Source organism: Oncorhynchus mykiss, chromosome 25 (assembly GCF_013265735.2).
Source record: "Oncorhynchus mykiss isolate Arlee chromosome 25, USDA_OmykA_1.1, whole genome shotgun sequence".
Taxonomy (NCBI): Eukaryota; Metazoa; Chordata; class Actinopteri; order Salmoniformes; family Salmonidae; genus Oncorhynchus; species Oncorhynchus mykiss.
Genome location: NC_048589.1, coordinates 16432293 through 16504381, shown reverse-complemented (window position 1 = coordinate 16504381; position 72089 = coordinate 16432293). Strand labels below are relative to the sequence as shown.

At 44.1% G+C, this 72089-nt stretch overlaps 1 protein-coding gene and 1 long non-coding RNA gene across 2 annotated transcripts in view; both read left to right on the top strand.

The window, feature by feature from the left end:
- LOC110504322 overlaps window positions 1-1764 on the top strand; it is a 2206-nt gene extending 442 nt beyond the window's left edge. Inside the window, exons 2-3 of the long non-coding RNA XR_002470585.2 lie at window positions 79-150; window positions 836-1764. This is a non-coding gene — a long non-coding RNA (uncharacterized LOC110504322). The remainder of the gene's footprint in view (window positions 1-78; window positions 151-835) is intronic.
- Window positions 1765-21911: 20147 nt separating this feature from the next.
- On the top strand, window positions 21912-57557 carry LOC118944139 (sialidase-like). The gene is made up of 4 exons (XM_036962265.1): window positions 21912-21938; window positions 22097-22213; window positions 22578-23146; window positions 57407-57557. The coding sequence occupies exons 1-4, from the start codon at window positions 21912-21914 to the stop codon at window positions 57555-57557; spliced, it is 864 nt and encodes a 287-aa protein (XP_036818160.1).
- The last annotated feature ends 14532 nt before the right edge of the window (window positions 57558-72089 follow it).

Here is a 72089-nt window from a genome sequence, read left to right as displayed (position 1 = left end):
ACACAGTACTTTACTGTGAAGTACACATAGTCTTTGCTTACTGCTGTGGTGGTGATAATAACCATATTGCCTATTCAGGTTCAAGCCTGAAGAGTTGAAAAGAATGATAGCAAAGAAAGCAGAAGAAGGCACAAGCGGAAGACAGCCCAAGTAAGATCATTTTCGTTTGTTTCTACTTTTAGCAACCATGAGCTTCTATCTCATAATTTGACAATGTTTTTACAATGACTTTTCTTGTGGCTGAGCAATCTGTATCCTCATATTGTACAATCCCCTCCAACCCCTCTTTTACGCTACTGCTACTCTCTGTTCATCATATATGCATAGTCACTTTAACAATATCTACATGTACATACTACCTCAATCAGCCCGACTAACCGGTGCCTGTATATAGCCTCGCCACTGTTATTTTTCACTGTCTTTTTACTGTTGTTTTTATTTATTAACTTACCTATTGTTCACATAATACATTTTATGCACGGTTGGTTAGAGCCTGTAAGTAAGCATTTCACTGTAAGGTCTACTACACCTGTTGTATTCGGCGCACGTGACAAATAAACTTTGATTTGATTTGATTTGACTCCATGGTTTAACCAACCCAGTATTAGGAATACGACAACCCTATCCAGTATTAGGAATACGACAATTCTGCATGGATCTACATTTATCACTCTTCTATCTTTGAGTCTTCATAAAAACAATGTACAGTGTAGCTTCAAAATATATTTTAAACGATCTTGGTTGCTCTCATGGACTGTATTATGTCTTAAATGCTCATTTAAATTGTTTCCATTTCGACCACTTGATTTACTGTATGTTTGGGTTTCTAATACAGGGGCGAGCAGTTCACAATGGCACTCACGCTTACAACAAAGGAATGTGACAGTGGGGAGCTAGAGAAAAGACACAATCTCCAACAGGTTATGGACGACATGGTAAATGGTGCTGTGGGCAACAATGATTGGGTCACTGCAGCTATTCCTGAGTTCAACAACGGTTATGACAGCCATTCAGAATATTGCGTACTGGAGAAACTGTAATCCAATTTAAAAAAATATTCTAATATAGAGTGTTTGATACTCTACACACACAACAGTCCTTGCGCTGATAAATGACTGAAGGACAACCATTCGTTCAACATTATCAAACAACTGATAGAGGTTTTCTGAAAAGTAGAATCAACATATAGTGCATTAGTCTTTGACCATATTATATTATAGACATTGAAAAAAGTAGAGAAGACGTTTTCAATTCCTTGAAAAACATTCCTATACCAACGTATTGCTGCTACACAGTTATTGCTACAAATACTGGATATTACTGTGCATTGCTTGACACTAGCAAAGATGACAAATTTAAAATATGTTTAGATGAGATAAAGCAATGAGATATCAAAGTAATGACACCAATGATAAACCCCTGAGAAAAATGAATAAAGAGCACAATAGATTTTTTCTGTTGTTACAAAAACCACAAAATCTATACAAATGTTTGGCTGTCATCACTCATCACTGAATTGGGATGCTAATGTTAGCAGTACATGAATGTTGGTTGTAATTATTTAGGCTGTTCTGTATCCCCCCATTCTGTCGTTTCAATGTGCTTTCTGTGCTTTTCTAACATTCTGAAACTGTATAATGTAGTGTTTCATTTCAAACTATTTCTGCCTGATGCCAGCAGAAAGTTGTTAGTCTGTTGTTTATTATACTGTATAAATCTGTTTCCACTCGCTTATGATATCATTACTGTGATCTACAACTTTATGACGTATGAGTTATTTGCTGTTATTAAACCATTCTCTCTTGGATGTAATGAAGGATGTTGTTTGTGATACGTGCTTTCTCTTCGTTATGTTCAGTCTCAAGTGTGAATAGAAGCCCATTAACTTGGAGACATCTTTACAGCAGTGGTCTGTGAAAGCATTTTACTCGGCAGGAGCTGCTCGTCATGCATCATTCCAGCTGGTAGTTCATATTCAATCCATAAAAAGTTTAGTTGTCGAGGGGCTGAATGGTCAAGTTCCCAGTTTTCACACTCTGTTATAATTGATGCATCTGGAGTATGCTATTTAGTCACTGAGAGACAGCTGGACTAGACAGGACCGGCTCCAGGCATAAGCGGTCGCTTAAGGCCCCAGGCCATTTTTTTTTGTTGGTACTCAGTCGGTGTTTCAACTTACTGTTCTCTCTTAGGGCCCCCAAAAGGCTAGAACTGGCCCTGGGGCCAGAGAATAATTTGTATTGGTTATTCACTTTCAGGAAAATGTCAAAACATCAACAAACCCAAAGCAGACATATGGACAGCTACAAAAAGAACACCAATTATTTTTTACACCTACGTTTGCTTCTTTATGTTTATTGGGAAATAACTGGAAAAAATGAAAATATTGAATATGTGCAGAATAAAAGCGTAATATGGTCAATAAGAGGGTTGAAATTATATGTCAAAGAAAATGTAATGAAACACAAACTGCCTCCTCAAAACAAATTGGCACTGTTACCTTAGATTGAGTTGAATTTCATCTAGACTGGCTTTATTCAACCTTTCAGGTTTATAAATGAGCATACATTAAAAACCATAAACTACACCTCTCCACTGCTGTCAGTTTTATTCAACAGTATACAGTGCCTTTGGAAAGTGTTCAGATCCCTTGACTTTTTCCACAATTTGTTACCTTAGAGCCTTATTCTAAAACTGATTAAATCGTTTTTTCCCCTCATCAATCTACACAATACCCAATAATGATAATGCAAAAACAGGTTTTTAGAGATTTTTACTCAAATATAATTTAAAACCCCCCGGAAATATCACATTTACATAAGTATCAGACCCTTTACTCAGTACTTTGTTGAAGCACCTTTGGTAGCGATTACAGCATGGAGTCTTCTTGGGTATCTGTATTTTGGGAGTTTCTCCCATTCTTCTCTGCCGATCCTCTCAAGCTCTGTCAGGTTGAATGGGGAGCGTTGCTATTTTCAGTTCTCTTCAGAGGGGCCACTCAAGGGCCACTCAAGCACATTCAGTTGCCTTGTCCCGAAGCCACTCCTGCGTTGTCTTGGCTGTGTGCTTAGGGTCGTTGTCCTGTTGGAAGATGAACCTTCGCCCCAGACTGAGGTTCTGAGCACTCTGGAGCAGGTTTTCATCAAGGATCTCTCTGTACTTTGCTCTGTTCATCTTACCCTTGATCCTGACTAGTCTCCCAATCCCTGCCGCTGAAAAGCATCCCCACAGCATGATGATGCCACCACCATTCTTCACCGTAGGGATGGTGCCAAGTTTCTCATGGTCTGAGAGTCTTTAGGCACCTTTTGGCAAACTCCAAGCTGGCTGTCATGTGCCTTTTACTGAGGAGTGGCTTCCGTCTGGCCACTCTACCTTATTAAAGGCCTGATTGGTGGAGTGTTGCAGAGATGGTTGTAGTTCTGGAAGGTTCTCCCATCTCAACAGAGGAACTAGGAACTGGGGTTCTTGGTCACCTCCCTGACCAAGGCCCGTCTCCTCTGATTGCTCTGTTTTGCCGGGCAGACAGCTCTACGAAGGGTCTTGGTGGTTAAAACTTCTTCCATTTAAGAATGGTAGAGCCCACTGTGTTCTTGGGGACCTTCAATCAGTGGCAGTTCTAGACCATTTCAACTGGGGGGGGGGGGGGGGGGGGGGGGGGGGCAGTTGTTCTGTTAGAGGGGCCAGTTACATTAGACTTATTATTATATTGTTGTCATATCGGTTTCTTCACTGCATTGCAGTTATTAGCAGGCAAAAGACCATGTTCATAATCATTCAACAATTTATTTGCATTTCCATTATAATTTTCATTTGCATTACATATTCAGTATCAGGTCACATCAACTGTATTCTCTGGCTTTTGTGTTTTTCTTTTTGCAAAAAGATCAGCAAATTCATCTAGACTCAAGGCCTTTGCCCTCCTTGACTCAATACTTAATACACCTAAATTGCTTAATCTGTCATCTGACATTGTGGACCTGAGATACGTTTTCACCAGCTTTAGTGCAGAAAAACTCTGTTCACAAGAAGCAGTACTAACAGGGATTGAAACAGCTATCTTGCACAGTTTAAAGAGCTCAAAGAAAACTTATTTATAAGGCTCAATGAATAATGCCAGCTCTACTCTCTGCAGGTCTCTGCATGCCACACTGCATTTTCCTTTCTAAAATTCTACTGAACTGATGTAATTCATGCCCCAAGTCCTCAATATTTGATTCAAACATTCTAGCAAATGGAAACAGGGACTTCTCTTTGAGAAACACATAACTTGTAGGGTAGGGTTTAGAGTTTGGATGCCATTCATTATGTCACAGTTTTTGCTAGGGAACCTTCTGTTAAGCTCATTGAGCATATGATCTAAAACAGGATAGAAAAGGGTTGTACGAAAACTGCCTTTTTCTTGTTCTGAATCTGACATCTGACCCATTGTACTGAGTACACAGTCTCCATTAAATTGAGAGCTTAGCTTTTTTGGTCGTTTTGCAGGGAGGTGTACTGCAGTATCACATTGCTCAGCTGTGTTCAACACTTCATTCCATAGGTCATCAAAAAATGACTCATCCCTGTAGTCATTCAAAGTTTGAACTAAGGCTTCAACTAAATCAACAGCCTTTGACAGGTCAAGTGGTGCACCTGGGTACATCTCTATTTGTATGCTATGCCATTTTTGATGCACATACAGTATGACCCAGATGTGAAGACGTAAAGTCTTTCTAGTAAGGAGAAGAACTGTCCGACCTCAGGGACAGCTTTGACTGTATCCACTAAAACTAAGTTTAGACAGTGTGCACTGCAGTGGATGTAAAAGGCATACTTTGCTTGTTCTTCAATGCGTGCCTGAATGCCTGAATGCTTGCCACTCATAACGGAAGCACCGTCATATGCTTGGCCTACTAGGTTGTTTTTGTATTCAAGACCATGACTTTATAATATGTGTACGATTTTGTCAGTAAGCCCTGCTGCATCTAGTCGATCAGCCGATTCAAAGTGGAGAAAGCTCTCATGGACAGCTCCTCTGAAATAATACCTGAGTACTAGAGATATCTGCTCCTGTGTTTTCTTCTTTTGAGCTTCTAGTCATGGAATCTATGCAGCCTACTCAATCACTTTTTATAGCTACTGTTTACAGGCCTCCTGGGCTGTATACAGCGTTCCTCACTGAGTTCCCTGAATTCCTATTGTAGTCATGGCAGATAATATTCACATTTTTGGTGACTTCAATATTCACATGGAAAAGTCCACAGGCCCACTCCAAAAGGCTTTTGGAGCCATAATCGACTCAGGGTTTTGTCCAACATGTCTCTGGACCTATTCACTGCCACAGTCACACTCTGCACCTAGTTTTGTCCCGTGGAATAAATATTGTGGATCTTAATGTTTTTCCTCATAATCCTGGACTATCGGACCATCATTTTATTACGTTTGCAATTGCAACAAATAATCTGCTCAGACCCCAACAAAGGACCATCAAAAGCCGTGCTATTAATTCTTGTACAACCCAAAGATTTCTAAATGCCCTTCCAGACTCTCTCCACCTACCCAAGGAGATCAGAGAACAAAAATCAGTTAACCACCTAACTGAGGAACTAAATTTAACCTTAATACCCTAGATGCGTAATACCCTAGATGCAATCGCATAAGAAACTAGCTCCCTGTTATACAGAAAATACCCGGGCCCTGAAGCAAGCTTCCAGATTTGAACGGAAATGGCGCTACACCAAGCTGGAAGTCTTCCGTCTAGCTTGGAAAGACAGTACAGTGCAGTATCGAAGAGCCCTCACTGCTGCTCGATCATCCTATTTTTCCAACTTAATTGAGGAGAATCCAACATTTCTTTTTGATACTGTCGCAAAGCTGACTAAAAAGCAGCATTCCCCAAGAGAGGACTTCAGCAGTGATAAATTAATGAACTTCTTTGACGAAAAGATCATGATCAACAGAAAGCAAATTACGGACTCCTCTTTAAATATCCGTATTTCTCCAAAGCTCAGTTGTCCTGAGTCTGCACAACACTGCCAGGACCTAGGATCAAGGGAAACTTGATATATCTCCCGACACATTGATGAAAATAGTCTTGAAAAAGTGGCAGTAATAAAGCCTCTCTTGAAAAATCCAAACCTTGACCCAGAAAATATTAAAAACTATCGGCCTATATCGAATCTCCCATTCCTCTCAAAGATTTTAGAAAAAGCTGTTGCGCAATTGTAAAGTTTGGTGTTCCTCAAGGTTCTGTTTTAGGACCACTATTGTTTTCACTATATATTTTACATCTTGGTGATGTCATTCGGAAACATAATGTTAACTTTCACTGCTATGCTGATGATACACAGCTGTACATTTCGATGAAACATGGTGAAGCCCCAAAATTGCCCTCCCTGGAAGCCTATGTTTCAGACATAAGGAAGAGGAGGGTGGTATTTTATTAACTTTTAAACTCAGCCAAAACAGAGATGCTAGTTCTAGGTCCCAAGAAACAAAGATATCTTCTGTTGGATCTGACAATTAATCTTGATGGTTGTACAGTCATCTCAAATAAAACTGTGAAGGACCTCAGCGTTACTCTGGACCCTGATCTCTCTTTTGACGAACATATCAAGAATATTAAAAAATAACAGCTTTTTTCCATCTTCGTGACATTGCAAAGATCAGAAACTTTCTGTCCAAAAATTATGCAGAAAAATTAATCCATGCTTTTGTCACTTCTAGATTAGACAATTACTGCAATGCTCTACTTTCCGGCTACCCGGATAAAGCGCTAAATAAACTTCAGTTAGTGCTAAACATGGCTGACTAGAACCAAAAAAATTTGATCATATTACTCCAGTGCTAGCCTCTCTACACTGGCTTCCTGTTAAGGCTAGGGCTGATTTCAAGGTTTTACTGCTAACATACAAAGCATTACATGGGCTTGCTCCTACCTATCATTCTGATGTGGTCCTGCCGTTCATACCTACACGTACGCTATGGGTCACAAGAAGCAGGCCTCCTTACTGTCCCTAGAATTTCTAAGCAAACAGCTGGAGGCAGGGCTTTCTCCTATAGAGCACATTGATAGGCAGAATGGTCTGCCTATCAATGTGAGAGACACAGACTCTGGCTCGACCTTTAAGTCTTTATCGAAGACTCATTTCTTCAGTAGGTCCTATGATTGAGTGTAGTCTGGCCCAGGGGTGTGATGGTGAACGGAAAGGCACTGGAGTGACGAACCGCCCTTGCTGTCTCTGCCTGGCCGGTTCCCCTCTCTCCACTGGAATTCTCCACTGCTCTTCCATGCCGTCCCTAGGGGGGCTGTGTCACTTGAGTAATCTTCCTGTCCAGGTTGGCGCCCCCCTCGGGTTTGTGCCGTGGGGGAGATCTTAATGGGCTATGGTCACCCTTGTCTCAGGGTACTAGGTTGGTGGTTGAAGATATACCTCTAGTGGTGTTGGGGCTGTGCTTTGGCAAAATGGGTGGGGTTATATCCTGCCTGTTTAGCCTTGTCCGGGGGTATCGTCAAACAGGGACACAGTGTCTCCCGACCCCTCTTGTCTCAGCCTCCAGTATTTATGCTGCAATAGTTTATGTGTCAGGAGCGCTAGGGTCAATCTGTTACATCTGGAGTATTTCTCCAGTCTTATCTGGTGTCCTGTGTGAGTTTAAGTATGCTTCCTCTCATTCTCTCTCTTTCTTTTTCTCTCTTTTGCCTTCTCTCTCTTTCGCTTTTTCTCTCTCTCTTTCTCTCGGAGGACCTGAACCCTAGGACCAGTCCACCTGGTCATGCTGCTGCTCCAGTTTCAACTGTTCTGCCTGCGGCTATGGAACCCTGACCTGTTCATTGGACGTGCTAACTTGTCCCCCCGTACCTGCTGTTTTGGACTCTCTCGCTATCACACCTGCTGTCTCTAACTCTGAATGATTGGCTATGAAAAGCCAGCTAACATTTACTCCTGAGGTGCTGACCTGTTGCACCCTCTAAAACCCTGCTGGTCATCTATGAACATTTGAACATCTTGGCCATGTTCTGTTATTGGCCACCCCTCAGAGCCTGGTTCCTCTCTAGGTTTCTTCCTCGGTTCCGGCCTTTCTAGGGAGTTTTTCTTAGCCATCGTGCTTCTACATCTGCATTGCTTGCTGTTTGGGGTTTTAGGATAGGTTTCTATACAGTACTTTGTGACATCGGCTGATGTAAAAAGGGCTTTATAAATACATTTGAATGATTGATTGAATTAATGAAAATTGGCCAGGTAGCCATTTGATTAGCTGTTCAGGAGTCTTATGGCTTGGGGGTAGAAGCTGTTTAGAAGCCTCTTGGACCTAGACTTGGCGCTCTGGTAGCGCTTGCCCTGCGGTAGCAGAAAGAACAGTCTATGACTAGGGTGGCTGGAGTCTTTAACAATTTTTAGGGCCTTCCTCTGACACCGCCTGGTATACAGGTCCTAGATGCAGGAAGCTTGGCCCTGGTGATGTACTGGGCCGTACGCACTACACTCTGTAGTGCCTTGCGATCAGAGGCCGTGCAATTGCCATACCGGGCAATGATGCAACCCTTCAGGATGCTCTCGATGGTGCAGCTGTAAAACCTTTTGAGGATCTGAGGACCCATGCCAAATCTTTTCAGTTTCCTGAGGGGGAATAGGTTTTGTCTTCACAACTGTCTTTGTGTGCTTGGACCATGTTAGTTTGTTGGTGATGTGGACGCCAAGGAACTTGAAGCTCTCAACCTGCTCCACTACAGCCCCGTCGTTGAGAATGGGGACGTGCTCAGTCCTCCGTTTCCTGTAGTTCACAATTATCTCCTTTGTCTTGATCATGTTGAGGGAGAGGTTGTTGTCCTTGCACCACACGGTCAGGTCTGTGACCGCCTCTCTATAGGCTGTCTCCTTGTGGTCGGTGATCAGGCCTACCTACCACTGTTGTGTCATGAGCATCATCTTAATGATGGTGTTGGAGTCGTGCAATCATGAGTGAACAGGGAGTACAGGAGGGGACTGAGCACGCACCCCTTGAGGATCAGCGTGGCGGATGTGTTGTTACCTACCCTTACCACCTGGGGGCAGCCCGTCAGGAAGTCCAGGATCCAGTTGCAGAGGGAGGTGTTTTGTCCCAGGGTCCTTAGCTTAGTGATGAGCTTTGAGGCACTATGGTGTTGAATGCTGAGCTGTAGTCAAGGAATAGCATTTTTACATAGGTGTTCCTTTTGTCCAGATGGGAAAGGGCAGTGTGGAGTGCAATAGAGATTGTATTATCTGTGGATAATTATTTTTTTTTACCTTTATTTATCTGTTGAGCTGACAAGGTAAAAATCTGTTGTTCTGCCCCTGAACAAGGCAGTTAACCCACTGTTGCTAGGCGGCCTAGCAACAGTGGGTTAACTGCCTTGTTCAGGGGCAGAACAACAGATTTTTACCTTGTCAGCTCGGGGATTCGATCTAGCAACCTTTCAGTTACTGGCCCAAAGCTCTAACCACTAGGCTACCTGCCGGATCTGTTGATGCTGTATGCAAATTGGAGTGGGTCTAGGGTTTCTGGGATAATGGTGTTGATGTGAGCCATGACCAGTCTTTCAAAGCATTTCATGGCTACAAACATGAGTGCTACGGGTTGGTAGTCATTTAGGCAGGTTACCTTAGTGTTCTTGGGCACAGGGACTATGGTGGTCTGCTTGAGACATGTTGATATTACAGACTCGATCAGGGAGAGGTTGAAAATGTCAGTAAAGACACTTGCCAGTTGGGCAGCGCATGCTCGGAGTACATGTCCTGGTAATCTGTCTGGCCCAGTGGCCTTGTGAATGTTGATCTGTTTAAAGGTCTTTCTCAGATCGGCTGCGGAGAGCGTGATCACACAGTCATCCGGAACAGCTGATGCTCTCATGCATGTTTCAGTTGCCTCATGTTGCCTCAAAGTGAGCATAGAAGTCATTTAGCTTGTCTGGTAGGCTTGTGTCACTGGGCAGCTCTCGGCTGTGCTCCCCTTTGTAGTCTGTAATAGTTTGCAAGCCCCGCCACATCTGACGAGCGTCGGAGCTGGTGTAGTATGATTCGATCTTAGTCCGGTATTGATGCTTTGCCTGTTTGATGGTTCGTCGGAGGGCATAGCGGGATTTCTTATAAGCTTCCGGGTTAGAGTCCCGCTCCTTGAAAGCGGCAGCTCTACCCTTTAGCTCAGTGCGAATGTTGCCTGCAATCCATGGCTTCTGGTTGGGGTATGTACTGGAGGTCGACCGATTATGATTTTTCAACGCCGATACCGGTACCGATTATTGGAGGACCAAAAAAGCTGATACCGATTAATTAATGACAATTACAACAATACTGAATGAACACTTATTTAAACTTAATATAATACATCAATAAAATCAATGCAGCCTAAAATAAATAATGAAACATGTTCAATTTGGTTTAAATAATGAAAAAACAAAGTGTTGAGGAAGAAAGTAAAAGTGCAATATGTGCCATGTAAGAAAGCTAACGTTTAAGTTCCTTGCTCAGAACATGAGAACATTTGAAAGCTGGTGGTTTCTTTTAACACGAGTCTTTAATATTCCCAGGTAAGAAGTTTTAAGTTGTAGTTATTATAGGAATTATAGGACTATTACCCTCTATATCATTTGTATTTCATTAACCTTTGACTATTGGATGTTCTTATAGGCACTTTAGTATTGCCAGTGTAACAGTATAGCTTCCGTCCCTCTCCTCGCTCCTCCCTGGGCTCAGACCAGGAACACAACAACAACAGCCACCCTCGAAGCCGCGTTACCCATACAGAGCAAGGGAAACAACCACTCCAAGGCTCGGAGCGAGTGACGTTTGAGATGCTAACTAGCCAGCCATTTCACTTCGGTTACACCAGCCTCATCTCGGAAGTTGATAGGCTTGAAGTCATAAACAGCGCAATGCTTGACGCACAATGAAGAGCTGCTGTCAAAACGCACGAAAGTGCTGTTTGAATGAATGTTTACGCGCCTGCTTCTGCATTCCACCGCTCAGTCAGATTCTTAGATACTTGTATGCTCAGTCAGATTATATGCAATGCAGGACACGCTAGATAATATCCAGTAATATCATCAACCATGTGTAGTTAACTAGTGATTATGATTGATTGAGTCTTTTTTATAAGATAAGTTTACTGCTAGCCAGCAACTTACCTTGGCTTACTGCATTCGCGTAGCAGGTCATTATTGCGTTGGACTAGTTAACTGTACGGTTGCAAGATTGGATACCCCGAGATGACAAGGTGAAAATCTGTCATTCTGCCCCTGAACGAGGCAGTTACAGTGCCTTGCGAAAGTATTCGGCCCCCTTGAACTTTGCGAATTTTTGCCACATTTCAGGCTTCAAACATAAAGATATAAAACTGTATTTTTTTGTGAAGAATCAACAACAAGTGGGACACAATCATGAAGTGGAACGACATTTATTGGATATTTCAAACTTTTTTAACAAATCAAAAACTGAAAAATTGGGCGTGCAAAATTATTCAGCCCCCTTAAGTTAATACTTTGTGGCGCCACCTTTTGCTGCGATTACAGCTGTAAGTCGCTTGGGGTATGTCTCTATCAGTTTTGCACATCGAGAGACTGACATTTTTTCCCATTCCTCCTTGCAAAACAGCTCGAGCTCAGTGAGGTTGGATGGAGAGCATTTGTGAACAGCAGTTTTCAGTTCTTTCCACAGATTCTCGATTGGATTCAGGTCTGGACTTTGACTTGGCCATTCTAACACCTGGATATGTTTATTTTTGAACCATTCCATTGTAGATTTTGCTTTATGTTTTGGATCATTGTCTTGTTGGAAGACAAATCTCCGTCCCAGTCTCAGGTCTTTTGCAGACTCCATCAGGTTTTCTTCCAGAATGGTCCTGTATTTGGCTCCATCCATCTTCCCATCAATTTTAACCATCTTCCCTGTCCCTGCTGAAGAAAAGTAGGCCCAAACCATGATGCTGCCACCACCATGTTTGACAGTGGGGATGGTGTGTTCAGCTGTGTTGCTTTTACGCCAAACATAACGTTTTGCATTGTTGCCAAAAAGTTCAATTTTGGTTTCATCTGACCAGAGCACCTTCTTTCACATTTGGTGTGTCTCCCAGGTGGCTTGTGGCAAACTTTAAACGACACTTTTTATAGATAGATAGTGTGGTCTACAGCTTATAATGAGATACTCTACTTCAGGCAAGCAAACCCTTGAGATTTCCTTAGATATCGTGCACCAGCTATTGTTTACAAATATGCAATTGACCCTGCCCCGTGTCTTACCAGAGGCTGCTGTTCTGTCCTGCTGATAGAGTGTATAACCCGCCAGCTGTATGTTCTTAATGTGTCGTTCAGCCACGACTCGGTGAAGCAAAAAATATTACAGTTTTTAATGTCCCGTCAGTTCGTCCCATTATGGGGTATTGTGTGTGTGTGTTTTAAAAAAAAAGTATTTTAGAATGTAACGTAAGAAAATGTGGAAAAAGTCAAGGGGTCTGAATACTTTCCAAAGGCACTGTATGACCATGCATATGATCAACACATTTGGGTGATGTTCAAGACTGTTGAATAAGTGACAAGAAGTGAAGCTTCAGGAAAAAAAGGAACCCTGTGTCTATTTATGAAACACAGGGTTCCACAGGGTTCCTAATGCTTCCAGGAGCCCAAGGATTGGGCTCAAGTGCATGACAAATGACAGAGCTTCAAAACACCGCTTTTCAAATGTCTTGGTTGTTCAATGGCATGCCCGAAGTGGCAATAACTCAAGCTCTTAATTGGTTTAATTATCATATATATTTTAAAATATTATTTTTTTAAGAGATATCATTTTATTTACCCAGAGCGGAGGGGTATAAGACTTCAGTAACCAATTCAATAAGTTCATTATGTAAACACCTTGACGGAGGAGGGAGAGAGGGAGTGAAAAAGAAAAAGTGAAGAGAGAGTGAGAGAGAGAGAGAGAGAGAGAGAGAGAGAGAGAGAGAGAGAGAGAGAGAGAGAGAGAGAGAGAGAGAGAGAGAGAGAGAGAGAGAGAGAGAAACGGGGGCAGGGGGGGACAGGCAGACAGACAGACAGTAACTGAGAGAGAAGTCACTTACTTCAACAGAAGGAAAGGTTCAATGGGAATGCATGGGGTAAAAAAAGAGAACATAACCGAAACACATTCGCTCAGCAAGTTCCTTTTCATAAACCTTACTATCTTTGTTGCTGTTTTTTTGAGGAGCTCACAGATGCGACTCAAAGGAAACAGGCAGAGTGTTTCACAACCTTCCTGACTGGAGGTCCTAGGGTAGAGAGGGCAGGAATGAGAGAGAGGAGTGAAGTGTAAAAGTGAACCGTAGGGCTCTTCAGAAACATGGTACTTCTTGGCCCAAAATGCAGAGAACAGATAAAGGGAAACAAATAAATCATCCAAATAAGGGAGTCTGAGTCATCAATACTTGCTTTGCCATTTCCCAACAACCCATTATTTCATCACTATTTATAGAGGAATAACAGGAAATACACACATGCATACAAACACACCTCCCCCTTGTGCATGGTTTGAATCAGTATAGTGTAGTAGTGTAGACACGAACGTGCCGCAGACAGTGTTTATATACAAATAAAGCTTTATCACAGATCGAACATTCTCACAGAAGCCTACTTTCCTCTTAGCCAAGTCAACAACATCAAAACCAACATGAAAGCTAGCTGCCTAGATAATCAGGCAGGAATCATGCCTGTTCTTGTTTAATGAGTTGGGAGCTGTGGTTGATATTAGAACATAAATTACAGCAGCTCTATATCGGTTCTACTGTAGTTCAGGTTGAGGAGAGTGCCGGAAGTAAAAAAAAAACATCTACTTTGGAGGACATCTACTTTGTGCATGACACAAGTCATTTTTCCTTACAGACAGATTGTTTCACTTATAATTCACTGTATCACAATTCCAATGGGTCAGAAGTTTAAAGCACGGGGGTGAAGCACGGGGGTGGCAGCATCATGTTGTGGGGGTGCTTTGCTGCAGGAGGGACTGGTGCACTTCACAAAATAGATGGCATCAGGAGGCAGGAAAATGATGTGGATATGTTGAAGCAACATCTCAAGACATCAGTCAGGAAGTTAAAGCTTGGTCGCAAATGGGTCTTCCAAATGGCCCCTAGCATACTTCCAAAGTTGTGGCAAAATGGCTTAAGGACAAAAAGGTATTGGAGTGGCCTCACAAAGCCCTGTCCCCAATCCTGTAGAAAATATGTGGGCGAACTGAAAAAGCATGTGCGAGCAAGAAGACCTACAAACCTGACTCAGTTACACCAGCTCTGTCAGGAGGAATGGGCCAAAATTCAGCCAACTTATTGTGGGACGGTTGTGGAAGGCTATCTGAAACATTTGACACAAGTTAAACAATTTAAAGGCAATGCTACCAAATACTAATTGAGTGCATGTAATTTTCTGAACCACTGGGAATGTGGTGAAAGAAATTAATGCTGAAATAAATAACTCGCTCTACTATTATTCTGACAATTCACATTCTTAAAATAAAGTTGTGAACCTAACTGACCTAAGACAGGGGATGTTTTACTTGGATTAAATGTCAGGAATTGTGAAAAACTGAGTTTAAATGTATTTGGCTAAGGTGTATGTAAACTTCCGACTTCAACTGTATATTTCAGGACGTTGTGTATTCCTGGAAATAATCAGCGTTCATGCAAACATTACAGTTTTTAAAAAATAACTCTTGGCACAATTTTCCCACTATAATTGCCTTGAGTGGGTTGATTCATTGACATAATCTTCCTGTCCGGTTTTGCGCCCCCCTCAGGCTCGTGCGGTGGAGGAGATCTTTCGTGGGCTATATTCAGTCTTGTCTCAGGGTAGTAAGTTGGTGGTCTGTTGAGCCTCAGGACCATGCCTCAGGACTACCTGGCCTGATGACTCCGGGCTGTCCCCATCCCCAGTCCACCTGGTTGTGCTGCTGATCCATTTTCTGCTGTTTTGCCTGTGGCGATGGAACCCTGACCTGTTCACCGGACGTGCTGCCTTGTCCCGGACCTACTGTTGCCGACCCTCTATCTATCCCTCTCTCTCTCTCTCCTTCTCTACCGCACCTGCTGTCTCTCTAACTCTGAATGCTTGGCTATGAAAAGCCAACTGACAGTTACTCCTGATGTGCTGACCTGTTGCACCCTCTACAACCACTGTGATTATTATTTGACCCTGCTGGTCATCTATGAACGTTTGAACATCTTGAAGAACTATCTGGCCTTAACGGCCATGTACTCTTATAATCTCCACCCGGCATAGCCAGAAGAGGACTGGCTACCATTCAGAGCCTGGTTCCTCTCTAGGTTTCTTCCTAGGTTCCTGCCTTTTTAGGGAGTTTTTCATAGCCACCGTGCTTCTACATCTGCATTGCTTGCTGTTTGGGGTTTTAGGCTGGGTTTCTTTACAAGCACTTTGTGACATCAGCTGATGTAAAACGGCTTTATAAATGCATTTGATTTGAGTAAAGTCTTTTTAATAATTTTTAAGCTTATTTTAACACAGGCTTAACACCTAACAAACACTTTGTACTTTTTAACAACACTTTTAATTTAGGCTAGGCCCTGTTGTTACCTCATATCCCAATGATAATGCCTTGCATTACGCATGTAAAGGAAAGACTTTGCTCAGCTTGCCATTGGCTCAACTCACCCCATGGCAAACATTTTGACTATATTAGCCCACACAGCTACAAGGATGCACTTTCATGCCAGGTTTAGGACCTCATATTGAAGCTTATAGAGACCCCAACTGATGTATAAACAATCTTAAAATGATCTACTTTGGGTTAGATACAAGCATCATGAAACTTCTAACATACTACATGAATTTGACTTTTTTGGACATAACTTGCTTACCGCTTTTTCTATGTGGTTTCTTCCTACAGATTCCATGAAATGATGACATCTTCCTGAATATTTGGTCATATTAGAAATGTTGTGTATGGTTTCCTAAAAACAAGGGTGACTCAACTTACCCCTTTGTCTTAACTTACCCCACTCTCTCCTATGTGTTGTAGCCTTGGTAAAGAAGGTGGAGGGGGGTCCATAGAGGCTGTCAGAACATGGCTCTAGTCATGGCCAAGCCACACGCCCGCACAATAATTTCAGCTAACTTTGAAATAAGGCTAAATTGCCCTGAGTCATCAGATTCATATTAGAGTAAATGTTTGTGGAATGATGCTCTGTTGTGCCAGACCCACTTTCAAATGGCCTGAAAAGACTGAGAGAAAAAAGATCAGGGTATCAGATCTCTTCCAAAAGTAAATCTGTCAACAACATTAGCCCCTGAAAGGGGCACTCCAAAATGACACACTGTCGTCCATGACTGTGGGAAAATAATGTAATAGCAGGAATCTGATGTTGTTTATGGCCAATTCAGAAAAGTTTTCCTTCACTGTGTAATGTTGCAGCCAATGTTTTTTAATTGTAGGAAAGGAGAAAGCCGTAATCTCGCCTGTTTAATGTGACAGGTTTGTTTTTAATTGACATTATCATAAGGGAGCTATATTCTCCATAAATGGACAATCATGGATTGATGTTTACGTGGAGCTGCCTGGAGGAGAATGAAAGCAAGTATGCACAAGCATTCGTATGTTCACGCACGCACGCACACACACACACACACACACACACACACACACACACACACACACACACACACACACACACACACACACACACACACACACACACACACACAGTGTCATTTTGGAAGGGCAGTGTGTTCTCTCTCCTTTTGTCTGGGTGAGTGCAGGAACGTGTTTGATTTGCAGTCCTGACCCCGAGATCACGTCACAATTTAAAAAACGAATTCACTCCTCATAAAATAAGGAGAAAAGTGAGTGAGAGAGAGAGAGTGAGAGAGGCACTGCCGTTGTGTTTATGTGAGGTGAGTGACAGGTGTTGGGACACGAATGTTGAAACTCAATGGGGCTGGGGTCTGATGTCTGACTCCTGACATAAATGAAAAACCCATGGAGCTGCTCTGGTGATGGATGAGCCGTTGAGCACGCCAGAGCTTGAAAGATTCTAGGAAAGCGCTCAGCCTGTCTCCGGTCCTGATAAAGAAATAAGAGGAGCTTCAGCTAAGCCAGCACCGCTCGACTCGTGCAGAGGTGACAGAGCCACTTTGTCATGCAGTGTTTTTACCCAGCTAGATACATTATCTACATCAGAGGGAAAAACACGATGTTCACTCTGCCTTTGTAAAATAACCTTCTTCTTATGACTGTTATACAGGATCAACACCTGGCTATTGAAGCCTGCTTTCAGTTCTGCCTTTCAAATAAAGGCCCTACATTGTCTGTTGGTTATACAGTACCAATCAAAAGTTTGTACACACGTACTCATTTGAGGGTTTTTCTTTATTTTTTACTATTTTCGACATTATAGAATAATAGTGAAGACATCAAAACTATGAAATAACACATGTGGAATCATGTAGTAACCAAAAAAAGTGTATTGCAAATCAAAATATATTTTATATTCTTCAAAGTAGCCACCCTTTGCCTTGAAGGCCACTTTGCACACTCTTGGCATTCTCTCAACCAGCTTCACCTGGAATGCTTTTCCGAAGGTCTTAAAAGAGTTCCCACATATGCTGAGCATTTGTTGGCTGCATTTCCTTCACTTAACTCATCCAGAACCACCTCAATAGGGTTGAGGTTGGGTGATTGTGGAGGCCAGGTCATCTGATCGAGCACGCCATCACTCTCCTTATTGGTCAAATAGCCCTTACTCAGCCTGGAGGTGTGTTTTGGGTCATTGTCCTGTTGAAAAACAAATTATAGTCCCACTAAGCGCAAACCAGATGGGATGGCGCATCGCTGCAGAATGCTGTGGTAGCCAGGCTGGTTAAGTATGTCTTGAATTCTAAATAAATCACTGACAGTGTCACCAGAAAAGCACCCCCACACCATCACACCTCCTCCTCTGTGCTTCATGGTGGGAACCACACATGTGGAGAACAAAGACAGCGGTTTGAACAAAAATCAAAAATTTGGACTCATCAGACCAAAGGACAGATTTCCACCGGTCTAATGTCCATTGCTTGTGTTTCTTGGCCCAAGCAAGTCTCTTCTCATTATTGGTTTCCTCCAATAGTGCGACTGCACTTGAAGAAACTTGCAAAGTTCTTGAAGCGTTCCGGATTGAGTGACCTTCATGTCTTAAAGTAATGATGGACTGTCGTTTCTCTTTGCTTATTTCTCTTGCCATAATATGGACTTGGTCTTTTACCAAATAGGGCTATCTTCTGTATACCACTACCTTGTCACAAAACAACTTATTTGCTCAAATGCATTAAGAAGGAAAGAAATTCCACAAATGAATAAGGCACACCTGTCAGGCGGGGGGGGGGGGGGGGGGGGGGGGTTAACTGGTGCAGTGAATCAGGTGCAGGAGAGCAGAAATGAGTTTACAAGGTATTTAATTCCACGACAGCCCAAGTATACAGACAATACTCAGTGCGGAGAAATACCGGTAACTCAAAAATAACGGGCGTAAATACATAACCCGGCAAACATAACCAGCCGACAAGTACCGCCAAGAACAAATCAATTAACTTCTTGCGTCGCGCAAACCCGTACCCGGGAGCGTAATCATAGCCTCAAGCTCATTACCATAACGCAACGTTAACTATTCATGAAAATCGCAAATGAAATGAAATAAATATACTCACTCACAAGCTTAGCCTTTTGTTAACAACACTGTCATCTCAGATTTTCAAAATATGCTTTTCAACCATAGCTACACAAGCATTTGTGTAAGAGTATTGATAGCTAGCATAGCATTAAGCCTAGCATTCAGCAGGCAACATTTTCACAAAAACAAGAAAAGCATTCAAATAAAATAATTTACCTTTGAAGAACTTCGGATGTTTTCAATGAGGAGACTCTCAGTTAGATAGCAAATGTTCATTTTTTCAAAAAATATTATTTGTGTAGGAGAAATCGCTCCGTTTTGTTCATCACGTTTGGCCAAGAAAAAACCCAGAAAATTCAGTCATTACAACGCCAAACTTTTTTCCATAATTAACTCCATAATATCGACAGAAACATGGCATCCCATGTCTGCTCCGAGCGCCTAAACCAGTCGTCCACCGCAGGAGCCTCGATCTGGCTCTGATGCCAAGGTGCCAGAACCGGCTGGTACCCCAGTACACACTGGAAGGGGGAGAGGTTAGTGGAGGAGTGGAGGAGTGGCGGAGCGAGTTTAGGGCCATCTCTGCCCAGGATATGAACGCCGCCCACTCCCCCGGCCGGTCCTGGCAATAAGACCGCAGAAACTTACCCACATCCTGGTTCACTCTTTCCACCTGCCCGTTACTCTCGGGGTGAAAACCTGAGGTAAGGCTGACCGAGACCCCCAGACGTTCCATGAACGCCCTCCAGTCCCTTGACGTGAACTGGGGACCTCGATCAGATCCTATGTCCTCAGGCACCCCGTAGTGCCAGAAGACGTGTGTAAACAGGGACTCTGCAATCTGTAGGCCCGTAGGGAGACCAGGCAAAGGGAGGAAACGGCAGGACTTTGAAAACCGATCCACAAGGCCTAGGGGCCTTGCACTGGGCGCACACCGAGCAGGAGGAAACATAAACCATCACGCCCTTCCCACTAAGACAGCGCACTGTCCGACCGATGCCCGGATGACCAGAGGAGGGTGACGTGTGGGCCCAATAGATCAAACGGTCAAGGACAACAGATGGAACGTACAGACACCCCGCTGGACACTGGAGGGGAGTGGGCTCTGTACGCAACGCCCTCTCAATGTTCGCGTCCAGCTCACTTCCGGTACCACCAGGCAAGAGGCCGGGAGAATGGGAGTGTGATCCATGGACCGCTTCTCTGTGTCATACATCCGGGACAGTGCGTCTGCCTTAGCATTCTGGGAACCTGGTCTGTAGGACAGGGCAAAACAGGTAAAGAACATGGCCCACCTTGCCTGGCGAGGGTTCAGTCTCCTCGCCGCCCGGATGTACTCCAGATTGCGGTGGTCAGTCCAGATGAGAAAAGGGTGTTTAGCCCCCTCAAGCCAATGTCTCCACGCCTTCAAGGCCTTGACGACAGCCAACATCTCCCGGTCCACCACATCATAGTTTCGCTCTGCCGGGCTGAGCTCCTTTGAAAAGAAGGAACAGGGGTGGAGCTTTGGTGGCGTAACCGAGCGCTGAGAGAGCACGGCTCCTATCCCAGCCTCAGACATGTCCACCTCCACTATGAACACCAAAGAGGGATCCGGATGAGCCAGCACGGGAGCCGAGGTAAACAGAGCCCTCAGGTGACCAAAAGCCCTGTCCGCCTCAGCCAACCACTGCAAACACACCAATCTCCCCTTCAGCGGTGAGGTAATGGGAGCCACTACCTGACCAAAGCCCTGGATAAACCTTCGGTAGTAGTTGGCAAACCCTAGAAACCGCTTCACTTATTTTACCGTGGTGGGAGTCAGCCAATTACGCACGGCTGAAATGCGGTCACTCTCCATCTCCACCCCTGAAGTGGAAATGCGGTACCCAAGGAAGGAGACGGACTGTTAAAAAACAGACATTTCTCAGCCTTGACATACAAGTCATGCTCCAACAGTCGACCAAGCACCCTGTGTACCAGGGTCACATGCTCGGCGCGTGTAGTGGAGTATATCAGAATGTCATCAATATACACCACTACACCCTGCCCGTGCAGGTCCCTGAAAATCTTGTCTACAAAGGCCTGGAAGACTGATGGAGCATTCATCAGCCCGTACGGCATCTCGAGCTTCTCATAGTGCCCTGAGGTGGTATTAAATGCTGTCTTCCACTCCTCTCCCTCCCGGATACGCACCAGGTTGTAAGCGCTCCTGAGATCCAATTTTGTGAAGAAGCGCGCCCAGTGCATTGACTCAATCGCACTGGCTATGAGAGGTAGCGGGTAACTGTACCTCATCGTGATCTGGTTGATGCCTCGATAGTCAATACACGGGCGCAGACCTCCATCCTTTTTCTTCACAAAAAATAAACTCGAGGAGGCAGGTGAAGTGGAGGGCCGAATGTACCCCTGCCCCAGGGATTCGGGACATATGTTTCCGTAGCCGCCATCTCCTCTTGCGACAGGGGATACACGTGACTCCTGGGAAAAGCTGCGTCTACCAAGAGATTTATCACACAATCCCCCCGTCGATGGGGTGGTAATTGTCACCTTCTTTTTACAGAAGGTGAGAGCCAAATCGGCATATTCAGAGGGGATGCCCACGGTAAAGATCTGGTCTGGACTTTCCACCATAGTAGCACCGACGGAAACCCCTAAACACCTCCCCGAGCACTCTCGTGGCCCCCCCCGTGATAGCCCTCTGTTGCCACGAAATAGTGAGGTCATGATAGACCAACCAGGGTAGGCCCAGAACCACGGGAAACACAGGTGAATTATTAAGGAAGAGACTGATTCTCTCCTTGTGACCCTACTGCGTAACCATGCCCAGTGGAGTGCTGGCCTCCCTAATTAGCCCTGACCCTATCGGTCGACTATCTAGGGCGTGCAGAGGGAAGGGCATATCCACTGGAACTAAAGGGATCCCTAAACTATGGGAAAATGATCTATCAATAAAATTCCCAGCTGCGCCTGTATCTATGAGCGCCTTATGCTGGGAATGCGGGGAAAACTCAGGAAAATGAATGAACAAAAACATTTGAGCAACAGAGGGCTCTGGGTGAGCCTGGTGCCAACTCACCTGGGGTGACACGAGAGTCCCCTGCCTGCTGCCTCGACTCCTAGCGGAACCTCCCCAGCACCGACCGGCAGTGTGCCCTCTGCGGCCACAGATTGTGCATGGAACGGCCCCTCCTCCAGTCGCCCTAAGATCAGCACCTCCCAGCTCCATGGGCGTCGAAGCGGTGGCACTGGGGGATGGAATCGACAGACTCCGATCTGGACGTCCGCGGGTAGCCAGCAGGTTATCCATGGACAGGTCCACCAGCTGGTCAAAGGTGAGATTGGTGTCCCTGCAGACCAACTCCCGTCGGACGTCCTCGCGCAAACTACAATGGTAGTGATCGATCAGGACCCTGTCGTTCCATCCCGCGCCGGCGGCCAGGGTCCGAAAGTCCAATGCGAACTCTTGTGCGCTCCTCGTCCCCTGCCTCAGGTGAACTCCTCGTATTGGTCCAGCACCGCTTCTTCTTCCCCCCATACGGCGTTGGCCCACTCCAGGGCTTTCCCTGAGAGAGAGGAGACGATGGTGGACACGCTCTCAACGCCGCCCGTACAAGGAGAGGGACTGACTTCGGCGGAAGTCGTGACAGCACCTGTTAATTGAAATGCATTCCATGCATCCTCATGCAGCTGATTGAGAGAATGCCAAGAGTGTTCAAAGCGGTCATCAAGGCAAAGGCAAGGCAAAGGCTGGCTACTTTGAAGAATCTCAAATATAAATAACATTTTGATTTGTTTAACACTTTTTTGGTTACTACATGATTCCATGTATGTTATTTCATCGTTTTGATGTCTTCACTATTCTACAATGTAGAAAATAGGAAAAACAAAAAAACCTTGTCCAAACTTTTGACTGGCCACTTTACCCTGTCTGTCCCCCCTCTTTATTGGAGCAATCTCTCCAAACCTCTCAGATTCCTTCCAGTGACAAAGAGCGCCATCACTCCCCAAGCCCCCCCTTCACCTCTCCTGCCTCTTCCAAGTCTCTTCATCTCCCCACCTCTCCTGCCTCCTCCTCAAAGTCTCTTCTCCCCACCTCTCCTGCCTCTTCCAAGTCTCTTCATATCCCCACCTCTCCTGCCTCCTCCTCAAAGTCTCTTCTCCCCACCTCTCCTGCCTCTTCCAAGTCTCTTCATCTCCCCACCTCTCCTGCCTCTTCCTCAAAGTCTCTTCTCCACACCTCTCCTGCCTCTTCCAAGTCTCTTCTCCCCACCTCTCCTGCCTCTTCCAAGTCTCTTCATCTCCCCACCTCTCCTGCCTCTTCCAAGTCTCTTCATCTCCCCACCTCTCCTGCCTCTTCCAAGTATCTTCATCTCCCCACCTCTCCTGCCTCTTCCAAGTCTCTTCATCTCCCCACCTCTCCTGCCTCTTCCAAGTCTCTTCAAATCCCCACCTCTCCTGCCTCTTCCAAGTCTCTTCATATCCCCACCTCTCCTGCCTCTTCCAAGTCTCTTCATCTCCCCACCTCTCCTGCTTCTTCCAAGTCTCTTCATCTCCCCACCTCTCCTGCCTCTTCCTCAGTCTCTTCTCCCCACCTCTCCTGCCTCCCCTATCTAACTCCCCTCTTCCCCCATTTCCCCTCTTCCCTGTGTGTGCGCCTTACCTCTCCAATTGCCAGTTGTTACACTTTTCTCCCATCCATCTGTCTTAACTGCTCTCCTCTCCAACATTGTGTCAATAACCACATTTCCATCCACAGTTTTTATGCGAGTAAAGTCATAAAAAAAATCTCAACAGTTGTGATGGAACCAGGAATTTTAAATACAATTTGATAAATGGCGACAGATAATTTGCTTGTTCAGTAATGGTGAGATCTTTATGCGTTGATAAATTGAATTATGCGAGAAATGGAGGAGGAAATGCCTTTATGCGCAAATATTGATATAATAACCAAAATATCGAAGTAAACTTGGAGTCACACAATGATATGGTGTGTGGTCCCCCCATTACGACTCGGGAAACCATGCAGTTATGCTACAGATTAAATAAATGATGATGCACTTCACAGGGGGGTGAAAGTGCAAAGTGATGAGCTTGATGCTCCTTTAAATATTGAGGGTCTTATTCTGGAGACATGATGATCGATGATTGATTGTGGCCTGTGGAATGTTGTCCCACTCCTCTTCGATGGCTGTGCGAAGATCCAGAGCATCCCAAACATGCTCAATGGGTGACATGTCTGGTGAGTGTGCAGTCCATGGAAGAACTGGGACATTTTCAGCTTCCAGGAATTGTGTCCAGATCCTTGTGCCGTGCATTATCATGATGAAACATGAGGTGATGGCAGTAGATGAATGGCACTACAATGGGCCTCTGGATCTTGTCACAGTATCTCTGTACATTCAAATACATGCCATTGATAAAATGCAATTGTGTCGTCCGTATCTTATGCCTGCCCATAACATAACCCCACCGTCACCACGGGGAACTCTGTTCACAACGTTGACATCAGAAAACCTCTCTCCCACATGACACCATACATGCTTCTGCCATCTGCCCTGTACTGTTGAAACCGGGATTCATCTGTGAAGAGCACACTTGTCCAGCATGCCAGTGGCCATCGAAGGTGAGCATTTTCCCACTGATGTCGGTTACGACGCCGAACTGCTTTCAGGTCAAGACCATGGTGAGGACAACGAGCACACATATGAGTAATCCTGAGACGGTTTCTGACAGTTTGTGCAGAAATTCTTTGGTTGTGTAAATCAGCTATCCGGTTTGCTGTTCTCAGACGAAGCCGGATGTGGAGGTCTTTGGCTGGCGGGTTACATGTCTTTGGTTGTGAGGCTGGTTTGACATACTGCAATGTTCTCTAAAAAGCATTGGAGGCGGCATTCAATTCTCTGGCAACAGCTCTGGTGGACATTCCTGCAGTCAGCATGCCAATTGCACGCTCCCTCAAAACTTGAGACTTCTGTGGCATTCTGTTGTGTGACAAAACTACACATTTTAGAGTGAGTGGCCTTTTATTGTCCCCAGCACAAGTGTCATGATCAGGCTGTTTAATCATCTTCTTGATATGACACACCTATCAGGTGCATGGATTATCTTGGCAATTGAGAAATGGTCATAAACAGGGATGTTAACAAATTTGTGCACAAAATCTGAGAGAAACAAGCTTTTTGTGCATTTCTGCAATGTTTTATTTCAGCTCATGAAACATGGGACCAACACTTCACATGTTGCGTTTATATTTTTGTTCAGTATATTTTTATGTGCACTACGTCATCACGCACAGCCTTCTATCCTCAACAAGTCCATTTGATGGAAACACATCTCTGGTGGGAAAATGTTGCATATTATTTTTATGCAGATTTTTGAATATTCTAATGAAAATCTATCACCAATTGGATGGAAACCTAGCTTGTGTTCCTCTCCTATTCTGCTTCTGCTTCTCTTGGCTCTCCCATCTCCTCTTTGGTTCTCTTTAACCACATGGAAGAGGAACCCCACAGAAGGGTGAACTCATCCAAGCCTTCATAATGGTGTACAGTATGGGATTGATAGTATCAGTTAGCCTTGGAGAGGTGGTCTAAATTCAGCTGACCGAATGGTCGTTTTAGTACTCTATTTCAAGTGGCTGACTTCGTGCCTCACTCCTTGAAACCTCTATTTCTTACTAATACCTCTCTCAGCCTTTCCCTCTCCCACACCATTTCCCAAAAGTGATCCAATACAGGCCGCTGAGAGTGTTGTACTGAGGAAGGTCAAAGCTCAGCCCCTCATCCCACACAAGAACACATTGATTCAGTTGGATATTCATTTCAAATTCCTGTTACAATCCAGACCATTGATTTCACCATCTCCTCTGATTAGGCGATTGAGGAGAACACTCCAATAGCAACGGGACTGATCACTGAGACTCACCCCTCAGGACCGCTGGGAGAGAGGGGCGGAGGAAGGGAGAGAGAAAGCAGGAGAAAAAGAGGGAGAAAGAGGTAGGGCGGGAAAAAGAGGGAGGGTGGGAGATAGAGGGAGGGAGAAAGAGGAAAGAGGGAGGGAGTGAGGTGCAGAGGAAGAGAGAGAGAGAGAGGACTTGACCTGGAGGGTATACTGTAGACATAGCTCTTGCCTGTCCATAACAAGAGGCACATGCATCAAGCTGAAACAGCTTATAAATACATGATTCACGCCTCAGTAATGGATACAGCCAGAGAATCTGAAAATCTGCTCATGCATTCCTCCCTGTCTGAGTTAACAATGACACACCTCACCATGTCTTTCAATCCCCTGACTTAATTGTGTGTGTGTGTGTGTGTGTGTGTGTGTGTGTGTGTGTGTGTGTGTGTATGTGTGTGTGTGTGTGTGTGTGTGTGTGTGTTGGGGGGGGGCGGGGTACAAAGCTCTAGTAGCCTACTCCTCACCACAAAGCCAATCGGCAACAGTCCAGCCGGTTATATTTCTGGCGCTTCTCTGTCACAAAGATGGCAAAAGTCCTTAATCCAGCCCTGCTCGGCCCCTCTCTCCCTCACTCTGTCTCTCTTTTGAGGGATAAAACAGCAATTGAAGAAGTAGCCCACCCCAGGGGTTGAAAGCTTGTATCCCGACCAGCTGTTTTCACTCAAAACATTGTCAGCTTGCCCAAACATGTCATAGGAAGTTATTTGTAACAAGGGGGATACGGAACTATCCTTTAAATCTGTCATCGGCCCAGGAAGGGAAGCACGCAGCTCACTTGCCGCTTGCCTCCGCTAGCCAATCAGACGCCGGGAAAGAAAAACAAATAGGAGGTGCCATGAATGAATGGCTCAGCATTGGCCGTTTCATCATCCTGGAGAGCGCCGGCGCTATGGCGACACCTCTGTGTCTCTCCCAGACGTGTTTCATAGTGCGCTGTCAGAGTTTATTTCTCTCCCTCTGTCTCTCTCCCTACCCTGTCTGTAACCATCTCTTATTTTATTACTTCCTCTCTCTCTCTTACATAACTTTAACCCATCAATATCTGATTAGGTTATTTCAGTGTGTACAGATGTGGGATCTTAATTCGAACCAGTTTGCTTCAGTAGGAAAATAATCCTGCAGCAACAGGAAATGTGCATTTTTATGTGGATTATTTCAAAAGCTTTATTATACCTCAAATACACTACAAGATAAACATGTGCTGCATTGCAGGAAAGTTCTCCTGCAACAGGGTGAACAAATTAAGATCCTACATATGTACTGCAACAGCCCGTGCAGGATCTGTCAATCGTACGATTACTTACACAGGAACTCATCTTTGCTTTTCATCTGTGTTGTTTGTGTATGATAACAGAGAACGCAGTCATTGAACAGAGTGAGTCACAGCACTCGATCTTACCACCTCTCTGTGTGTCAAAACAAACCTTATTAAAAGATCAGAGATACAAAGCCGACAATTGAACAATCAGGCAGTAAATCAAAGTCAAAATCATTTCCAAGTAATCTCTGGCACTGCAGGGGGCTCAGTTGGAGAAGCATCACAGAGAATGAATCATGTTCCTGCAGAGCTGCTGTTCTCGTTCCTCTCTACTACTCCCTCCCTGGGAATGTCGCAGTGGGTATGGAAACCACTTTGGCTGCGTGGTGAAAACCCTCTTATCCATTACGCATTGACATAGAATCGATGCTCGTGTGAGTGCACAGACACACACAGGCAAGCATGGACAGACACAGCAAATCGCAAGCATGGGCACACGCAAGCATGATTGCACAAACACACCCAGGCGGGCACGCTTGCACGCACGCACCCACCCACACACGCACACAAAGCAAGGGAAAGCCATTGTCAATTGTTGTAACCATTATTAACCATTATGTGTGGCTAATTTGTCCCCTGCAATTTCCATCATGGTTGGGTGAGGGCGCGCAGAGAGATAGAACAAAGCCTAAGTGGTCACACTGCTTTCCCCGGCACAACCAGTTCCCAACCAGCACAGCCACAGACAGGATAAATGTCATCACACGGTCCAATCCAAGAGAGAGCAGAAAGTTAGAGAAAATGGGAGGGGGGGGGGGGGGGGGGGGGCAACATCTGTTATAATATGAAATAAAACATTTAAAGAGTATTAAACTGTGTACTGCAACATCTGTCATGAATTATGACAGCGTAAGTCAGTCAAATATAGCATATCTTGAAGAAAATCAAACAACTTGTTTCCATGGTTTTAACGCCATGCTCCTGAAGCTCACCTGGTGTCCTGAGGAATGTGTGGTAGCCAGTCTAGTGGAGGCAGCAGATAGCGTGCAGTAGGGGTCGCCAGCGTTGATGAGAGCCTCTATGGCCCTCTGATAATGAAACATTGCATTGTGTAGTATTTTCTTGAACCCAGCTATAGCTCATTATGGTTTGGTCAGGCCTGGGGAAAGTTTTTGATTGGGAATGGTGGGCTAGCAGTTGAAAGACAAGAGTCACTCCCTTTTGACACACACAAACACTCTTACATACACACATAAGCACACACAGACATTCTTACACACACACACACACACACACACACACACACACACACACACACACACACACACACACACACACACACACACACAGTACAAACACAGAGAGCTTGTGGGCTGTGGCTGCATGGGTGTTAGGGGGGCGCCACTGTGGTTGGATTGGGCTGCCTGGGAGCATAAAGTGGCCTTCTCACGGCTCTTTGGCCGGCTGGGTGGTCTTGCTCTGGGGTGTGTGGATGGGGCATGAGCAGACACTGGCCTAGGGAGGTCGGAAGAGGGTGTGTGTGGTGGCAAAGGGTGGCAAACAGCCTGGGCAGTGCCCACACAGGTAGCACCACAAACCCTCTGGCCATCTTCACTCGGACCCCCCCCCCCCCCCCCCCCCCCCCCCCCATGTACATACACCAGCCCCCTCCCCCGGAGGAACAATATTTTGCCAGAGACACCCGGACGTCGGAGCGTCTCTCTCTGTCTCAGAGGGTTACTCCCGGTCGCAGGCGGAGCACAGGATGGTCTCAGTACCCAAACAGGACCCGAGGAAACCTCAGCCACTTTTAGTCAATCAGGCCCCCAAACCCCCCTCCTCGTCTCTGGCTGCCAGGGGAAACAGAGAATCGTCTGATGAGAAAACGGGGAGGATAGCAGATTCTTTGGTTTTAAGTTGTGGCTGAGAGAAAAAATAAACATTTCTTCCTCAAATGAGATTTCAACAGTCAGATATACGACCTGTCACACTCCGGTTATAAAAAAAACTGTCCTTCTTTAAAAGTGCAAGGCTATTTCTGTTTCCGAAAATATTTTCAGAGCTGCTAAAAAGCTCTTTTTATATCTGTCGTCCTTGGTGTTTGAAAACATGTGTGAATGCAAACGGTCCAGTCACAGCTCTGAATTCAAGTGTTTTAACAGTGTGAAATGGCCTTCTATTGAGAGGCAAGGCCAGTTCCAAGCGCTACGTTATACCGAATGTCTCTGCATATAAAACCAAATACTCCTCCTTGAATAAGTAACACGACTTTAAATATTTAAAACATCTACATATCATCCAGCCAGCAGAGAGTGTAACTTACATTTATTTTTCAAAGTCCATGTTTCACAGACCAGTAAGCAAGCTCTTTGAATTCAATTTCTCTCTAGAACACCCTCCTACATCTTCCCACCTCACCTCCACCTCATGGAGCCAGGGTTTTTAGGTTTTGTTTCCATGTCATTTCTCTGCCTGTCTCCAAGGCAGGCCAGTTGAAGGAATCCTATCCATTACTGATCAGTCTGATTCCAGAGGCTCTTATTGAGTAATAAACAGTCGCTCACCGCCAGTAGTACATTAGGACCAGCCCGGCCGCCCACCCGGCCCAGGCCCATCAGTCACCATCACTTCTGACGTGACGAGATGCGATTATAGGTTATTAAGCCGTATTGATTATCGCCGGGGGGACCTAATAGCGCTGTGAGTGAGTCTTTTATGGCCCCCTATCCACATACAGGAGATTTTGTTAGCTCACTTATTGGTTCACTCACTGCCTCCCTCTCCATCTCTGTCTCAGGTTGTTTGTGAGGCCTGGTTGGTAGGGTTCAATACATCAGTTAAACAGGTCTCACATAGAATCAAAGTTAGGTAACATACCTGTACATCCACACTGATTTCAAATACATGTTTATGTTATGCATGCAACTGACCTTGAGCATTCAATTGAGCTGTCCGCTGTTTGAATAAGCCGAGACATAATATTTCCTGTTGAGGAAGTATTATGGTCAACAGTCCCATAAGCAGAATTCCACCAGGCAAGGAGCTCCACTGTCAGCGGTATCATCGTTTTATTACTGCCATGATTATGGGTGTACAATTTAAACATGTTCAATGTGGGAGCACTTGTGAAGCCAAAGCCACCTCATACACACTACTATTAGGGGCAGAGGGAGTGGCTTACAGGCTCAGAGAACAGTATGGGTAACCTGCCTGTCTAACCCATACTCTCCCCATCCCCAACTCTAACCCCAACATACACTCCCTCAACCCTCCAACCAAACCAATTGTTACACATCCTCCCAGCGGCATGAGTGTCCTCAGGTCCACAGAAAATACTTAGCTGTGGTTGAAGAAGCACTTCAGCAGTCCACTCAGCAGTCCACCATCACTGCCCAAGATGATGCAGTTCTGGAGGGGGATATCTTCTTTTACGAACTTCCTGCGATCATCAATCACAAAGCTAAAAACAAATGGGTGGTCACCGTGGGTAGAGTCTCTAACCTCAAGGAACTCCTAATGCAGGGAGATGCTCTCTGTAGTATTGCGTCCCTCCCTCCCTACCACCCAAGGTACCGCTAGATAAGAGGTGATGACATCAATAATTATCCGCCGATTGGGTTTCATATTTAATGTGGGGCGACATGTAATTTACACTCACACCCGAGAAGTTCCAGACCAAGATAAACAAGTGTATTTGTGCCCAAGATTACATGTGTGGTTTATGCGACACCTTTCCGGTGGTCTCTGTTTTCTCTCAGTCACACACTCTGTCTTTTACATTCTCGAAAATCTAGGACATTCGATTGAGATCACTGCATATTATTCCTATACAGTGTATTCATGAATGAAAGCAGTTATAACGTTCTGTGTCACTCAGTGAAGTTATTACTTTTTTAAGTAAGTTGTCCTCCTTTTCTCGAAGAGATATCATTGTTTTTAATGGCTAGGTAATAATACTCCCATTGATGAACCACCTGCCCTGCATGGGAGGTGTATTTTAACATATGGTGGAGAAGAGCCAGACGCCTGCCTTCCTCCATCCATCTCCCAGCAGAGAGACGTGGGGCGAAGGCACACAGGTGTAAATCAGGGGCTGTGCTGTGGCATTGGACTAGGATCAGAGTATCTTCTCAACGTGTAAAAGCCAGCCTCAAGACTCCCTCCTTCCCTGTCCCCCCATCCCTCAGTCGCCTTCCTCCATCCCTCCATCCATCCGTCTCTCTACTGCCTCCCCCACCCCTTCACCCCTCTCTCTACAGAGAGGTTAACCAGCTGAATCATCACTGTAAATTTCCCCAATGCTGCTGCATTCAGTGAAATGTTTTTACTGAGGGCCAATTTATCTGGCCCTCCAGGACTGAACAAAAACATGCAGGGTATCCATCATAAAAGCTGTGAGTTCAGTCAGCAGCAGAGAAACTCGGGGGCAACTAAGTTCAAACGTGAGCCACTGTATTCATCCAGTGTTTGACTGATATTGTGACACTATTAAAAGTAATGAACTTTTGAGAGTCACCTTTTTGGTTTATGATAGATAAGGGCCACATGTGCTGTGTGTTATTGGAGCCCCATCGCCATAGCAGCAGCCGCTGACCTCTGGCCTACTAACACCTACTAATTTGTTCAGAGGAGGAGTTAACGAGGCCTACTGTGGAGAGGGACGTTAAAACTATTAACAAGAGCAGAGAGAGAGAAGGAGAGAAGGAGAGAAGGAAACTTCGGGCTCTATTCAATCTGTGTTGCTGAAACTTTACAGATTGTGCCCTAGAAATATGAAGGTCATTTCCTATTGATCCTACAGCTTTTACCTTGAATGCAGTCTCCGCCACCGCAGGAACATTGCCTTTAAATTTAAATTGGGCTTTAAGCGCTGAACTTCTGCGATACAGATTGAATAGAGTTCTCACTGTAAATGTGCAGTTAAGCAGACCTATTAATATTTGAATTGAAGGGAAAATATATCCGAAAACTTTTGTTTTGTTTCTTGCTGTTATGACAAAAATACTTTCATATCCATTTGGAAAAAATGAAGTTTTGGGTAATTCCCATCCGCTTATTACTGTTATTATGAAACTATCCTTTGGCCACAAAATATCTATATTTATGGAATGACATCATGACAGAAAGTTAGAAATTGCTGCACATATACTTACTTAGCTTCACATTTCCTGTACCCACGGTTGTCAAACCACATCAGATGCATTGAGAGAGGGATACATTCTTACTACTGACTGGGGCAGAAATAGCCTGCTTTGAAAACCCTCTTTCGTCCAAAACACCAGCAGTTTTTCCTGACTACGTGACTAGGGCCCAGAGGTTTTCCAAGTTTTTACAATGTTTTAATTTAACCTTTACTTAACTAGGCAATTCTTATTCACAATGACAGCCTACTGGACAATAGTGGGTTAACTACCTTGTTCAACAGATTTCTACCTTATCAGCTTGGGGATTTGATCCAGCAACCTTCTGGTTACTGGCCCAATGCTCTAACCACTAGGCTACCTGCCGCCCCCGAATTAGCTCTCGTGATCAGGAAAAACTCTTGTCCCTAGGCGTGAGGCATTACTGCTGTTGATCAAGACTTCAGCATGCACTGCAGATGTATGCTATAGGACACCACTAGAGGGCACTGCTTTGTCTGCAGACAGACACAGACAGACTGCTCTTTGTTCCGAGAGAGTTTTGCCTGTTCAGTACATTTAGAGAGCTGAGGGATTGGACTAGGACAAAGTGAACATTTAGCTGAGGTGGTAGAGGAGATTCAGGGTGGGATCATTATGCCTGTACTGTATATGGGTCACAATATCTGTTGTTCTTTTTAAACGGGGCAGTTTTTTAAACGGTTTGAAAATGACCCGTGCTGAATGTGTTACCATTATGATTATATAAAGGTTTATGAAAAATATATGTACAGAATTAGTGTAGAGCTACAATCTCCCTGTCCTGTAAAAATACATGTGTTTTGTAATAAACCTGTTACAAACCAATTATCTCTACACACCAATTATATGTTTCTTATTCTATTCATCCTCATTTTGTGAAATGACATAAGCGATTGGTTAACGATGCTATGTGCCAAATGGTTAACCATTTTTACCATAAAAGTTTACCAAACTGAGCGACTGTTCACCATAACCCATGTGAAGGTGAGGGGTGTTTCTCTGGTACGGTACTTTTGCTCACTGATGTGAAAAACAACAACACACAAATTCCACACAGCATCAACCTCCTTCACTGCAAAGCACACAGGCAGGCTGTTTCCCCTCTTCTTCAGCGAATGGTATATTGGAATGCTACTGCGTTTGAGCAGTTTAAAATGAAATAGTTTGGCCTCAACACTTCCGCCCCCTCTAGCCACAATGTCACAAACACTTACATCCTTGAACGAGAAAAAAAAACACTTTGCAATGATCTTTGGCACTGATAAAGTGTCAAAAATAAAGCAGCCACAGAGAGAGAGAGCTGACTCAGAGGTTGGGCCTATGTGTGTGGATGTGTGGATGTGTGCCTCCTCTCTGAGGTGCATGGGAAAGATGATACAGGACTAGCACAGTACTACTACAGGCCTCACACTAGTCAATACTGAAGAAGATGAAGAGAGCGAAAGTGGGATACTTAGTCAGTTGTACAACTGAATACCTTCAACCCGCATTTAACCCTCGAGAGGGTTAGGGAGTCATATCAGGTGCAAATAAACAGACAAGAACAAAAGGATGATATCTGTGTGTGTGTGGGGGGGGGGGGGGGGGGGGGGTGAAAAAAGACAAAAAAGAGGCGATTGAAATGTGAGGGATGAGAGTTTGGGATGGAGAGCTTGAAACCACTACCCCGCTGCAGAGAGAGTTCAGCCAGGCACCGTGCTGGAGCCTGCAGAAGCCGTGGTTTTACTGAAGGTGGGCAGACGGTCAAGTTTTTGTTTGACGCTCCACCCCGAAAGCCGCTTTTATGGTGCTGTTTACTAACTGGGGCTTCCAGAGATCTCTATCCAACAGGCTTTGATTCGCCAGAGTTCTCATCCCACATCCCATATGCAGCAGCAGAGACATGGGCTTTCAAGAGTTACAAATAGAAATCTGGCAGTCATTTCACAGTCAGAAACTTTGTCTTTTATTTCTTCCCCTTCATCTTACCCCTTTACCCCCCCCCCCCCCCCCTTCATCCTCCCTCTTCACATCAGCAGATATAATCAAGGCCCTTTGCAGCTGTTCCTCCTTCTCCCTCTCCAGATTGAAGGAGACTAGATATAAATGCTTCTGTTGCACTCAAGTGGAGTTTGAAGAGAGGTAGTCAATTTTCAGGTTTGGCATTCACATGTGAAGGTTTTAGTGTCATACAATAAAATGCATTGTTTATCCTAAAGGGGGAAGAGAGTGTACTCACATGAAGTGGCAATCATACACAGAGACATGCAAATGCTTAGAAATGGTAATAAACATGCCAACAAATTCACGTAAAACTCAAAGTATAGACTTACAAATACCACATACTCACACTCGCACGCATTCACACACAGAGTTAAAAGAAATAAGAGGATGTGACAGCAACCGAAGCATATCGTTAATCGCATTTATTTCCTATGACAACAGCTTTATTCCAAAGGCCCCACCAAATGCGTAGCAGCTGGGATGGCTGCCTGGCTTCTGCAGTACGCAGTAGGTGGTCAGACCCTGGCTGTGTTGTATACACTGCCTCTGCTCTGGGTTACTCTGCAGTAAACACCTTCACACTCCACCACGGTGTGTGTGTGTGTTTACCCTCCATGGAATAGAAACCTCCCCAGAATAAGAGTCTGTCATCAGGGGAAAGCTCAGAGAGCCAGTCCCTTCTCTTCTCTTCTCTCGTGGGTGAAAACACAGCAGCATCACACCACTGGGCTCTTTCATCTACCCTGGCCAGCAGAACCAAAAACACACAGCAGAACTGGGGGAAATGTCAGAAGACAAAAGGCAAAGGAAAGTATGAAAGGCTCTGATCCAAACAAATCAATACATACACATACATTTATATATATAGCAGCGGTCCAAGGATGACCAAAGGACAGCGTGTAATTATGTTATGAATGACACGAGAACACTTACAATATCTATTGTTAAGAGAAACCTTAGTGGACAGTCAAGTAGAGGGAGGACAGAGCCAAGCTGTACTCCTCCCATGTGAGAGAAACCAGACCCAACCAGCCGAGCTGGAACCCCGATCACAACCACCACAGCCCAGCTACCCACGTCACATGACCAGGGTCAGCAGGAAGCCTCAGCATGAGAGTTAGAACAGTTTGTTATTAAGGGCAAGGAGTTTCTTGTACAGGCTATAACTAGGGCCCATAGTTTATTCTGGACAGGTCATGTAGTTAGGAAAAACTCCTGCTCCTAAATATTATGCCTGTTCAGAACTACAATCTCATAGTTTATTATTCCCAGTCTTTGCCATTCATAGTGGTATTGGAGGCAGCTGCCTCAGTACATTACATTTGCACCGGAGTCCAATCCTCAGGTGTGCTTACTCAGCCAGTCAGTGACAGCTGCTCTTGCCAAATGTAGCGCTAGCAGTGCTTACCCACTGGGAACACACTGGTTGAATCAATGTTGTTTCCACGTCATTTTAATGAAATTACATTGAACCAACGTAGAACTGACGTCTTATCCCAGTGACTTAGAGCTATGTGAACTCAGCATGTACCATATTACTGAGGACAGGGAGACTTCTCTGTGGAGTTCTGTACTAGTACTCCGTCTGATGGGCTGTTCATCAGTGAGGTGAGGCTGGCTGGTTGGGTTCATGCATGGCAGGAGTACTGCAGACAGGAAGTTCTGACTGGGTGACAGGGTTAACAGCTCAATGTAACGGTTTCCGAGAGGAGGTGGGGGAGGAGAGGAGGGAGGGAGGGAGGTGAGGAGGGAGGGAGAGAAAGAGAGAAAGAGAGGGAGGGAAAGGAGCTAGCGAGTGCTCGCTCCAGTGTGCTCGTAATCCTCGTGCGGTTTCCTTCCTCAGCTCGGAGCCCAAAACCCCATGCAGGCTCTTTTTACTGCTGCCTTTTCAACCGTTTACTTTTTTTCTAGTGTTTTATAAAAAAAGATGATGCTTATTCGCGTCTGGCCACGGCCCTGGCTGGGGTACATGGGAGGAGATGTGGTTTCTCCAGCTGCTGTGAACCCTGCAATGAAGGCCTACACGTGAAGCCATGCTTAATTTGTGTGGTCGAGGCCACCCCCCATTCCCTCCATCTCCTCACTCTCTGGCCCTCTTTTTTTCACCTCTCTCTTTCCGCTTTTCTCCTTTCTACATGTCTTTGCACCCCTTCCTCCACCACCTCTGGTGGAGACCTCCAGGCTGTTAGTGGGCTACTGATTGGGCCACCATCATCACCACTGATCACTAGGCGGTTCAGATCTCAGGCTGATGTGGGTTAATACCAGAGAGAGAACAAAGGGTGAACCCAGCTTCCAACTGTCAGAGGGCTGAGGTGATAGTTTTACTGTAAACTACTGTGGGCGTTGGAATTAACATCATATTAACATAATGGACTGTGGGGAATCGTTTGGAAGATAGGTAGTGTACCTCCGTTTTACAGTGAAGTGGTGTATAGGGTTACATTTATATGATTACTACAAGAGTATATGAAATATAACGGCTGGATGAGAAGCTTTTTGGAAAAGTACTTTTTCTGAAGACTGGCCCATTATTAAAGACTATGATCCTTTTCAGCTATTTCAGCTCATTCATATTTGACTTACTACTAACTTCACCATATCTAGACCTGATCAAATGAAAACATGACATAAGTGAGGTGGGGTGCGGTGGTTGGTTGGCCAGCTCCAGTGTGTTCTCTGCTTGGCCTGTGTTCTCTCTGTACATTAGCCAGGATATTAAAGGAAATGCAGGCCACCACAGACTCCTCCATTGCGGTCTTCCATCAGCCGGAGCAAATCTGTGTGTTTCAGCAGCTCGCTCTCTCTCTCCTCTCAGCCTGGACAGGAATACTGGGAGGGAGTTAAAGCTTTTAGGACAACTGCATGACCACTGGACTCAGCTGTGTGTGGCCATACTGTCAGCAGTCAGTTGTATAGTTGCTGAGACGCACAAACACATGCACAGGCACACACACGCAGGCACACACACGCAGGCACGCACACACACACACACACACACACACACACGCACACACAGGCACACACACACACACACACACACACACACACACACACGCACACACCTCTCTTCTGGCCAAGGGCCCTGTGTGTGTTCGCGGACCATTAGCATGGCAGCTGTGTGAGCTAATACAGTGTGACATTGCTTACTGAGGAGGCTGTGGGACAGGTAACATTCAATTAGAGGCAACCAGGTCGGCCGAGAGAAGACCGACAGTATGATTTTACAAAGTAAACACACAATACACTCTGCAGGAGCATATAGTCAGGCAAGGAGACTGTAGTATACATTAGTCACACCCTTTCCCCCTACAAATAGCACAGCAGACAAAGAAAAGCTCCAATCCTTCTTAGTCCTGCTTACTCTCCATGTATACCACCCAGTATGTGTGTGAGTGTGTGAGTGTTGTGTAAGTACGTGCGTGCATATGTGTGGGCGTTCTCAGTATGTGTGTTTTGGGAGGGCGGGGGGTGGCTCTTAATATAGTTAAGCTGTGAAAAACCCCAACGTCTTTGGCGAAGTCTCACACACTTCCTCCCTCGCTCGCTCCATCGCTCCAGAACCATTTATCAGGAAAAACAGGGGCAGCTTGCGTGTCATAAGCCACTTAAGAGCCACAAACAAATCAAGGAGGGTTTTCTATCAAATGAACTCCCACTTGAGTAACGGTTTAGGTTTACTCACTTTGTGGGCGAGGGTGTCTTTCAGCGGTAGTGAATACTGATTAACACATCCCTTATCAGTGGAGAGAGAGAGAAAGCTAGAGAGAAAGAAGGAGAGAGAGCGGAGGGCAGGAGGTGGATGTCAAACTTTCCCTGATGGCCCATATGTCTAACCACTCAGAGGTTGTAATGCCTTGGTAAGGCCCCGGCTCGTTCCTGGGCTCTGAGCAGTATGACTGTCTGATCTGCCTCACACATCTGGAGTGGATCGCGCACTCTGAGCTGGGCTGGGCTGGCATGGGGATTCTCACTACAACTCCAGTACAAGCTCTAGTGGAGACAAAATAACCTTTAGGTACTACAACTACAGTATCTAAGTCAAAAGTTTGGCGAAGGGGATGCACGCTTCAAAAGAGCAGGCTTTCTACATGACTCTAACATTGAAGCTCTCTAACCCCGACATTTTCAATAAAGAAAACAGACTGCACAGCTGCTCTGTCTCACGCTCAATCCCATGAGCCTTTGCTGTAAAGAATACATGAACTCTCAGATCTAGCGTTGTAACACTACTGTGATCTCATTCTCCTCTAAGAACATGATCACTAGCATAAGGTAGTTTGTCTTAATGTCTGAGGGTATTGATACAAGAAACAGATACCTCTGGGCATACAGACCAAACTATTTTATCCAAACAACAGAAAACTGGAATCTTTGACACATTTTTATCCTATTTGATGTTACCGTACATACAGCAACATTGATCTTAATCTATACATTGCTCTCTTAGAGGCTGTGAGGTCTCCACAGGTGCAGGATATAGTCAATACCACTACCCTCTCCCCTGACCTCCTCCTGAACTCTCTCTCTGACCACTCCCTCTGGGTAACACAGTGGTCTTTGTCAGGCCATGGTCTTCTTCTCCCTCCCATCGCATAGGGCCCTTCATAATCTAGGGCACGCTCTCCACAAAGACATGGGTCAATATGAAATGGACAAACAGACGGACCATGGGGGGTGAACCGTCTGCTCCGTGGTCTGGGTGCATCTGTGACACTCAATTTGGAAACTTGACCTTCACCTCTGGATTTGACCATGGTATGACCGTAGACGAGCTGTATGCAGGATGTGCCCCAGCCCGGCCCTGCCCTCAACTGGCCCCTGTGACACTGTTGCTGATGGCATTGATTCCTGGTGCTGCCCTGTGCAGATGGATGGATGGTTTTAGAGGTGCTGGGGACAAGATGGCTGCTCTTGGTCTATTGAGTGTTCTGAGTGATTAATGGAGATGAGTAGGTAGTGAGAAAGTCCTGGGGGTATATCAGTGGAAGCTCCTAAGAGGAGGAAGGGGAGGACCATCCTCCTCAGTGAATTTCATTTTTTTTTTAAATATTAAAACATTAAAAAAGTTATCCTTTTAGATAAAACTATACTACAGTTTTTTCCAACTGCTTACACAAGTTTTCAAAACTGCCTCCTTTTTTTCAAAACTCTACACACAATTCCCAAAACTGCACACACAAAATGCAAAATGCCTCACATCTCCTTCAAAATGTAACACTGCATTCAACATGCCATAAACACATGTCGGAATGAAGCATTTGCATCAAATGGCAAACACTGCTTTCATAATAGTACATTTCTGGATCTACCATGTAAACACTGTTGTTCTAAATCTAAAGCTCTTTGGTCTTTCATAGGCTTATATCTACATTTCAATACAATGTTCTACAGTGAAAGTAATCTGCTGAGAGGGGTAACAAGTACACTGTAAACACCAATGCAATGTAGAAACAGAAAATATTTATCAGGCCAAACATTACTGTTGTATACAGTAGCATACAACAAAACCATAAACATATGTAAACCAAAAGTATATTCTTTAGAACACAGTAAAGAACACAATTGTGTGTGTGGGGTCCCAAGGGGGCAGTACAGGTAGGGGGGGGGGGGGGCAATCACCAGTGCTAAGCTACGCTTCATCTTTTCTCCGGCCTGAGTCTGGCCACGATACTTCGTCCACATCACAAGATACGTTTTCTCTTGCCAAACATGGAGGGAAGTATCTCCTAGCATGGCGTATCCAACCTTGGACAGAGGCAACCTCTATGTCCCCACATAGACCATATTTACAATTGCAGTCTCTTGTACATCTGTAAACAAGCGTCCTCAACCTACATGATGTCTTTGCTTTTCCACTCTGTACAGAATTCAAACCCAGTATGTGTTCAGCATAGGAACTGTAAACAATGTACAAAAAAATGTAGTACAGCATGATAACCAACCTCATTCATTCAATGCAGTGCAGTAAATGGATGGCTTAGAGTTACAAATGTTTATGCAATACTATGAAGTCATACGTATTTTACAGTACATTACTGTAATGCTAAAATAGTCATTAGACAGTTGCATACCTGTTCTCATTTCTGAAGGTTCGAATTATGGACACCACTCTAAATCGACTCAAATTGGGCTGGACTCTCAGTCCAGCCTCTCTCATGGTCAAACCGTGGTTGATCACATGATCAACAAATTTAGCCCTAATCTCATTAGAGATGCCTCTCCTTCCTTCTCTTCTTTGCCCTCGTCCTCTTCCTCTCCCTCCTACTCCTCTTGCTCTCTGTCCATTGTTGGCATCCATTGTTCAAAACAGGTAATCTGACCTTTGACCTATTTATAGGCCTATACTACAGTAAAGCAGTGATTGGTTAGTGATCAGTTAAGCTATTAGTGTTTGCACATGTGAGGAGTGTGTGTGTGACCTGGTGAATAAGTGTAGCATTTTGATTGGTTGTGTTTGGAAAAGGAAAGCAAGTCACTTCCTGTTAGATTTTTGTGTTTTAGGTTGAGAATTGTGTGTAGTATTTTGAAAATAGTGTTTTATGCAATTGACAACTGAGTCAAAGGCTGAGAAATAGCTTATGGTTTTGGATATTTGGTGTGTAGTTTTGCACTTTGAGTGAGAGGTTTCAAAAATCGTGTGACATGAAAAGATTTTGTGTGTAAGCAGTTGGAAAAAACTGTAAACATATTCACGTCACCAAATAATTGATGAAAACACACTGTTTTGCAATGAAGGTCTACAGTAGTCTCAACAGCACTCTGTAGGGTAGCATCGTGGTGTAGCCGGAGGACAGCTAGCGTTGATTACACCCTAAATCAGCTAGATGCAGGCAAGAGTGTGCAAGGCGGTACTGAATGTGTCACTGTCTGTCACCTCAAATATTTCTCTTGACCTGTGTGCACCTACTTTGCAAACTATCATTGATAGGCTAGCTTGTAGCAACCTACTGATGGCAACAACAAAAAAATTGTCCTACCTCATCATAAACGGCATTGACTGCCACTGGGGAATATAGTATGGGCATTGTGCCCATAGAAGCAACGCTCCCTCTGGCTCCCACACCCTCTCACTATCTGACACCTCAGCCCCCGGCAGAGGAAAGGGGTTTTTAGAGGTCTGAGAAGGGGAAGACGTGGTGCTGTCTAGTCGGGGGATCACTCTCTTATTATTGCTGGTGTTGTGTAGCTGGTACAACGACATGTCTGGAGTATAAATATTCAATCTATAATATCTAAACGATGGGATCATATTAGAAAGATCTACTCTCCTAGGGCCACTACTGAGCGGTAGTAAGTGCTGGGACTCTCCAAGTGAACATTAATATTTAAGGACACACAGGGACTCTTCCATTTTTGGTCCCAGAGGACACATCCTTCCCTTTGCTCCTTATTCCTCCCTCCCTTACCATCACCCCTTCACCTCCTCACATTTCTTCCCTCCCTGCACTACCTCCCCCACATCCTTTCAGAGGAGAGGACCTCTCCTCTCCTCGTCTGACAGAGGCCTGTGGCTCATCTTCTTCTCTCCTCTACTCTCTCGCCCCCTTCTCTCCTCACGCTCCATTCTCCTCACCTCTTCATCTGACAGTTTCTAGCCCTGTTGCTCATCTTCTTCTCTCCTCACGCTCCATTCTCCTCACCTCTTCATCTGACAGTTTCTAGCCCTGTTGCTCATCTTCTTCTCTCCTCACGCTCCATTCTCCTCACCTCTTCATCTGACAGTTTCTAGCCCTGTTGCTCATCTTCTTCTCTCCTCACGCTCCATTCTCCTCACCTCTTCATCTGACAGTTTCTAGCCCTGTTGCTCATCTTCTTCTCTCCTCACGCTCCATTCTCCTCACCTCTTCATCTGACAGTTTCTAGCCCTGTTGCTCATCTTCTTCTCTCCTCACGCTCCATTCTCCTCACCTCTTCATCTGACAGTTTCTAGCCCTGTTGCTCATCTTCTTCTCTCCTCACGCTCCATTCTCCTCACCTCTTCATCTGACAGTTTCTAGCCCTGTTGCTCATCTTCTTCTCTCCTCACGCTCCATTCTCCTCACCTCTTCATCTGACAGTTTCTAGCCCTGTTGCTCATCTTCTTCTCTCCTCACGCTCCATTCTCCTCACCTCTTCATCTGACAGTTTCTAGCCCTGTTGCTCATCTTCTTCTCTCCTCACGCTCCATTCTCCTCACCTCTTCATCTGACAGTTTCTAGCCCTGTTGCTCATCTTCTTCTCTCCTCACGCTCCATTCTCCTCACCTCTTCATCTGACAGTTTCTAGCCCTGTTGCTCATCTTCTTCTCTCCTCACGCTCCATTCTCCTCACCTCTTCATCTGACAGTTTCTAGCCCTGTTGCTCATCCTAACACATGGAGCTGGGTTGGGATTCTTTATTTCTCCGCTTGGCCAGTTTGCCAGCCCATAGGAGATTGAGATGCCGCTGATGATGCAGCTGGTTCTTCTTTGTGGCTAATCACTTCCAGAGGCACTTTTGATTTGGGTTTTTACAGCCTGCGTTATTTTTCACGTCAGCGACGTGAATGCCCAAAACTCCCCCATTTTTTTTATCAAATTTGCACCATATGCCTTGAAAGGAGATGAGCCGACTGGTTGGTGTGCTTCTCTTTAACTCCCCTTCCTCGTGTCCTGTTTTGATCAGCCCGGGCCCTGGCAGCGAGCGCTTGGAGACAGTATTATGTTCCCAGAAATGGCCTCACTGAAGATAATGAAGGGCAAACATTTTTTGGAGGGGTACTTTGTTCAGAAAATGAGAGACAGGGGACTAAACTGAAGACCTGCTCAGTAGACCGTTTCTACCAAATCAACATCAAAGGTCAAAAGTCAGAAATAGGCAGTGGCATGGCAGCAGTCTAAATATATAATTCTCTCTGTCTCAGTGCCTCCCCCTTCTTCCTTACTCTCCCTGTGCCTCCCCATAGGATTGCAATAGTTTTATTTCACCTTAGATTACCAGTATGTGTGCCATGTGTTGTAATCCATATTTTAAAGACGTTTGGGAAGAGTTTGGGGAAGGGGGGAAAGGGGAAGCTGATTACTGAAGTGAACATTGCCGTGCCCCCATATACAGTATCTGTGTCACAGTGCCCTTATCAACTGTCTCATCAGTCACAGAGGCCAAATGAACTGCTGGCAATTCATGAAGTGACATGTTGCAGTCAGGAATCAACCGACATCTTAGATATCTACAGTGGAAAAGAACCTGGTAACAGTCAGTAGCCAACTAAATAATACACCACTGAAAGGAAATGGGCACCTAACTGGAGGGAAAATATACACATCAACAAATAAAGACCACACACAGCTGAGACTTTGACAATGACTGAAAGGGTCTGTATTTCCAAGATGCCCATTGCATTAACAAGCACAACAAAGTTGTTTCTTTGTCTTGTTCAAAGACTAACATAACTGTCAAACAGAGGAATTAAAATAAAGATGCTCTCACAGATGCATTTCACTTGTTTACTGCTGAAAGCGTTAAAATGTCAATTAAATAAATGAATAAGTAACAGAATAGGTTTCCCTCTGCAAACCACTGACTGCAATCTACCAGGATTATTTCATCTCAACGGTCTAAGATAATAAGCACGCGTTGCCTCAGAAACAGGGTCATAGTACACATTGTGCCTTTATTCGTTAGTGTCATTCTCTCCATCCTGACACCCTTAATCTTCCCCAGGCAGAGCTCAGGGTTGAGGGACAACCGCTAAGGCAGCAGTCCCCTTCTCTTCATCCCCTCATCACACAGCTCACAGATCTGGCCCGTGCAGCAACTCCCCGTCTCAGATAGTTCCAAACAGCTGCTGGAGCTTAACGTCTGGAAAACAAAATCACATCTCTTCTCCCACAGCTCATACAGATAGACAAGCCACACATCTCACTGCCCTGCAGGGGCCTTCCTTCAGCAAGCAACAGGGAGAGGGTTAACTGCCCTGAAGACTACTGTATGTCTGTCCTTTAATCACAGAGTTAGAACAGCGGGCACCAGTAAAATGATGAACGCTTCTCTATTGAACAGCCCTGTTGTGCAACGATGCCCAAGATCATATCTATCTGTCTGTGTTTTAAATAATAAAAGCATGTTCCATCCTGTCAAGTCAGAGTGCAATTAAATATCAATCTCATAACTGCCGGGCCTGACTGCAGCAGTGGTAATGATCATAACAATAATGTACATGTGAGACAGGGGGGAGAAGGGGGAGGGGGCCCTCATAGACGTTCACAGCCTATCAGCAGGCCATCACTATTGATTTATTAATGCTGGAGAATGCTGCAGCGAACACTAATTGAATTGAGATCCAGGAAGTAAGTTAATGTAGCTGACAGCGATACAGGAATTTACTCTCCCAATGGTGCACAGCCTTATGACTCTTCTCTATCTGGGATAAATAGTAAATCGATCTGGCCTACAACGGGGCCACTCAGAAGAGTTTACAGAGAGCTAGAGAAGGATCATAACAATACTTTCTCTGTCTCACCATCACCAATCATTACTCAACGAAGACCATTTCAATAAGTATCGAAGGTATTGAATTGGTTTCGTCTGAGAAAGAAATAGAAGCCAAAGTTGGCTCAGCATTCAAAACCCTTGTTTTTTTTTACCTGCCGATATTCTATGTATTTCCAAGTGAAGTGGATAGTATATCCATAGGCCCCCTGTAAGGGTATGAGCCCCCTATAGGCCTGTCAGAAATACAACTCTTATATTCCTATTATATTATTTTGACCCTGTTCAGTCCAGTCCAGTCCAGTCCAGCTGGGTCCGTGCCATACTCCTCTCAGCAACATGTGCCCTTGAAAGAAAAGACACGTTGCCTCCATCAGCACTTTGCATTAGACCACCACCACTACAAGTTCCTATATTATCAGAACAACCATTGCAAAATAACCTTATGTAAAGTAATTAATACAGCTAAAATCTACAGAAGACAGGATTTCTCCCACATGGCCCAGTACTTAAATGTATATGTATTTGTACAGCTGGTGTTTAATGTTAGCCTGGTCTGAAGGTAAAGTAAAGCTGCAGACTGGAGCCGACTGACAGCAGTCGGAGGCTCAGTGTCCAGAGCAGAGTGGAGTAGAGAGCCATGCCTAAACCACTACAGTGTACTCAGCACTGTTGCCACCCACCCAGCCAAGGTGTGTGGGCCTGCCTGGCGGGGATCAGATGACCTCGGCTAGAGTCACAAGCCAGAGGGGGCCGTTGCTGTGTGTGTGTGTGTTGAACATTAATGAGTGCTCCTAAATGAGCTGGGTAAGAAAAATGATGGAAGAACGGTAGCAGCTCAGACTCGAACCACACAGCGAAAGAATCAGGGAGGTTACACACACATAGAGAGAGAGAGAGAGAGAGAGAGAGAGAGAGAGAGAGAGAGAGAGAGAGAGAGAGAGAGAGAGAGAGAGAGAGAGAGAGAGAGAGAGAGAGAGAGAGAGAGAGAGAGAGAGAGAGAGAGGAGGTGAAGAGATTATATAATTATACAACCATACTCACTGGCCAGGCAAGGGCAGAAAAAGAAAAACACTTTCTCTCTCTCTTTTTCTTCTCTGTGGTTAATAGACACACGAGTTATATACTTCTTTTAGCCTCTTTAATCATGAGATTTTATCGCATGGTTTGCCAAGACCTTCCACCAGTTTCAGGGAGACCCTGCCAAAAGAAATGAATGAAAAAGTGAAAAAACAAAATAATGTGGAGCCATGGCTCAGAAGCCTTCCTCTTCTTGCCTTTCCTTCCTTTGAAACGCTAAGCTGTAAAAGAAACACCTAACTCAGACCAGGTATTGTATTAACACAGCGTGTGTAAGAGAGACGCCCCTGGAGATGGTGGTAAAGTACTTCATCCCAGTTTTTAGTGATGTACCTCGCTGACATTTGCATGTGGAAATGAAACACATGTCCTCACAGACAGACACAAAGGCAGAGTCAGCAGACTTGTACTAAGCACAGATAACACACGAACTAACAATGAGATGGTGACTCCCATGTTTTCGTCTGTGAAACACTACCTCTTAATACTGTATCGCACAAGAGTATTAGTAATTATGTTAATTTTGTATTTTACTTTTCAGTTATGATTAACTAGTGAAAAAGACTTCCAATCCAACATATTTTACGCCATCACAGCTTGTGTAAACAAAATGATTTGCCCATCTGAAACAACACTCCTCGGGCATCTATTCGCCTATTGAAGATACAGACTGGAGCCTGGTGTTGGCCCTAATAAAGGCCTGATCTTCTTTGGCCATAATGGATTGTATGAGTGGAGTGGGGCTTCTGACTGGCCACTGCATTAGGAGTCAGGGCTGTGGCAACTGCAGCTCTCGGGACTGAAGAGACTGGAGAGTACTTAACGCTGGTCTGGGAGTGGAAGAGAGTGGAGGCCTCCCTGCCCACAGTCTCCTTCCCCGTGCCCCTGAAAACCACAGCTGACCACCGGGGCACTGGGAAATGAGACCAGGGAAACCACCGGCCAGCCCCGGGGTGGAAAACAACGAGTCGGTGAGTTGTGAGGCCTGGCGGCTGGCGGCCACTGACACGGACACGCTGATGGAGGTATTAAGATATTAATTGCTTTTTGACATGATTTTGTTAAGGGGAGAAGTAGAGGGCAGGCTGCGGCTTCTCTCTCACACACAGGGGTGGTTTAATAGCGGAGGAGCCTGACGAAGCAGAAAGGGAAGGTTTGGCGGAGGGATCTATCTACACAAGAAGGGTCTTGAACACACTATCAGGAAGAAATTGCATGACACTCTCTGAGGCCCAGTGGATTGCATGGAAATAATGTTGTTTTCAGGATGGTTCATTTACTGTTATTCCATTGTTGGGGTTAAAATGAACAGTAAGTAGCTGTACTGGTACACCAACATTTTACAAAACTTTGAAATGAGGATTACCATATCAAGTTCCGGGTAATATAATAACTATGTAGTAATTATATGGTAATAAATGATGGGGAGGTGAGTCAGACAGCACAGGGAGTGTTGGGAGATGGCAGCATTTGGGGAAAAGATTGTGTGTTAACCCCAGTGAGGTGGTGGTGCGTCAGCTGCAGGGACGGCCTGCGCACACGAGGGCAGACACAAACAGGCGAGGAGCGACCCTGACGCAATGCTAGTCTCAGTCTACAGCCCTGGAAGGAGTGATTCACCAACACTGGCTCTCAGCACGGACATGCAGACCCTGTACTTACTGCATACTGCTGTAACCACGTCCCTCTGTCCACCATGTGTCTCTGTGTGTGTATGTGTTTGTGTGTGCTTGTACAGTATGTCTGTGTAATGTGTGTGTGTGGGGTGTGTGTGACCATGTGTGTGTGCAGAGGCAATTGAGGAGGGAGGGATGGGCAGAGAGCATTACCATCAGCATCTCTGTGGATCAAGGAGAATCCCTCTGTAATCCTGGCCTCTCTCCAGCCTCCCACACACCGCAATTATCATTAATCCAGCCCTCCTCCTCCCTCCCAGAACCAGGGGCTGGGGCTACAGAGGCAGGGTTTGAGTGGGGTGATGTGTGTGTGTGTTTGGGGGGGGGGGGGGGGGGGGGGGCAATTAGCTCAGTGTGCCTCTGGAGACGAGACTCCCCCTGGAAACCACAACCCAGCAAACCGGGAACATTCCAAAAACATTAGCTAAGATTCCCATTAAGTTCGAGTTAGGGTTTTATCTGACATTAGGACGATAATATCCCAAAATGATAACAAAATCTTGTATAAAATGAAATATCATTGGAATGTTCTAGTATTCACTAAAATGTTGTGCACAACACCTGTAACAACCACCACAGAACATTCCCCAAAAGTTAACATTAGCTCTACAGGTAATGTAATAACACAATATACCAGTAATGCTTTCTCAGCAAACCAAAATTGGTTTGGTGAAAGTTCCCAGAACATTCGTTAGGTTGCGGTAAATGTTCCAGTTGTGCTGATGATTATACAATGTTTGTGTAAAACATTAGGCGGATGTTGCAAGAGCGTTCCCAGAACACATTTTGTCTGTTCTTTAAACGTTACCAGAATGTTTCATTAGGTTGTGGGAACAGTCTGGTGGGAACATTGTGGTGACGTCACAAAAGATATGTTCCCAAAACACAAAACCTGTCAAGTTGTACGGATGATCTGCAATGTTTCTTTTAGGGTGCAAAAAACATTCACCGGATGTTGCAAGAACATTCCTAGAACACATTAAACCGTTTGACACGTACAAAGACATGGGTGTGATCATCCTACAGTGGTCCCTGCAGCGTAAACTCAAACCGGTGTGATTAGAACACTTATTTAGAACGTCCGGTTAAACTTGATGCAACAGTCAAGCGTTTGAGCTGACCATACAGTATTTTCACAGAAACATTTTGCACAAAACAGTCTTTACAACGTTATGTCCTCAATGTGAGCAGTTTATAAGTAATCTGACGATGGGTATTTTGTTCGTGCCGCCATGTTTTTTTCTTTCTTCGCGTCAGCCAAAGATAAGAGGTTACAACATTGGTTTGAGGGCAGCATAGGGATAACTGTCCTGCTGCGTAAAAACACATTTTGGAACAGTGAGTGCATTCTGACATCACACGCAAAAAAAAAACTCACACGTGAAAAGGTTAAAGGTTCCCAGCAAATGTTATTAGGTTGTGGGAACATTGTGGATACAGTACAAGAGATAGGTTTCCACCACACAAAATATGCTCAGTTGTGATGACATTCATACAATTTTTAAGCTAGATTGCACAGGACATTCCCTTAACGTTGCATGAATATTCTTGTGATATTCACAAAGGTTGCACAGAACATTCCCACAATGTTAAACAATGTTCCACAATTTCTAAATAAGTCAGTGTTCATAACTTTCACAGCATATTTGTTTTAGGTTTAACATAATATTCCATTAATGTTCACACAATATACATTTTACCTTATCTTGAAGGTCCTCAGAACATTTTAAGAACATTTAGAAAATGTTATATTTAAGTTTTACCTAATTCTACCACAACATTCTCAGCATGCAAAATTATAGTTCCTTAATCAAGCAGAGTGGAGTACGTCCACGTTATGTTTCTCTCCAGATTTAATGGAAATTCTCATTTAAGGTCCATATTGTGGACCCACTACACTACAATATGATACAGACACACAGTATTTTAATATATAGGACATCATACAAACATAACAATTTTTTTTAACACTTTATACTGTATGTTGACAATCTGCATATGTGGGGTTTGAACTTGCAATTTTTGGTTCCTAAGCTAGGTATTTTATCCTCTGCGCCACCAGGGAAGAGCTCTCACATGCTATTTTTTCAGTATGTAGCAATGGCAGTATGGTCAATCAGGAATTTCATGCATTCTTTTTAGCCTTCTTAGAAATGTATTTATTTGATTTAACTAGGCAAGTCAGTTACTAATTAGCTTCTTTGGGATCGGTGTCCCTTCCACGGGACGGTTGAGCTAACGTAGGCTAATGCTATTAGCATGAGGTTGTAAGTAACAAGAACATTTCCCAGGACATAGACATATCTGATATTGGCAGAAAGCTTTAACTCTTGTTAATCTAACCATCCCATTTACAGTAGCTATTACAGTGAAATAATACCATGCTATTGTTTGAGGAGAGTGCACAATTTTGAACATGAACAGTTATTAATAAACAAATTAGGCACATTTGGCCAGTTTTGATACACAATTTTGAACAGAAATGGAATGGTTCATTGGATCGGTCTAACACTTTGCACACACACTGCTGCCATCTAGTGCCCAAAATCTAAATTTCACCTGGCTGGAATAATACATTTGCTACATCTGTATGAACGTCATAAAGACAGACTTATATTTAATATTCTTGCAACATCCCAGACAAATCCCATAAATGTTCTGGAAACCTTTAAAGAACTTAGACCAAATGTTCTGTGCAACTTTTTTATTTTACTTTTATTTAACTAGGCAGTTAAGAACAAATTCTTATTTTCAATGACGGCCTACGAACAGTTAACTGCCTGTTCAGGGGCAGAATGACAGATTTGTACCTTGTCAGCTCGGGGGTTTGAACATGCAACCTTCCGGGTACATTTTACAATGTTTATTTTAGGATGCAAAAAACAGTCGTCTGATGTTACAAGGACTTTCCCAGAACACATTTCAATTCTTGTTTAAAGGTTCCCAGAATGTTTTTTTAGGTTGTGGGAACATTGTGTGGCTATGGCAAGAGATAGGTTCCAAAAACACTAAAAATGTGATGCCCCGGCAGCATAAACACTCTATGAATGTCATCACATTTTAGTGTTTTTTGCACCCTAAAAGAAACATTGTACAATCATCTGCATAACTGGACAGTTTTTGTGTTTTGGGAACATACTGTATCTTTTGTGATATCCCACAATGTTCTCACCAGATTGTTCCAACAACCTAATGAAACATTCTGGCAACCTTTAAAGAACAGATTAAATGTGTTCAAGGAATGTTCTAGCTACATCAGCCGAGTGAATGTTTTATACAAACATTATATAATCATCAGCACGACTGGACAGTTGCTTTGTTATGAGTACATTTGCCACGACCTAACGAATGTTCTGGGAACTTTCACAGAACCAATTTTGGTTTGCTGGGAAGGCGACCACTGGGCTGTGGCAGAGACAGAGATAGGACATGTACGCACACACACACGTACGCACACATGCACACACGCACACACACACACACACACACACACACACACACACACACACACACACACACACACACACACACACACACACACTAAATTGACCAAAACCATTGTGATATAAACAGCTCATTGACCAGTGGCCACATTACTCCCTTTAAGAAAGAAAGAGAAGACACACTATCAGCAGGGAGTTTCCTCATTCACCCACTCCCACAAACCCACAAAATTTGTTTTTTAATTTTACATTTTTCTGTCTTGCCTTATGGTTTTTGTTCAGCGTCCTGTTACATGTTCTGTATTCGGTGTGTTCTGTATTCTGAATGGGAGCCAATAACAGCATGAAGAGAGAAGCCGGGGAACGTGTGAAACCTGAACTGTATGTGTCTGGAAGTCTCTCAGACGGTTAATTATGGCTTTCACTTGATTTGATAGATTACCCACAGTAAGGTGCTGCTCTGAACTCACATTAAACACACATCTGCAGGGCAAACACAACACAGAGGGTCACCCTGCCCTGACACTCAAGGCTAACTTGATCTGAGCTGAGACTCACAAAACACTCTTACACAAGCCAGAGATGTTGAACTAGAGGAACCAAGGTGGAGAATTGATAGCAGAATGAAACAGTTGAAACCAAAACAGTGATCTTGGTTAAGTCATTGCTGCCTCAGTTATGTTTATACAGGGTCTTTGTTTACGTGTGGTAGCTACTGTCCAGTACACACATGCCTCATTTAGAAAACTGGGAATCTTCCTTTGAAGGCAATCTACCCCCCTTCTTTTTATTGCTCAAAACCATTATGCGATTTCAGTTCACCAATAATGGCTGAATTATACAATACAAGTTTAATTGAATATAACCCAAGCTGATATACAGTTGAAGTCTGAAGTTTACATACACCTTCGCCAAATACATTTCACAATTCCTGACATTTAATCCTAGTAAAAATACCCTGTCTTAGGTCAGTTAGGATCACCACTTTATTTAAAAAATGTGAAATGTTGCAATAATAGTAGAGAGAATGATTTATTTCAGCTTTTACTTCTTTCATCACATTCCCACTGGGTCAGAAGTTTACATACACTCAATTAGTATTTGGTAGCATTGCCTTTAAATTGTTTAACTTGGGTCAAATGTTTCAGGTAGCCTTCCACAAACCTCCCACAATACACTGGGTGAATTGTGGCCCATTCCTCCTGACAGAGCTGGTGTAACTGAGTCAGGTTTCTAGGCCTCCTTGCTCGCACACACTTTTCAGTTCTGTCCACAAATCTTCTATGGGATTGAGGTCAGGATTTTGTGATGGCCACTCCAACACCTTGACTTTGCTGTCCTTAAGCCATTTTGCCACAACATTGGAAGTATGCTTGGGGTCATTGTCCATTTGGAAGACCCATTTGCGACCAAGCTTTAACTTCCTGACTGATGTCTTGAGATGTTGTTTCAATATATCCACATAATTTTCCTCCTCATGATGCCATCTATTTTGTGAAGTGCACCAGTCCCTCCGGCAGCAAAGCACCCCCACAACATGATGCTGCCACCCCCGTGCTTCACGGTAGGGATGGTGTTCTTTGGCTTGCAAGCCTCCCCCTTTTTCCTCCAAACATAACGATGGTCATTATTGCCAAATTTTTATTTCATCAGACCAGAGGACATTTCTCCAAAAAGTACAATCTTTCTCCCCATGTGCAGTTGCAAACTGTAGTCTGGCTTTTTTATGGTGGGTTTTGAGCAGTGGCTTCTTCCTTGCTGAGCGGCCTTTCAGGTTATGTTGATATAGGACATGTTTCACTGTGGATATAGATACTTTTGTACCTGTTTCCACCAGCATCTTCACAAGGTCCTTTGCTGTTGTTCTGGGATTGATTTGCAGTTTAGTTTAGAAATTGCTCCCAAGGATGATCCAGACTTGTGGAGGTCTACAATTTTTTCTGAGTTCTTCTGATTTTCCGTAGTCAAGCAAAGAGGCACTGCGTTTGAAGATAGGCCTTGAAATACATCCACAGGTACACCTCCATTTGACTCAAATTATGTCAATTAGCCTATCAGAAGCTTCTAAAGCCATGACATAATTTATTGAATTTTCCAAGCTGTTGAAAGGCACAGTCAACTCAGTGAATGTAAACGTCTGACCCACTGGAATTGTGATACAGTGAATTATAAGAGAAATAATCTGTCTGTAAACAATTGTTGGAAAAATTACTTGTGTCATGCACAAAGTAGATGTCCTAAACAACTACAAGACATTTGTGAAGTGGTTGAAAAACCAAGTTTTATTGACTCCAACCTAAGTGTATGTAAACTTCTGACTTCAACTGTATGAATCAAGGGAAGAGAGACCGGAGAGGTATAGTACAAAGCAGGAGCAATGAGTTATCTGGTTGATTAAGAAATCTAAAGTTTTTGTTTGTTGAGCCAATTAGATCACTCAAGCTTATCTTTCAAAAAAAAAATCAGAATATTCATATTTAGCTGGCCAACTCATTGATCATATTTTGTAGTATACCCCTCAGAACGGTGATACATGCTAAGCTAACATGCTAAACTAACAACTGACAATTCTTACCTTAAATGTACACAAGCATACAACAACAGAAAATGATGACTGGTGCAGTAGTAGAGACAGATGACGAATGTATGACGTCAGTGTTTTGTTAGTTAGAATTCACCCTGTGATTTTCCTATTTAGAGCTAGGCTAGCTGACAGTGAGTTCTGGTGAACAGGGTGGAGAGTTGTCAGGGTGGAGGGCATGTCATACTGACCTCAGATCTCACACCTTGACAGTTTCTCAGACAGCAGCACCCTGCGCTCTTCACCTCACTCTGCCTGTCTTGTGAACACTGATAGAGCACATTTTCACAGGGTGTTGAAGAAACATATATTTAAGATTTAGAGGAATGCAATTCATAGCAACACAACTGCACATAACGTCATTACCTTGAGTACAGAGCCTTCAGAAGGTATTCACACCCTTAGACTTTTTTCCACATTTTGTTGTGTTACAGCCTGAATTTAAAATAACATTATTCTTTTAAAAGCTATTCAAACTTTGTTAAGTTGGTTGTTCATCATTGCTAGACAGCCATTGTCAAGTATTGTCATTCATTTTCAAGCCGATTTAAGTCAATACTGTAACATTCAATGTCATCTTGCTAAGCAACTCCAGTGTAGATTTGGCCTTGTGTTTTAGGTTATTGTCCTGCTGAAAGGTGCATTTGTCTCCCAGTGTCTGTTGGAAAGAAAGCTGAACCAGGTTTTCCTCTAGGATTTTGCCTGTGCTTAGCTCTATTCCGTTTATTTTAATCCTAAAAAAACTCCCTAGTCCTTGCCAATTACAAGCAGACCCATAACATGATGCATCCACCACCACGCCTGAAAATATGAGTGGTACTCAGTGATGTGTTCTGTTGGATGTGCCACAAACATAAACCATTGTATTCAGGACATAAAGTTCATTACATTGCCACATTTCTTGCAGTTTTACTTTAGTACCTTGTAACAGGTTGCATGTTTTGGAATATGTTTATTCTGTACAGGCTTTCTTCTTTTCACTCTGTCATTTAGGTTAGTATTGTGGAGAGACTACAATGTTGTTGATCCATCCTCAGATCACAGCCATTAAACTCTGTAACTGTTTTAAAGTCACCATTGGCTTATGATGAAATCGCTGGTCGATTTCCTTCCTCTCCGGCAACTGAGTTAGGAAGGACGCCTTTATCTTTGTAGTGACTGGGTGTATTGACACACCATCCAAGGTGTAATTAATAACTTGCTCAAAGGGATATTCAATGTCTTCTTTTTTATTTTTACCCATCTACCAATAGGTGCCCGTTGCGAGGCATTGGAAAACCTCCCTGATCTTTGTGGTTGAATCTGTGTTTGAAATTCACTGCTCTACTGAGGGACCTTACAGATGTGTGGGTTATGTGCTGGGTACAGAGATGAGGTAGTCATTCAAAAATCACGTTAAACACTATTATTGCACACAGAGTGAGTCCGTGCAAGTTATTATGTGACTTGTTAAGCACATATTTAGGCTTGCCATAACAAAGGAGTTGAATACATAGTGACTCAAGACATTTCAGATTTTCATTTTGAATTAATTTGTAAAGATTTCTAAAAACATAATACCACTTTGAGATTATAGGGTATTGTGTGTAGGCCAGTGACACACAATCTCAATTTAATACATTTGAAATGCAGGCTGTAAGACAACAAAATGTAGGAAATGTCCAGGGGTGTGAGAACTTTCTGAAGGCCCTGTATGGACATATCATTTAAACGCTTTCCTTTTTAGCAAACATCCTTTTGCAATCTTACGTGAAGTGTTTTTTTCCCCCTCTTTTTGCGCATGGCCTATTATGGCATTTCACTTTTAATAGAAAGTCATAGAGTGCAACATGTTCCCAATAGGCAGCTGCACGCTACAACTAACGTGTCAAAATCAGTTCCAGACCCCTCCGAGACGGATCAAGGGGAAGGGGAGAGAGGCACAGCGAGAGGAAACAAAAGCAAAATAAATGAATTGCAAATGTATCTGAAGGGGGGAGAGAGGGGGTGTCAGGGGCAGTGATGTAAGTAGGAGAGAAAGAGAGAAAGAGAGTAGGGCCATGTATGTGAGAGGGGTGAGATGCAGAGGTGTCCAAGGGAGAGACAGTGGTATGAACCAAAGACAGTTTGCGTGAACACAGCGTAGGGTGGGTCTGTTCCTCCTTATGCATGTTAGGCCTATGAAGCTGGAGGCAGGGGGGAGGCCACGGGTGGACCAGGCTATGACAATGATTAACTGATTAACGGTCTGGGGAAATAGGCTGTGGAGATCACTCAAACACCTGCCCTACTCTACTCTACCCTGCTCTGCCCAGCCCGGCGTTCTGCTCAACTCAAGCAAGATGAATGAGAAAGGAACCAGTGGCTTCCATCTTAGCATTGCACTCAAATGGGTACAGGCTGGGCCCGCTCAGAAAAGAGGAGATTGTCCCATTACTGTACAGTATGTGTTTTACTGTTGTTCTAAGAGGCCGTAGATAGATGCATAGATTAGCGGCAAAAGACCGCCACTCAGAGAGAACAGGATGTGCTGTGACTCAGAGTAAACAGTGTGCACTGTAGCTGGCTGAGTATGTTAGCTCTATGGAACTGTACCACACTGTGCATTCTTATGGACATCCCTCTCTGTGTTTTGTATTTTGTGTAGATGCTGTAGTCGATATTGTGAAGGGAGGCAGTACTGTATGTTCTGTATTAGTTCTTAAGTGAAGCGTGAACCAGTCGCTGGTCAGAAGGGCCTGTGCAGCCCTCTCCACTCTTCCCCTGCACTGACATAATCTGATAAACGTTGACAGCAAATATTTTTCTGTGTTAGAGAATGTTTTATAGAGTTGAAATTGAATCAAGCCCGAACCTGCCGCACAGTAGCCCTCTCATGGGAGGAGATGGAGAGGGGGAAAGTGAAAGAGGAAGAGAGACAGTGTGTGCAGTCCTGTCTGCTTAGAAATGCATTTTGCTCTGACATCAGGTTGTGGGTCAGACTAAACTTGGCCATCTCTATATTAAGATAAATAAATAGTAAATGTTACCACTCCTAATCCAAGCATATTTTTACTGCATCTCTCTAAGCATCATCATTCCTCCTCATACTCTTTCCTTCCTGCAACTCCACCTCTCCAACAGCCCTCCTACTATACCTAGCAAAGTGGATTTACCTAGCAAAGTGGATTACAGGGTGATAAATGACACTTTACCAGAAAGGTCTGAACTGCTGAGAGAAGCTAAAGGTAATGTGATTTGTCAGTGAGTTTATAAGGCGTAAGTGCTGGGATGAAATGACTGGCCCCATTGGAGGAGATAAACACAGGGCAAATTATTTGTTATGCAGTTTAAATGTTGAAATGACCACTGGGAGAGAACAGGAGGTGAAGTGTTTAACACAGAGCCTGTTACTATGACGGCATGGTTATTACAGCTTTAGAGAACAGTGAGACCTGACTGTCTCAGACAGGAAGAACAAAAACAATCTGAACTGGCCAGTTATCGGACAGTGGTGTGTCTGTGCCCATCTTGTAACGCTCAAAGTAACTCACTGTATGTTTTGTTTTGACCAAAGAGGACTTTTACACTGACAATGATCTGATGTGATTCAGTTGCTTATGCATAAACATTCTCTGGTAAATCTCACCGGCAGCATCCTCCGTTTTCATAAAGGGAGGTCCATCAGACAGTGGTGTGTCCATCAGACAGCGGTGTATCCATCAGACAGTGGTGTGTCCATCAGACAGTGGTGTGTCCATCAGACAGTGGTGTGTCCATCAGACAGTGGTGTGTCCATCAGACAGTTGTGTGTCCATCAGACAGTGGTGTGTCCATCAGACAGTGGTGTGTCTATCAGACAGCGGTGTGTCCATCAGACAGTTGTGTGTCCATCAGACAGTTGTGTGTCCATCAGACAGTGGTGTGTCCATCAGACAGTTGTGTGTCCATCAGACAGTGGTGTGTCTATCAGACAGTGGTGTGTCTATCAGACAGTGGTGTGTCCTTCAGACAGTTGTGTGTCCATCAGACAGTGGTGTGTCTATCAGACAGTGGTGTGTCCATCAGACAGTTGTGTGTCCTAAGGAAACGGAATCATAAAAATACCTCACCGGTTCAACAAAAACACTCCCTCCCTTAACCACCCCTTTACCCACACCCCACCCCGGACCTACACCAGCTCCTGTCTGTTTGCTGCTGTAGCAGGCTGGGATGTGGATCACTGGGGGCTGCTGTGCTGTGTTATGTAGGCTGTGCTGTGGAGGGCTGGATGCTGAAGTGGCCTTTGTGGGTTCAGCTGAGCAGTTCGTCCACTCTGGCACAGCCTCAGAGCGCTGCCTCAGCCTGGGCATGGGTTGGCTGCTGGCCGGTCGCCCTCTGGAGCCCGTGCCAATGTCCTGACGCCAACCTGGGTGGTCCCACTTCATGCGGTTCTGGCAGCTCTGCTCCAAACCCCTCCAGCTACCCCCACCCTTCCCCTTCTCGGGCCGGCCGCAAACAACCTTGCTGTGTTTCCAGCGTACAGCTCCACTCAGAATCAGCAATGTTGCATGTTTTATTTTGATCTTTGGGGAGGATGTGGATGTATCTTTGGGTTTTTATGGAAGTGAAAAGAGCATACTGGATGCAGGAGGATTGGGAGTATTTATACATCATACAGTGGTTGGTCTGCTCTATGGGGAAAGGTGTTGATGATGGGTCTGGGACACACTGCAGTGAACTGAGGTTGTCATCCTCGCAAGTCATTCAGCCCTACTGCCATCGAGTCTACATACTTCTCTCTCTCTCTCTCTCTCTGTCTCTCTCTCTCTCTCTCTCTCTCTCTCTCTCTCTCTCTCTCTCTCTCTCTCTCTCTCTCTCTCTCTCTCTCTCTCTCTCTCTCTCTCTCTCTCTCTCTCTCTCAAAATCAGTGTGAATTACACTGGAAGATTTCAGACTCCCCTCTTACAGTTATCACAGAAGTCAGCCAACAAATCAGCCCATCAACCCTGTAGGCCAGAGCAGCGCTCCTCTGAACTGTTCCTCTCTGCATGGCATTGAGGAGTCATGTTCCCTGGCTGTGAATCTAATTGTGCCAGGCTCCTATGGTATATGCCCGCTGCCCCCGTCAAGCCAAAGAAAACCCTGTCTCGCTCCCTTCGCCCAGAGACTCATGACTCCTCATCTGATTGCAGATGATTAAAATCATTACAGGTCGTTAGCAGGAGTTACTAACTGCTGAGCTGGCCCTGGCCTGGAGGGTGGGGTCTGGGCTGGGGAAAGGGGAGCGGGGTCAGAGTGGAGACAAGCACCACTCTCTCATCCCATCCCTGCTGCTTAAATGAAAGCATTATGATCTACGAACGGCCAATCCGCCCACCCACCCCCACACAACCCCAAACCACACACCCACCCACACACCCACCCCCACCCACCCAAACACACACCGGAACATACAAATGCACAGGGTTCGCTGTAGCTAGTTGATACCATCAGAGAAAGTCTCCAAAGCAAACCCTCAATGTGTGTATTAGCAGGGCCTATAATCACAGGGCCTTTGGGTACTGTAATGGATTAGCACACTAACACACTGAACTCTGAGCCAAGCTGGGCCCACTCTCAGGGAGAACCCCATAGTGAAATTATAACACACACACAGTAGAAAAAGAACTGATGATTTATATTTCAATAGATGATTCATTTTCCTTTACTGTGTTTAGAGTCCGTTGATTTGGACTGGCTAGGGTTGGGGTTAGGGTTAGGGTTAACCCTACCCTCAGTCAAACAGGTACGCTTCATAAAGCCTCAACACACAGGTGCACTAACTCATGCACGAGCCTTTCCACCTGGGTTATGGCTGCCATGTGACAGCTGTAATGTCAGAGGATTTTCTCTCCAAGGCTCTGGACTGTGCTGAATAGCATGCTTTGACAGCCGCTGTAGCTGGTGCAGGAGAGCGGATCTCTATGCTGTAAGCCATGAATAATAGATGCTGTTTATGAGTGTATGTTTTCAATCTGACCCCTGGGTCTACTGTGAAAACTGCAGCAGGCCTCTTAAGGGGGGCAGAGTGACGAATGACGTCCGCCCAGGGAGGTGACAGGTCGTTTGCTACCCAGGGACCCCCCATCAGCCATCAGTGACATGTTCAATCACAGCTGCTAATGTTACACACATAAAAACACCCCGTGCTACTGGTAGAACATGCTCTTAGTGCTGCTTTTACACACACTGACACTGACTGACTGACTGACTGACTGACTGACTGTGACTGACTGACTGATTCACAACACACTGCTGATAGAAAATGCCATCAGGGCTGTTTTGACAGACCTACTGTAAAAACATGACACACTCACACTAAAACAAGCTCTGAATGCTGGTACTAAACCCTGATATTAGAGCATGCTATCGATGGTGCTCTATATCACACATTCCAATTGAAACAACACTGCTGATGAGAGTGGTTAGTTTGGAGAGTATCGTGTCTATGGAAACCCAGGCAAAGTAAGAGTGAGAAGACTGGCGTCGTTGCCTCATAAACACAACGACGCCATCATTAAAAGGCACAGTGGCCCCGTCCAGTGAGTACAGGGCTGCATTAAGGCCTGGGTGAGAGGCTGCTGCGGTCACTCTAATGATGGTCATAGTCCTGCTGCAGGTTCTGAGGCCCATGCCTGCCCGGTTAACCTGCCTTCCAGCCGGAATTAACCAGCACTGGTTAAGAGACTGCAGGCCTGCAGTACAGGCCCACAGCTGGCTGCATTCAGGGCTCTGGGTCTGGGCCTAGGGTTGGGGCCTGGGGAGGAGAGGCGCGGAGGGTGCTTTGCACAGTGTTGTGTTTAATGAAAGCGCCAGAGTACTGTATGAGTGCATGTGTTTTATGAGGGTGGTCACGGTCTTTGAATCCTGACAGGATTTTCAGATGCCGTTCTGGGGTTTGCGTTTGTGATCAGAGCAGAGCAAGGGATGGAAACAGAGGGGTCGTCATGGGCCTGGTTCACTGAGGAAAGAGGGTTTAACTCATGGTTCTCCACACTCTTATAATTTATACTTCTATGTCACAACTCAGTTAAAAATGTTAGTGATTTAAAAAAAATGAAGTCAGTGTCTTGTCACTGAATGTGATTCCCTAGGTCAGACAATAGAACTAGATGCCAGCTGATAACAAAAGAAACAGCTCAAATACACCTGGAAGAGGTTCTCTAATTGCTCTGTGTACCACCAGGTGGCGTGGTCACAGGGTAAAACACACGCACGCACGCACACATGCACACACACACACACACACACACCGTAAATCACTCAGTTGCAGTGAAGCATCAGAAGGCAACCACAGTAGAATGTTCCATATGAGATGCAGCATTTAGATGGATTATCTCCATACACACATACGCTCAAAGAGTAAGCAATTCTGATATGATGGGTATTTTCCTGAACCATGACAAGATAAACAAAACTGATAAGCTTCTTTGAGTCAAACTCAGCACATGAACAAAAAGTCAAGGACATTATGTAAATGCTTAGCCACATTTGATTGCAAAGCTCAGCAATGAAACATGAATTTCCAGGATTTTTTTCCACTTGTTTTGCGCAATCAACATAATTTGCCCATGTAATATAATGATATGAAAGGACGTGGCATATCCATGCAAAATCCCACTGTCAACAACTCTGGGCCATTGGCATGTAAAGCTGGGCAGTTTGTCAGTGTGCTGTCTCAATGGTGTTTTTATCGGTGCCTTTTGAGAAGTGTAACTCAGTCAAAAAAATACTTTTGATTTCAACTCATTTTAACATTCTGCCATAACGAGCACGTTCAACTTAATAATTCAACTCAAGAGGTAAAAAAAAAGAGACTATGATATAGTACTTGTCAAATAAAGTAAGAAGGTTGACTGTAACAGGGTTCATGATTTCTTCTTAAATCAGCCATAAATCCATTTGTGACAGGGGGAATGGAAGCTTGTTGTGTGCAACAGAGAATGGCAATTGAATACCACTCACTGTTGTTTCTAGCCTGTCTATCTTTGGGTAATAGGTTTGAGGTGTTGTGCTCGACCCACTTAGTTTTGCACCACAAAACACCAGAAAATGAACCGGCTCACCTGCTTTTACACTATGATTTGACTACTAGATGTTCAATGTTTCTTTTGACATAAAAAAATGAATCATTTCACCATATTAAATCAAGAGTCCAGTACATGTAACAGGGTTGCCCTTAAAGTGCCACTGAACACGTCGATTGGCACGTGTGTTTTTCTGTTGCTCATTACAAAAATGAGATTTCAGTCTTGGAGGTGTGTTTCATGACCGATTCCGTGTTTGGCTAATGATGTTTGTTCCCCATGAGACACTGTAGCCTATTTCACTTCCTCAAAATCCCCAGAATGAGTCTAAGAAATATGTAATTCATTTGTAGTTTATCTCAAGTAAAAAAATGCGTGACTTGTTGTCTTATGTAAACAAAGTCAGAGCTGCTGGGCAGGTCTGTCTCACTGTGTATGCCATTGGATAGAGAGGAATCACCATGGATGGGACCAAGTCATTGTTTTACAAGTCACAAGTAAGTCTCAAGTCTTAGCACTCAAGTCCCAAGTCAAGTCCCAAGTCAAGACCGACAAGTCTCAAGTCAAGACCGACAAGTCTCAAGTCAACTCTCAAGTCCTGAACTTTGAGTTTCGAGTCCTAAACAAGTCATAATGTGCTCTTCACCAAATGTAATACCATTTCATATTTTTAACAATAGTAATAGTTAGTATACTACATTTATGCAAATCCTGAATGGTTTTGAAAATATATATATTTATTACTTTCCAAATAAACTTTATATTTCCATAGAAATACATGGGTAGCCATGAGAAAGACCCCCCCCCCCCCCCCCCAATAGCGATCGACTATCGAGGATCGCTTTGGGGCACAATCGGGCGATGTAGGCTTGTACACAATCGCCCAACCTTAACACACACACACACTCTCTCTGTCTGGTTACAGTAGGCTAACGTATGTCAATGGTTTTAGGAACAGCAGTAACATCAGGCAGGATTTAGGCTACCAACTGCCTAGCCAGATGTAGCTCAATCTTGGGTGCAATGATCACGTTCCCGCACTGACTGACTGTGTGGAGGCTCATTGATTTAACGTTACGTTAGCCTACATGCTACACTAGCAAAGATATAAATGATATAGCTGTCGGCTACATTAGCCACGATTTACTGTTCTTTGTGCAGGTTCAAATGTCAAACAAAGTTGGAAATTGTTGCGCCTCCGTCTGTAATTTTCTTTCCGCATGTTTTGCAAGTTGCAATCTGTTTTTTGTTGATACAACGTAGTCTTTATATCCAAAAATAAGAATTTGGAGTATCATCTTTCCAAGGGATCCATCTGAATTCACCCGCCAACGTTCCTCTGCACTGCCACGCACAACTTTTTCTCAGCTTGCACAATTTGATTGGCTGCTGTCTGAATCAAACTGTAATCCTTTAAATAAAGAGTTTTTTTAATAGCATCGTTTTTATATTTGGGCTTGGAGAGGGTATCAAGTCAGGTCGAGTCAAAAGGCTCAAGTCCAAGTTAAGTCACGAGTCATTGGTGTTAAAGTCAAAGTCGAGTTGCAAGTCATCATATTTCTGACTCGAGTCTGACTCGAGTCCAAGTCATGTGACTCGAGGCCACACCTCTGGTATTCACCGCAGCTGTTCACTCCATGTTAGTGGGCAAATGATTTATAGAATTCTCCATGTGGTTTATAATAAAGGGCACTTCATTTAATATAACAGGCTTTTAAATTCAATATTGGTGCACAATTTCTACTTAAAATATCAAAGGGATGCAAAAGGCCATCTTTTCGTGGAACGACCCAAATGGTATTGAGTGAGAGAAAAGGGCAAAGGTTAAAAGAGAAAGGGAAATTGAGCAGGATAGAGAGAGGGGCCACTCAAAGGTCAAAGGCTAAAAGAGAAAGGGAGATTGAGCGTGATGGAGAGAGGGTCACTGAAAGGTCAGGCTCACAGTGTGTGGAGTGTGTGTGATCACAGTTTTAGGTTTGTGAATAATTCAGTGTGTTTTGGACGGTCCCCCTGTGCTAACAATAACACTAACACTAACGGAGAGGGCCATTAAAAATCCATGTGGAGATCATTACAGGCACCCCGTTGCCCCTCACCTCCCCACTGGAAACTGCACTTCCCTGGGGCAACAGCAGCCCCCTCACCCTCTCTCGGAACACAGCAGGCCGCACCATGATCTCACTGCCACGGCCCATGCTCAGATTGGACTAAGGGTCAGAGGTTAGCCAAGCAAGACTTGACCCACAGCACTAATGCACTTGTAACAGTTTAAAACACTTTGGAGAGCGTTAAACAGAACAGGCTCTCAAGGATCACACAGAGAGGCTGCCGTCTAGTTCTCTCTCCTTTTCTCTTCCCCTCTTCTGAACTGCTCCTCAGACCAAGGCCGTTTTATTTTCAAATCAAATCAAACTGAAACTCACTTTCTCTCTCTTCAGCATGCCAATACATAGTCATATCCTCCCTCAATCTTTACTATAGATTATGGTCTCAGTTGTTGATTGTTTGTGAACTGGTATGTACGTATACTGTACACAAAGTGTTCACATACAATACTTTTCCCACTCAAATGCATGTTTACAGTAATTAACAGAACAGACCCAGTGAGCAACGTTTCACATGTCCATTCCCTTCCCTGACCCTCATTCTATCTGAGGACCCCAAGCGTTTCCGTGTCATCTGAAACCATTGGAGTGGACCGGGGCCGGGGCGCCTAACACACTGCCAGTCAGCAATTACCTCACATTTAAGGTCCCCCCTGAGCAGCAAATCGAATCAACTCCGGCTATCACTGGCTGTCTTGTCTCACTGCAACATCGCTCAGTGGAGTAGTGTTCCACAGTTCCCCTTATAAAACACATCTACGACAGATCCAATTTAGATCAGCTGTAATCGGGTTGGGCTCAGAAACTCACTTTTCCATATATTTGTTTGGTAATACAGAGCTCTCTGCTCTCTGTAATGTGTATTGAGATGTGGAGCGGGAAGGAATAGGGAAGGAGAAAACAAAGGGTGTTTCTCAATGTGCATACTACCGTGCTCCACACTCTCATGCTCCAAGTGCATTCTCCGAGAACGTTCTCCTGAATACGTTTTTGTGAGGACGAGAGCGTGGAGAACGCATAAAACATTACATTTGAGAAGCACTCACACTCCCCCTACTGTATTACCTCACACTGCATCTCCCCATTCACTGAACCGTATTCCAGCCATGACAATGGCAACAATAGAGACTTAACAAGATGTACACAAAGCAAACATTTTACTTCATAACTATCTGCTAGCTACTGTATATGTGAATAGTAATAATGTAGCTAACCAGCTAGTATAACAGGCAAAAAATGACCTAAAACAAATGTTATCCAAGGTCCATTCTTCGTGTGTAGCTAGCTAACAATTCTTTGTGCCTATCGGGCTAGTTAACAGTAGTAGCTAGCCAGTTAGCTCTATTGATTTACTATGGCCTTGCAACCTACGCACACTACAGTGGGAATTATTGGCAGGTAACCATGCCAAAATTAACACAGCATGTATTTATTAACGTATCAGGTTAAAATGTTGTAGTTAGGCAACATATGAGATGTGAATAGGCAACATTGAATTCCAAAGTCGGAGTGTTTTTTCTCTCGCTTCAGCTCAGCCATTGATTTCAAGAAAATGTGTGTAATTTTTGACGTGGCTGCGTCATATTTTTTTGCATACTTTACGTTGAAGCAAGCCTCGATATATACTTCAAAATATGTCCAAACGGAGTACGCATTTGAGAAGTGCCCTCCGTGCTCCGTTTCGCGTACTTGATTTGGACTCCTACTCAGACCCTCCCGTGCTCGGAGCATGGTAGTATGCATTTTGAGAAACACCCATAGAATGGCCTTTGGTCTTTAGACTAGAGTCCCATTATGACTGACTATGTGAGCAATGTATCCTTAAATGTTATTCTATATGAGTAGGTGCCCTTACAAAAAAACAACATGAAAAAAATCCTGTGAACACTTGTGAACATTTCAAGTGAGGTGAAGCATGTTATTCTCCTCACATGTGAAAGGGTGGTGTTAACATGTGAACTGAAAATGTGATACATGAGAAAATATGATTTCAAGTGAAATTTAAGCTCAACGTGTGAAAATAGTTATTTCACATGTGAAACTGCAAATTTGCACATGTTTTTTTTTGTAAGGGTGGATTGAAGTTTAGTGAGATATCTAATCAACTCCACAGTCAACGTATATTAGTAGTTCTGTCAATTTGGCCTGAATGCAAGATGATGAGTGTAAGATTGCTGTTCTCCCTGTTCCTGATGTGGAAGTCCTCCAATGGAGGTCAGTGACATTTCCTATTGGAGATGGGGTTTGGGGTCAGTTCTAGAGTGGCAGCTGTCATCTACGCTGATGATTGATGTCCCTTTTACCATCTGAGTTGCCAGGACAACGGTCATATTTGTGTGTTGGGGGGTGCTGGTAGTGTGGAGTGTGTGGTTTGTGAGAAGGTCATTGGTGGAGTAGTGATCTGGAGCCAGCCACCACGGGGCTCTCAGCCTCATCTCAGCCTCCATGGGCAGTCCAACAACACTGATAGATAGTGGGCATTATAATATGTTAAGTGCCCCCTTTGCCTCTGGTCAGGAACACTTAACATGGCCTGTGGTCACTCAACGCGGGTGTATTGCCGGTAGCAAGGTAAAATATTCATTGTTGAGGAGTGGTGGTTTTCCTCTGCAGTAACCCTAAAAGCCTGGCCTGGTTTTTGGTGTTTTTAATCAGGCCCTAAAACCAGACCACATAGGGACTCCATTTTATTGGGCTGGACAGTAATGCATCTCTACAGTATGGGTTTAGTAACCTTATCACCACACCACTGGAACTCACTGACCATATCACCCACAATGCAGATGCAACTACCAAAGCACAAAGTGATAACAAATTCAACAGTATCTATTTATTTTATGTAATTGAATTGAGTATTTTACAGTATTTCACAACATATTTAGAGGAAGTATGTATTTTTATTTTAGAATGGTCTAGGCAAACGTTGTTGTTTATGACATACTTCATTGTGTCAAATTGGAATAGTAAGAAATTAAAGGTCCCAAACAGTCGTTTTGATTCCCATGTAAAATAGCCTTTTGAGTGGCTAAAACATCACCCATAATATTTTCCCAACATTCTCTCTCGTATAAAACTAGCAGGAAGTCTGAAATGGCAGGAAGCTCACCATGACTGGCGGCTCTTTGAAAACACCTATGTCAAGCAACTTGGATGCAGTGAGCAGTGCTTCAGTGAGATCACCTCAAGCAAGTCTGCTGATAAACATACACTGCTCAAAAAAATAAAGGGAACACTTAAACAACACAATGTAACTCCAAGTCAATCACACTTCTGTGAAATCAAACTGTCCACTTAGGAAGCAACACTGATTGACAATAAATTTCACATGCTGTTGTGCAAATGGAACAGACAACAGGTGGAAATTATAGGCATTTAGCAAGACACCCCCAATAAAGGAGTGGTTCTGCAGGTGGGGACCACAGACCACTTCTCAGTTCCTATGCTTCCTGGCTGATGTTTTGGTCACTTTTGAATGCTGGCGGTGCTTTCACTCTAGTGGTAGCACGAGACGGAGTCTACAAACCACACAAGTGGCTCAAGTAGTGCAGCTCATCCAGGATGGCACATCAATGCGAGATGTGGCAAGAAGGTTTGCTGTGTCTGTCAGCGTAGTGTCCAGAGAATGGAGGCGCTACCAGGAGACAGGCCAGTACATCAGGAGACGTAGAGGAGGCCGTAGGAGGGCAACAACCCAGCAGCAGGACCGCTACCTCTGCCTTTGTGCAAGGAGGAGCACTGCCAGAGCCCTGCAAAATTACCTCTAGCAGGCCACAAAGGTGCATGTGTCTGCTCAAACGGTCAGAAACAGACTCCATGAGGGTGGTATGAGGGTCCGACGTCCACAGGTGGGGGTTGTGCTTACAGCCCAACACCGTGTAGGATGTTTGGCATTTGCCAGAGAACACCAAGATTGGCAAACTGGCGCCCTGTGCTCTTCACAGATGAAAGCAGGTTCACAGTGAGCACATGTGACAGACGTGACAGTCTGGAGACGCCATGGAGAACGTTCTGCTGACTGCAACATCCTCCAGCATGACCGGTTTGGCGGTGGGTCAGTCATGGTGTGGCGTGGCATTTCTTTGGGGGGGGCCGCACAGCCCTCCATGTGCTCGCCAGAGGTAGCCTGACTGCCATTAGGTACCGAGATGAGATCCTCAGACCCCTTGGGAGACCATATGCTGGTGTGGTTGGCCCTGGGTTCCTCCTAATGCAAGACAATGCTAGACCTCATGTGGCTGGAGTGTGTCAGCAGTTCCTGCAAGAGGAAGGCATTGATGCTATGGACTGGCCCGCCCGTTCCCCAGACCTGAATCCAATTGAGCACATCTGGGACATCATGTCTCGCTCCATCCACCAATGTCACGTTGCACCACAGACTGTCCAGGAGTTGGCGGATGCTTTAGTCCAGGTCTGGGAGGAGATCCCTCAGGAAACCATCCGCCACCTCATCAGGAGCATGCCCAGGTGTTGTAGGGAGGTCATACAGGCACGTGGAGGCCACACACACTACTGAGCCTAATTTTGACTTGTTTTAAGGACATTACATCAAAGTTGGATCAGCATGTAGAGTGGTTTTCCACTTTGATTTTGAGTGTGACTCCAAATCCAGACCTCCATGGGTTGATAAATTTGATTTCCATTGATAATTGTTGTGTGATTCTGTTGTCAGCACATTCAACTATGTACAGAAAAAAGTATTTAATAAGAATATTTCATTCATTCAGATCTAGGATGTGTTATTTTAGTGTTCCCTTTATTTTTTTGAGCAGTGTATATATATATATATGCATGCAATTTCAATGTTTGAATTGCTTTGTTTATCAGCAGATTTGCTTGAGGTGATCTCACTGCAACACTGCTCACTGCATCCATGTTGCATGTGGCTTTTTATATATATATAATGTTAAATTAAGGTTAAATAAATAAATAAATAAATATATATATATATCATATGTATACAGTTGAAGTCAGAAGTTAACATACACTTAGGTTGGAGTCATTAAAACTCGCTTGTTAACAAACTATAGTTTTGCCAAGTCTGTTAGGACATCTAGTTTGTGCATGACACAAGTCATTTTTCCAACAATGGTTTACAGACAGATTATTTCACTTATAATTCACTGTATCACAATTCCAGTGGGTCAGACGTTTACATACACTAAGTTGACTGTGCCTTTAAACAGCTTGGAAAATTCCAGAAATTATGTCATGGCTTTAGAAGCTTCTGATAGGCTAATTGACATAATTTGAGTCAATTGGAGGTGTACCTGTTGATGTATTTCAAGGCCTACCTTCAAACGCAGTGCCTCTTTGCTTGACTATGGAAAATCAAAAGAACTCAGAGAAAAAATTATAGACCTCCACAAGTCTGGATCATCCTTGGGAACAATTTCCAAACGCCTGGAGGTACCACGTTCATCTGTACAAACAATAGTACGCTAGTATAAACACCATGGGACCACGCAGCCGTCATACCGCTCAGGAAGGAGATGCATTCTGTCTCCTAGAGTTTAACATAATTTGGTGCGAAACGTGCAAATCAATCCCAGAACAACAGCAAAGGACCTTGTGAAGATGCTGGAGGAAACGGGTACAAACGTATCTACATCCACAGTAAAAAGAGTCCTGTATTGACATAACCTGAAAAGGCCGCTCAGCAAGCAAGAAACCACTGGTCCAAAACCCGCCATAAAAAATCCTGACTACGGTTTGCAACTGCACATGGGGACAAAGAATGTACCTTTTGGAGAAATGTTTGCTGGTCTGATGAAACAAAATTAGAACTGTTTTGCCATAATGACCATCGTTATGTTTGGAGGAAAAAGGGGGAGGCTTGCAAGCTGAAGAACACCATTCCAACACGGGGGTGGCAGCATCATGTTGTAGGGGTTATTTTCTGAAGAAGGGACTGGTGCACTTCACAAAATAGATGACATCATTAGGAGGAAAATTATGTGGATATATTGAAGCAACATCTCAAGACATCAGTCAGGAAGTTAAAGCTTGGTCGCAAATGGGTCTTCCAAATGGAAAATGACCCCAAGCATACTTCCAATGTTGTGGCAAAATGGCTTACGGACAACGTAAAAAAGTCAAGGTATTGGAGTGGCCATCACAAAGCCCTGACCTCAATCTTATGGGAGCTTTGTGTGCTGAAAAAGCTTATGCGAGAAAGGAGGCCTACAAACCTGACTCCGTTACAAGAAAAGCAGCGCGACAAAATACAACAACACAGATTTACAGGTGGGATAAACAAAAGTACATACAGTGAGGCAAACAAGTATTTAGTCAGCCACCAATTGTGCAAGTTCTCCCACTTAAAAAGAGAGAGGCCTGTATTTTCATCATAGGTATACTTCAACTATGACAGACAAAATGAGAAAAAAAAATCCAGAAAATCACATTGTAGGATTTTTAATGAATGTATAATTGTATGTGTGGGGTCCAGAGATGAGGAAGTCATTCAAAAATAATGTTAAACCCTATTATTGCACAGAGAGTGATTCCATGTAACCTATTATGTGACTCGTATTTTTATTCCTAAAAATTATTTATGCTTGCAAAGAGGTTGAATACTTATTGACTCAAGACATTTCAGCATTTCATTTTAAATTATTTTGTAAAAGCTTCCGCAAACATAATTCAACTTTTACATTATGGAGCATTGTGTGTATGACAGTGACATAAAATCTCAATTTAATCTATTTTAAATTCAGATTGTAACACTACAAAATGTGGAAAAAGTCAACGGGTGTGAACACTTCCGGAAGGCCCTGTAGGTCTTCAGCCAGCATCGGAAAAAAGCGGGGGAACGGTTAACCAAAATGGCACAGTTGTCATGTCATTACATCTAGAGACATGCCAAACGGAAATTAATAGAAACTTCTTGACATCATGAAATATCGTAGTCATGAAATATGAACATTGTCTGACATCAATATTTGACACTACCAGTCCAAGGTTTTAGAACACCTACTGTACTCATTCAAGGGTTTTTCTTTATTTTTTACTATTTTCTACATTGTAGAATAAGAGTGAAGAGATCAACACTATGAAATAACACATATGGAATTATGTAGTAACCAAAAAAGTGTTATACAAATCAAAATATATTTTATATTTAAGATTCTTCAAATAGCCACCCTTTGTGTTGATGAGAGCTTTGCACATTCTTGGCATTCTCTCAACCAGCTTCATCTGGAATGCTTTTCCAACAGTCTTGAAGGAGTTCCCACATACGCTGAGCACTTGTTGGCTGCTTTTCTTTCCCTCTGCGGTCCGACTCATCCCAAACCATCTCAATTTGGTTGAGGTCGGGGGATTGTGGAGGCCAGATCATCTGATGCAGCACTCCATCCCTCTCCTTCTTGGTAAAATAGCCCTTACACAGCCTGGAGGTGTGTTGGGTCATTGTCCTATAGAAAAACAAATTATAGTCACACTAAGCGCAAACCAGATGGGATGGCGTATCGCAGCGCAAACCAGATGGGATGGCGTATCGATGCAGAATGCTGTGGTAGCCATGCTGGTTAAGTGTGCCTTGAATTCTAAATAAATCACAGACAGTGTCACTAGAAAAGCATCGCCACGTGCTTGATGGTTTTTGCGACTGCACTTGAAGAAACTTTCAAAGTTCTTGAAATGTTTCGTATTGACTTCATGTCTTAAAGTAATGATGGACTGTCGTTTATCTTTAATTATTTGAGCTGTTCTTGCCATAATATGGACTTGGTCTTTTACCAAATAGGGCTTTCTTCTGTATACCTCCCTAACTTGTCACAACACAACTTAACTGACTTGACTATTTAAATAAATTAAGAAATAGTAAAATCATACAGGCATACTTCCTAACTCAGTTCCTGGAGAGGAAGGAAATTGCTCAGGAATTTCATCATAAGGCCAATGGTGACTTTAAAACAGTTTGAGTTTAATGACTGTGATAGGAGAAAACTGAGGATGAATCAACAACATTGTAGGTACTCCACATTACCAACCTAGATGACAGAGTCAAAGAAGGAAGCCTGTACAGAATAACAATATTCTAAAACATGCATCCTGTTTGCAATAAGGCACTAAAGGTAAAACTGCAAAATATGTTGCAAAGAAATTAACTTTATGTCCTGAATGCAAAGCGTTATGTTTGGGGCAAACACAACACATTATTGAGTACCACTCTTCATATTTCTAAGCATGTTGGTGGCTGCATCATGGTATGGGTATGCTTGTCATTGGCAAAGACTAGGGAGTTTTTAAAAATAAAAATAAATGGAATAGAGCTAAGCACAGGGAAAATCATAGAGGAAAACCTGGTTCAGTCTGTTTTCCAAAAGTCACTGGGATACAAATGTACCTTTCAGCATGATAGTAACCTAAAATGCAGTGCCAATTATACACTGGAGTTGTTTACCAAGACGACATTTAATGTTCCTGAGTGGCCTATTTACAGTTTTAACTTAAATCGGCTTGAAAATCTATAGTAAGACTTTAAAATGGCTATCTAGCAATGATCAACAACCAACTTGACAGAGCTTGAAGAATAGTTTTAAGAATATTGTACAAATATTGTACAACCCAGCTGTGCAAAGCTCTTAGAGACTTACCCAGAAAGACCCACAGCTGAGAAAGACTCCCTCACTGCCAAACGTGATTGTAACATGACTCAGTGGTGTGAATGCTTATTTAAATGAGATGTTTCTGTATTTCATTTCCAAGAAATTTGAGGGGAAAAAAGTAAAATCTTTTCACTTTCTCATTATGGGGTATCATGTATAGATAGATGG

Coding starts and splice junctions, on each gene's coding strand:
- LOC118944139 (XM_036962265.1), top strand. CDS start 21,912: ATGGACAGGTCCACCAGCTGGTCAAAG. Junction 21,939..22,096: donor GGTCCACCAGCTGGTCAAAG/GTGAGATTGGTG, acceptor CCCCTGCCTCAG/GTGAACTCCTCGTATTGGTC. Junction 23,147..57,406: donor ACCTCTCCTGCTTCTTCCAA/GTCTCTTCATCT, acceptor TGTGTTATGTAG/GCTGTGCTGTGGAGGGCTGG.